This window comes from Macaca fascicularis, chromosome 15 (assembly GCF_037993035.2).
Source record: "Macaca fascicularis isolate 582-1 chromosome 15, T2T-MFA8v1.1".
Lineage (NCBI taxonomy): Eukaryota > Metazoa > Chordata > Mammalia > Primates > Cercopithecidae > Macaca > Macaca fascicularis.
The window spans coordinates 6,848,408-6,920,496 of record NC_088389.1 but is presented as its reverse complement, the minus strand read 5'-3'; the positions used below and the strand labels follow the sequence as shown (position 1 = coordinate 6,920,496).

Sequence of the window (72,089 nt, the reverse complement as noted above, 5' to 3'; positions counted from 1 at the left end):
CTAGAATTAATCCTTCTTCCTTTGAACTCTGATAGTGCTTAATGTTTTTCATCCTTTAATTATACAGCAGTCCTGTGTGTTAGATATTATTATTCTCCCAGTTTTTCATAGTTACTTTGAAAATATTTGCTATAGTCATATATTTTGAATACGTAATATGAGCGACATTCAAAAGGTCCTGGAGAGTGAAAGGCAGTCCTACTCCCATCACTGCTCTGTGACCACTCTTGCCAGTTTTTGTTTGTTTGTTTTTCCAAGGCAGAGGCTTGCTCTGTCACCAGGCTGGCGTGATCTCAGCTCTCTACAACCTCCGCCTCCCAGCTTCAAGCGATTCTCCTGCGTCAACCTCCTGAGTAGCTGGGACTACAGGTGTGCTCCACCACGCCCAGATAATGTTTGTATTTTGAGTAGAGACGGTGTTTCACCATGTTGACCAGGATGGTCTGGATATCTTGGCCTAGTGATCCACCTGCCTCAGCCTCTCAAAGTGCTGGGATTACACGAGTGAGCCACTGTGCCCAGCCTATGTGTCTTGTTTTTAAAAACACAGATGTTGGCATAAGATAAACACGGTTGTCCACCGGTAAGTATTTAGGTTGTTCCCAACCGTTTGGATTAATCAATGCTGAGTTGTACATAATTCTTGCATATTTGCGTGAATATGTTCATAGGATGCATTGCTAGAAATGGAATTGTGGGATCCAGTGTTCTGCGAATTTTAAATGTTGATGGGTGTTGCTGGATTCCCTTCTGTTAGGGCCATACCGTTGTCTCACTGTCAATGTGTAAGGGCGCCTATTTCTATTTCCTTGCCAACAGTTTCTTCTCAGCTGTTTTCTTTGACATCACACACACACAAATAGCCCCCTTGTTCCATAAAACATGGACATTTTACATTTCTACTTAAAGTGTGCGCACACTGACTGAAGCCCTGTGTTGCAGTGATGTGTGCTGCTAGGATTGTGGCTCTGTTTCGAATTTGCTAGCCAGGCTATAGCTTTCCAGGCAGGTATTTTTTGTTCATGTTGTTGCTGCCATTGGGCTGTGTGAATTTCCCTCCACTGCCCAGCCAGATTTCCTTTCCAGTGGATGGGCTTAGTGTCTCATCCAGCAGCCCTGTTTCCTGGTGACCTGGGCCGAGTGTCTCTTACAGCAGCCCTGTTTCCTGGTGACCTGGGCCGAGTGTCTCATCGGGTAGCCCTGTTTCCTAATGACCTGGACCGAGTGTCTCATCCGGCAGCCCTATTTCCTGGTGATCTGGACCGAGTGTCTCATCCGACAGCCCGTTTCCTGGTGGTCTGCGCCGAGTGTCTCATCCGGCAGCTCTGTTTCCTGGTGATCTGGGCTGAATGCCTCCATGAGAAGTTACACCCATCTTCTCCAGTAGTGCATCTTTTCACAGCAAGCAAAACATTTTTACCGCGTTTCTAGTGGGACAGGCACTAGCTCTTTTCTGGGCATCAGGAGACCTGGCTTTGTTCTGGTTCAAGCCACAGCTGGTGAGTTACCAAAGACAAGTCGCATCTGGTCCCTGGTCCTTTGCTTTATAAGTGGAATCACAGTCCGAGTGGACATCACTGCCCTGGTCTCTATGCAGTGCTGAGTGTTGTGGGGATGATGGCTGAGTGTCAGGGTGCATTTCCACCACTAGGGGATTACAGTCCAGCAAAGACACAGGAGAAAAACTAACAGCCCCGGGCAGGTACACAGAACCAGAGGAGTTTGGAAGGGTGGTTCCAAGCTCCTTGGTGTGATTGATGTGATCACAATAAACATTTTATCTCTAAGTCTTGGGCCATTGGACCAAGAGAAGAGAGAGCTGGTATTGAGTTGTAGTGAGAGGTGCGTGTTTCGTGTGCCTGCTGAGCCTGGCTTGGACTCAATTCCATTAAGTCCCATTCCATTTTACCTTCTGTTTCCACCTTTTTCATGCTCCTGCTTGTTTCTCCAGAAAAAATTGCAATAAATTCCTTTCAAAAACTTTACAAAAGCCATAGATGCTTATTGAAAATAGTTCAAATGATATGGAAGGCAGAAAGATAGTGTTTTTCTGTTGTGTGTTTGGATGAATGTGTCTTTGGGGTAGTCACTATTAACACTGGGTGTATTTCCTTCCAGATCTTTTCCAGTGTACCTACAAATATATATGTACACTTTGTAAAAAACAAAATAGTACCTGATAAACACTGAGTCCCCCTACTCCCACTGCGCAGTCTACATGGACATCCTTTCATGGTGATACGATGAGACCTGATCGACTCCTTTTGTTCGCTGGAGTGGCGGGTAATAATAGCTACAGATAACTCACCTTCAGTGGGCATTTACCATGTGACAGCGTCTGTGCTCCAGGCAGGCTACATGAAGTGGGTCTTAAGGGTTTTTACAACAATGCTATGGGTGAACACAGTAATTGTTAACATGTTGCAAATGATAGAATTGCAGTAGAGAGAAGCAAAGCTGCTTGCTCAAACTCATGACAGAATTCCCGAGAGAGAGAGAGAGAGAGAGAGAACACTTTTAAAACAATTGTTATAGTCAGATGATTTATGATCATTTGAAGAAATAGTGCATTCAGTGAATACATTTCAGGGTCTGGTAGAGTCTGGGAGCTGTTCCTGAAAATGCACTGGGCTAGAGATAAGGGAGAGGTCCACTGGCCCTGGGCCCCTAGTGCAAGGAGGGAGGTCCCGGGGAGAGGGGGCATGGAGAGGAGGTCTCTGAACAAACCTTGCAACATCCATTTCTGCTGAGTCTGGTCCGAGGTCTGGTTCTTGACATGTACATTTTTCAGAGATACTTGGTTTTGATTTTTATCATGGTTCACCTGAGCAGCAATGGTTTCAAACTGCCTGGAGATGTGGTCTGGCAGGCCAGTGCTATGCCCATCCTTCCCGCTCATGCAGGAGGGGAGTCATCCTGGGACTAGAGGGCTTCGCCTGTAATCAGCTATCTCATAATAAGTGGATTTGATGCTGGTTTCGCTAAGTCAGGAAACTTCTCATTTGGAAGGAAAACTGATATTTGTTTTTGGGTTTTGCTGAGGAGCCACAGGGTTTAGAGCAGGGACTGGAAGTTTGTTGACACACACGTGAGCGCACTCAAACAACTTCCATGAAACGTGGAAATAAACACAGTGTTTCAGAGAGGTCCCTGGCTTTGGGATATAAATATTTCTGTAACAGAATGGCACTGGATGTCTGCTGTATTTTTTTCTCTGCTATTTTGGCAAGATTTATTTGGGTGTGTGTCTCCTGTACAGCAGGTATGACATCAGTTTTTGCCACCAAGTATTTACAGCCCTTGGTGCCTCCTATGTGGGTCACTTTTATGCTGTGGTTTCTTTGGGGGAAATTGTAGGTCTCCTACCCAAAGCACATTGCCCATTTCAAGGTGCTCCTGGTTTCTGAACACCTGTGGCAGTGCCTTCCATGTGGGTGAAGCCAGCCGAGAAAGTACCCCTCCCCAGGGGGTGGGGACTGGTGATTGCCTGAGTGAGGAAGCCAGGTATGAGCCCTGGACTAAAACTTGTGACCGACTGCTTTTCCTTCCCCTCCTCTCCCTCCTATTTTTCCACCACCTCAACTTTTTAAAAATTTCTTATTAAAAATTAAGCAATTATTTCTGTTTCCTTTATTCTCTATTCCTTGCTAATCGTATGCAGAGTGAGCCTGGGACAGTGGAAAGGAAAGTTGTACTTAGCTTCAGATGATCCTACCAGTCCCGCATTGAGGGGCTTCCGCCAGGCGGCATTGTCATGTGGCGTTGTGGGGGTTCTCCTTTCAGTCCTCAGCGTTAACCAGCAGAGGCAGGTGGTACTTATTCCTGGTTAATGTTGAGAAAATTGAGCTCAAAGTGGCTAAGGGAACTTCCCAAAGTCACATAAGAAGTAGCAGAGTAGAACCAAACACAGATTATCTCTGAATCAGGCAGGTTGTTAGATTCCAAAATGGGCTCTTAGTTTTTGGAGGTCAAATAGCTGAACAAACACAGATATTTCTTTTTTCTTCTTCCTTTTTTTTTTTTTTTTTTTTGAGCTAGGGTTTTGTTATGCTGCCCAGGCTGGTCAAGGCTCAAGCTGTCCTCCTGCCTTAGCGTTCTAAGTGCTGGGCTTACAGGTTTGTGTCACCACACCCAATCGAACAGACATTTCTTTAAAGAAGACAAACAAATGGCCAAAAAATATGTGAAAAAAATGCTCAGCATCACTTATAATCAGAGAAATGCAAATCAAAACCGCAGTGAGGTATCATCTCACCTGTTAGGATGAGTATTATCAAAAAGACAAAAAGTAACAAGTGCTGGAGAGGATATGGAGACAAAGGAGCTCTTACACACTGTAGGGGGGTATACACTAGAGCAGCTGGCTGGGCGTGGGGCACACGCTGACATCCCAGCACTTTGGGAGGCCGAGGCGGGCAGATCACCTGATATCAGGAGTTGGAAACCAGCCTGACCAACATGGTGAAACCCCGTCTCTACTAAAAACACAAAAATTAGCTGGGAGCGGTGGATCATACCTGTAATCCCAGCACTGTTGGGCGGCTGAGGTGGGCGGGTCACTTGAGCCCAGGAGTTCAAGACCAGCCTGACCAACGTGGTGAAACCCCATCTCTACTAAAAAATACAAAAATTCGCCAGGTGTAGTGGCGGGTGCCCGTAATCCCAGCTACTCAGGAGGCTGAGGCGTGAGAACCACTGGAACCCGGGAGGCGGCTGCTACAGCAAGCAAGCCGAGATTGCACCACTGTATTCCAGCCTGGGCCACAGTGAGACTCTGTCTCGAAGAGAAAAAAGAAAAAGAGTAAGAGTAAGTTAGGGCACCCACTATGGCAAACAGTATGGAGGTTCCTCAGAAAACTGCAAATGAAATTACAGTGTGATCCAGCAGTCCCACTACAGTGTAGATACCCAAAGAAAAGGAAATCAGTGTCAGAGGGGCATCCGCACCTCTATGTTTCCTCCAGCACTGTTCACCATAGCCAAGATATGGAATCAGCCTCGGTGTCCAACAGCAGATGATGGATAGAGAAAATGTGGTGTTTATACACAATGGCGTACTATTCAGCCATAACACGGGATGAAGTCCTGTTATTCTCAGCAACATGGATGGAACTGGAAGATATTATGAAATAAGCCAGGGACAGGAAGTTACACAGCACATGTTCTCTTATGTGGAAGGCAAAAAAGAGTGGATCTCATTGAAGTTGAAAGTAGACAGAGGATCCTAGAGGGTGAGAAGGGTGGGGGAAGAGGGAGATAGAAATTTGTTAAAGGATACAAAATTATAGCTGGATAGGAATAAGTTCTAGTGTTCTATAACATAGGATGACTATAGTCAACAAGAACATGTAGTTTCAGGCTGGGCGCGGTGGCTCATGCCTGTAATCCTAGCACTTTGGGAGGCTGAGGTGGGTGGATCACCTGAGGTCAGGAGTTTGAGACCAGTCTGGCCAACGTGGTGAAACCCCGTCTCTACTAAAAATACAAAAATTAGCCGGCATAGTGGTGGGTGCCTGTAATCCCAGCTACCAGGGAGGCCGAGGCAGGAGAATAGCTTGAACCTGGGAAGGAGATTGCAGTGAGCTGAGATCACACCACTGCCCTCTAGCCTGGGCAACAGAGCAAGACTTTGTCTCAAAAAAAAAAAAAAGAATATATAGTTCCAGATAATTGGAGGAAGGGTATTGAAAGTTACCAACACAAAGAAATGATAAATGTTTGAGATGGTGGATATGCTAATTATGCTGATCACATACATAACATGTATTATAACATCACTCTGTGTACTCCATACATATGTACAGTACACAATTATGTGTCAATTAAAAAAAAGCTGAACTTAGATTGGAATGGCTATGAAGTAGCTAGCTTTTTCATATTTTTGATATAGACCCTAGGCATTTATTTTAAGTAAACTACCCTTGGCTTCAGGAAATGTTTAGTATTTGAGTTTTAACCTTGCATTTTATAATATAGAGAAGTAAAACTGTAGGTTTACTTTCGATACGGTCATAGGGGTTTGCAGTGATGACTTTTTTATGTAATAAGGGGGAAATATACCTTAATTAATAGGCATACATGCTCATTTTTCTTACTCTTACACATTTTTAGTTGTTGTCCAGGCATTGTGATACTTATGTAAACAGTATGCAATATCTTAGGTAGGAATCAGAATTTTAAGGTAAGAATACTTAGAGTTATATATTTTCAAACTTTCAAACTGGACATTTTACATGTCCATTATATAACAGTAATTAAATTTGAAAAAGACAATACCTGTCTTTAATATGGGTGATGCTCTAGGATTTTTTTTTTTTTTTTTTGGAGACAGCGTCTGACTTTCTCCCAGGCTGGAGTGTAGTGGTCCGATCATGGCTCACTGCAGCCTCAGCCTCATAGGCTCGAGAGATCCTTCCACGTAGCTGGGACCACAGGTGTACAACACCATGCCCAGCTAATGTTTAAAATTTTTGCAGAGACAGGGCCTCCCTCTGTTTCTCAGGCTGGTCTGGAATTCATGGGTTCAAGTGATTCTTCTGCTTCATCCTCCCAAAGTGCTGTGATTACAGGCATGTGCCACTGCCTGGCCCCATATAAGTGGGATGATGACTTGAGCCTAGGAGTTCCAGACCAGCCTGGGTAACATGGCTCAAGACCCTGTCTCTACAAAAACTAAAAAAATGAACTGGTTACGGTGGCACCTGCCTGTGGTGCCAGCTACTCCAGGAGACTGAGGCAGGAGGATAACTTGAGCCCAGGAGTCGAGGCTGCAGTGAGCTCTGATCTTGTCATTGCATTCCAGCCTGGGTGACAGAGTGAGACCTTGTCTCTTAAAAAAAGTTACTGACTACCTGATTATTCATACGAAAAAAACCCTGAACTCTGCTCTAATCCTCATACCTCATACAAAAATTAACTCAAAATAGATCATGGATTAAAACGTGAAATACAAAATAAAGATGAAAGGAGGAGCTAGAGACTGGGAGAAACTATTTGCAAACCACATGTCTGATAAAGGACTCATATCTATAATATATAAAGAACTATCAAAATTCAGCAGTGAAACCAAATCATCTAGTTTGAAAATGAATAGGAGACCTGAAGAGACATTTCAGATAACATATAAGCACATGAAAAGATGTGCAACATCATGAGCCATCAGAAAAATGCACACTAAAGCCACGTCACTATACACCTATCAGAATGTCTAAAATAAAAAGTAGTAACAAGACCAATGCTGGTGAGGATGCAGGGAAATCGGATCACTCACACTTGGCTGGTGGGAATGGAAGATGGTAGGGCCATTCTGGAAAACAGCTTGATAGTTTCTTAAAAAGCTAAATGTGCAATTGCCGTAGGAGGCAGCATTCACATTCATGGGCTGTTATCCCAGAGAAATGAGGACTTATGTTCACACAAAAGCCTATATGTATCTGTTCATCGCAGCATTATTTATAAAGGCTAGGAACTGGAAACAGCCCAGAGACTGCTCAGCAGGTGAATGGTTAAACAAACTGGTGCACCCAGGCCCCAGATACCACTCTGCAGTAGTTAATGACATCCTTGTTCATCAGTCTTTCAAACTAGAAACCACCATCATGCTTAATCCCCTTTTTTCCATCCTGGGTCTGAATGGACTTCATTTTGCATTTCTTTCCAATGCATTTTCCCTCTGTCCTTTCTGGTTGCACCTCATGCCTCATTTGAACGGTTGTAAGAGCCACCGAATTGTTTCTCTGTCTCATCATGGAATCCTTTCTACACTTCATGCCCCACATTGCCATTGGAAAAATCTTTCCAAAACATGAACAAACTAACTTAAAAGAAATATCCCAGGTAGCCTTCCAAATAAGTATAAGCTTTCTGTTAGAAGTTTGACTTCTTGTCTATAGGGAACCCCAGGACTGTAGAGAGACGGATTTGCTGTCTGCATTTTCAGATCAGGCAGAAATCCCTGGAGGGGCCCATGTGGAATAGTGGCACAAATACCGGTTCTAGAATCAGAAGCCCTCATATCCTGGTTCTAACACTAGCTGGATGTTCTTGGGAAAATTTTGGTTTCAAACCTCAGTATGAGGAAGCATACCCAAGGGATCACACAAGGCTGCTGGGAGAAGCGGATGAGGGGCATGGTGACCATGCTGTGTAATCCGTGAAGCACGTCGTATGTGTGAGATGTGGAGCTGTGTGGATAACGGTTCTGGAATCATTGTATGAAAACGATGGAAAGCACATTCGTAGTTCTGCCTGATGATAGCACTGGGCACCTGTGTTGTACATGCCTGCAACATGGGTGAGGCCCGGGTCAGTACAGCTCACAGTTTGGTTTTCATGCAGTTAGAAAGGCCCGAGAGGACCCTTCCCCCTCCAGCTGTAGGAAGGAGGAGGCTGTCTCCTGCCTCTATTTGGTGGGATTGTCTGTGGCTCCTTGGGGACAGGAATGCAGGGAGTGGGGGAAGAAAGCCGGCCTGACTGCTAACTAGTCAGCCTTCCCCCAGGAAGGAGTGGAGGGGTCATTTCGTGGTAACTTGCCAAGTCTTTTTTAACCCATCTGCTCTTAGAAATGATCAGCATGACAAAGTAAAAGACCCGTTAGAGACAGATGGGCTGTGTGTCCCGTGCCTTTGTGGCTTTGTGGCCTCAGAGCTGCCAGAACTCGATAGCTTTCTGGGGAATGCTGGGTCAGCCAAGGGGCTGAAAATAGTGAGAGGAAGAAAATTCCCCCTCGCTGCTCTGGTCTGGGAGTGATTACTGAGGAGAGCGGCATGGAGGGCCCAGCCGTGGGGTCCCTCTCAAGCACGCCCTCACCGCAGTGGGAATGCGGATCTCAACTTCCCTAGGCCTCCGTGATTTTCTTCTGTCACATACTCACGTCCAGCAGGGATGTCTATGGTGATGAGATGAGGGAGCATCCTAGCACATGTGGCACTTAGTAGGCTTGCGGTAAGTGGACTCTGGCGCCAGTGGGACAGGAGACTGGGCGCTGCGTGTGGACGCACTCACGTGCTGGTGTCATGGGTGGACAGAGGAGAGAGGGACGCTCTGCCGTTCTCCTTTTGGTCTGTCACCCCTCCTTTTGTGAACAGAATCCGTGAGTGTATTCTGTTGCCGCAGTCAACTTAGTAGGCTGATTGCTCAATTTTCTGCTTCCACTTTTGATTTCTTAAGAATGGGAAAAGGAATATTTCCGTTACTTTTCTGGTTGATGGCATACATTCCTTGATATCACCTTAATGCTTTTTAATTTCGATGTATTTTGGATGCTGGAGCTTGCCTGACATCTGTTTTTATGCCTCACCCTCTCACGTAACTGTTGGCCACACCAGGACCAGAGACAAGTGACCAGACCGATTGATAGCAGGGCTAGGACTGGAATTCTGCAGCCTTTTGATGCCCAGCAGGCTCTGTTTTCTGTATTGCACTGCTCTTCCCTGTTTCAACCCCTGTTAGGACAGTGGATGTGAAATGTAGCTGGGCGCTTTTGGGGGTGTGATAGAAGTATGGCAGATGCCTCAGACTGGCATTTTTCTCTGACTCTGAATTCTCATGGCTCAGAGTCAGTCTCTAGGCTACTGACCGGGAAGATACAGGAAGCTGCTCTGTATGGCAAACTATGCCAGGGCATTTTTTTCACCCGGCAATTTGTTTGGTTTGGACTGGAATATATCTCTGATGTTGGTTTCCTTGCCAATATTATTAGGGAGTGGAGCCTGACTTGTTAACTTAGCCCGATTCATAGTGCTTAGAATCCCAGTGAGTGTGTGTTGAACTGAGTGGAAGTGTGAGAGCATCTTGGACAGTGGTTTGCAAACCTAGCTGCTCCTGGGGGCTGTGAAAAAAGCATGCTTGCTTACTCCAGACCAGTTGAAATAGAATCTGTAGGAATGGAGCCTGGGCAGCTCTAGTGCTGTTAAAAACCCCCAGATGGTTCTGATATACCGTAAAGGTTGAGATCCACTGATCCACAGTGAATTGGAGTCCTGGATCATAGACATGCCTTATGCTTTCACCAGCTTAGAATGGGTCTTGTGCTTTAGAACTGTGAAAAAAAAGCGTTACCCAAACAAATGTGGAAACAGCCTAAATGCCACCTCCTGTTACTACCTGCCATCAAGTATATTTAGCAGTTATTCACTCTTTCCTGATCTCTACCGATTCCACCTTTTCTTCATGGAACAATAATTTGACAGTTGGTTATGCAGAACCAGAGTAAGTCTAGTTTGACTGGCGGGAAACGATTTTGGGTATGAAGTACCCTTTAGGCATTTATTGAACTCTTGTTTGTACCACCGCTGTGCTGGACAGTTTATAAATATTACTTCTTTAAACAAGGCCTATGGAGCCAGGCTGCCTGGGTTTTGCTAAGTAGTTGTGTCATTTGGGGCAAGTTTTTAAGCTTATATAAAACTAACTTTCATCTATGAAATGGGATGACAAAAGGTCATTATCATCTCACAGGATCGTGCAAATGTGTGTGTAAAGTGCTTAGTTTCGTGCCTAACACATAATAACTAGTTAATAAAGTTATTATACCATCGTCGTCATATTTAAATGTAAATATTAAGAGCTAATAAATTGGTAAAAGGTACTATACCTTTACCCCTTGACTACTTTAGTTTTAAGTGGTTGGGTTAATTTATCCCTTAAATATTGGCCTCTTGAATATCTTGAATTTCAATTGAACGTAGCCAGAGGATTTCATAATTGGACGATTGCCTCTGGAAGTTGGAGCTTTGTTTGTTCGTTTGGTTTCACTTCCTACACTAAGCATGTGGCTGTGCACACCTTTATGGTGACTTCTGGTACTGGGGAATCAAAGCTTCATTCGCTTCTTTGGAGGAGATGATCTTACGCTATACGAAGCACTCAGACTTTGTTAACTGTGTACCATCCAGACAAGACCAGGTGCTTCCCATGGCAGCCTGTTCTTTTCTTAGCTCTCTCATCAATCTAGCCTGTTCCTTCTATTCCTCTTTATACTAGAACTTGTCTTTGAACAAGGAATGTTGTTTTGTCACTGCTAGGTCCCCAGCAATTAGTAATGCCTAGCACATACTAGGTGCTTCCTGAATGTTAATAGGTGATAATCTAGCAGAACACAAGATAAATCCGCAGGTTGAGATTTAAGCTGTGTGGTATGAACGCTGCATTGGCAAACTTATTAAATCAATTTTGTTAATACAAGTTTAACATATCTTAGTAACTGACTTAGTTCAGGAATCATTTACTGAGTGTCTTCTAGGCCAGACATTGGGGACAGAAAGGTAATAATATATGATCCCTGCCTCATGCACAGGAAGTCTAGTGTGATGGAGGGCACGTGCCAATGGCTGCCATGGAATATGGTGAGCATTAAGATAAAGGGGCACCCTGCATGCCCTTGGAGCACAGAGCACGGTTTGTGTTCTGGGAACATGGGCTCCATGTGAAAACACAATTTAAATTTTCTTTCTTTTTTTTTTTTTTTTTGAGACAGAGTCTTGCTCTGTGGTCCAGGCTGGAGTACAGTGGTGTGATCTCGGCTCACTGCAACGTGCTTCCCCCAGGTTCAAGCGATTCTCGTGACTCAGCCTCCCGAGTAGCTGGGATAACAGGTGTGCGCCACCACGCCTGGCTAATTTTTGCATTTATAGTAGAAATGGAGTTTCACCATGCTGACCGGGCTGGTCTTGGACTCCTGACATCAGGTGATCCTCCCATCTCGGCCTTCCAAAGTTCTGGAATTATAGGCATGTATGTATTCATCCTTTTAAATATCTGCGGGTAGAACTTCACTTTAAATGGGTACTAATTAAACTATTGAATGACTTTAGTATGGATTGAATGACTTTGCTTGGGCCTCGTTTTTAATTTCCTTCATTAGAGGAAAAAAAAAAAAATGCACGTTGAATATCCCTCATCCAAACTGCTTGGAACCAGAAGTGTCTCAGATTTCTTTACATTTTTGGATTTTTGAATATTTGTATTATACTTGCTGGTTGAGCATCCTCAATTCAAAAATCCAGTCTGAGCTGTTCCAATGAACATTTCGTTGAGCGTCACGTCGGCACTCAAAAGTTGTGGATTTTGGAGTTTCTGGTTAGGGAGACTCATCCTGTATGGGTGCTGGGTTGTTGCAGGAGTTCCGGACCAGAGGTTGGGTGACTAGGCTTTGGTTTTCGCTTTGTTACTAAACAGGCTGTTTTCTTTCATAAGCTCAGCTTTAGATCCCCCGGTTGTCAAAGAAGGGAATGGGCCATCTGATGTTTAAGGCCTCTGTTAGTTCTGACTTGGAGACACCTGGCTTCAGTTCATCTTCCTTAGGAGTGGACAAAGAATATGGGAATTTTGAAATTGTTAGTCAACATCTACAGGGTCGTTGCAGCCTGGTTTTGGGTAAAGGTCATCTTTAGTGAGCCCAGGGAGAAACAGTGGTTTAGCTGTCAGCTGAGAGGGGTAAGCGGTCCTATTAATTTTCCTCTGTGTTCGTGAAAGCATTGTTAAGGGTCACAGCGTTAGTGGAGCAGGCTGGAAAGAGGAGGGGAACTCACTGTTACAGGTTATATTGAATGTCTTTTCAGTCACTAAATGCTTTTTATGATATGCTTTTCAGGATTTCAGTGTGGTATGATTTCTCTGTGTTAAGCACAGGAAATTTAACATCAGCAAAAAAGAATGCTCTTTCTTTTTTTTTTTCTTTCAGATGGACTTTCGCTCTTGTCACCCAGGCTGGAGTCCAGTGGCGTGATCTCAGCTCACTGCAACCTCGACCTCCTGAGTTCAAGGGATTTTCCTGCCTCAGCCTCCTGTGTAGCTGGAATTACAGGTGCCCGCCAGCATGCCCGGCTAATTTTTGTATTTTTAGTACAGATGGGGCTTTGTCATATTGGCCAGGCTGTTCTTGAACTTCTGACCTCAGGTGATCTTCCTGCCTCGGCTTCCCAAATTGCTGGGATTACAGGCATGCGCCGCCATGCCTGGCCTTGAATGTTCTTTCTATGGGAATCTACAAAAGCCAGCTTTTGAGTCTAGTGGCAGAAAACCTCTTCTTCATTGTTGAGCTGTGCTGTGAGCTTGGAGGGCTTCAAGTCCAGCTGAAAAAGCTGTAGTATTTTATGTCAGTTGGCTGTCTTGGAGAACTTAATGAGCACTGGGCTGGAGTGATACTGTCAGAGTTCATGAGCTGTTTGAGACTCTCAAAGCCTAGATACTGGGGTTGCCCAAATACATTGGCTGGACTCACTATTTCTCTCGGGAGTCGGGGGATGGAAAATGCTGTGGTCTTAACTCTTCTCTTAATTTGACAGTGCTGTTATTAATGGTAAGAATGATTTCATACGGTTGCATTTTGCTTTGTAATTCACAGAGAATTTTAAAATCCGTTATCTGATTTTATTCCCTCAGCAGTTCTGTGAAAAAGGTAGAGCACTTTCATATCTTCTGTTTTCCTGATTCTCTTGTGGCTCACAGAAGCTAAGAGCCTTCACCAAGGTCATCGGGTGAATGAGTCGCAGAGCTGGGAGTAGAGGCTCAGGCTTCTAGTGACCCTGTTTCTTCCTTGATAGCACGCTCTGGTGGCGCTATGTTCAGGTAACTGCGCATGCTCGGTTTGGTTTTTGTAAATCCCTGCCCCATTTCGGGGGAGGTTCTTGGGAGGCTTCTATTCGTTTTGGAGCATTTAAGTATCTTGTCCTCTCTCCCTCTTCCCAGATGCATGGCCATTTCTGCAGGCCCCCAGGCTGGCCCTTGTGCATGGGGGCGTCTCCTGCCTTCACGTTGCTTGCACGCCCCCTTCTGAAGGTGCTCTTCCCCGCATGGAGCCCCCTCGTGCTGCCTCTACACTGCAGGCTGTTCGGTAAATGTTCCTAAGTTAGCATCGTTGTTTTCTAGAAATGGGACGGGGTATGGATGCCAAGTTCTTTTCTGTGTGAAGTCTTCGATTGTATCATCTTGCCTTCCCCGTGTGTGCTCCTTGAGGTTGTCGCTGTGCTGCGGTCATCTGTGTTCCCTAGGGTGCCTCCCTTGGAGTCCGGGCCGTAGCAGACATGCAGTCAGTGTTCATGGCCTAAATGAGAGAAAGGCCAACAGAGTCATTAAATCTGGAAAATGACAAGTGAGGGAAAGGAATTTTTATTGAAGGCATGTGAAAAAGAATCTTTTTAGAAAAGTTGACCTGTTTCTCAACTGGAGTTGAATTTCAGCTCAGAAAAACAGCTGTGTGCCCAGAGGGCTTTGGGATTTCAGTTTGTGACAGATGAATTGAATTTGTTGTTGTATGAATGTGCTATCCTTTTGTGGTTTTATTAGGCCTTTCTCCCAAATGGAATCGATTTTTCTATAAAACTCACACTTCCTTTTTGAGAAGTGTAACACTAATTGTATGGGATGGTCTCCCAAAAAATTACCAGCCAGGAACCAAACACGCTGCCTGAGACTCACGGCCCCTGGTTTCTGCCTGTGCAGCTGCAGGGCAGAGAGGCACGCTCGAGCCGAAATCAAGACACATGTCTGCATCTTCTCTTTCTTGACTGCTGTGTCGTCTCTGAGCTGGCCTGCCTTCAACGTCTAGGAGCTTGGTGGGTGTAGACACATTACGGTATGGAGGAGGGATATGGCGTTGCCACAGCCAGGAGACTCGCTGAAGTCTCTGTTCTCTTCCTGCTCACTGCTCTGACTTTGTACAAGTCACATTTGTAGGGCTGTGCACAGTGGCTTACACCTGTAATCCCAGCACTTTGGGAGGCCGACCTGGGAGAATCTCTTGAGCCCAGAGTTTGGAACCAGTCTGGGCCACATGGTGAAAGCCCATCCCTACAAAAAATAAAAATTAAAAAATTAGCCAGGTGTGGTCGCTCATGCCTGTAATCCCAGCTACTGGAGAGGCTGAGGTGCGAGAATCACTTGAGCCTGGGAAGTCGAGGCTGCAGTGAACCATTATCACGCCACTGCACTCCAGCCTGGTCAGAGCAAGACCTTGTCTCAAAAAAAACAAAAACAAACAAAAACCATGTGTAATAGTGGGAGTAGTTAACTTTTGAAAGTTTAGAGAAGAGTTCCTAAATACCTGTGACCATGGACAACTTACTTAGCCTTTCTCTGCCTTAGTTTCCTCATCTATGAAAAATGAGAGAATATGGTACTGATCTTAAAGGATTTCAACGAGATCCAAATGAGATCAAACTCAGAGACTGGCACCTCGTGAGTGCACACTCAATGTTACTATTTCAACATTTTAGAGGAAAAAGAATGCTAATGGGTCATTATGGCTAAACATAGTCTATCACTGACGTTACTCATGGTATTGGAAGGAACTTGAATTCCTTATTGATAGTGTGATGGAGAAAGTATTTTGGGCATTGGCAGTATTTACTCAAAGAACAAAGGACGTGTCTGTCCTAGTCTTGATCTGCATTTTTGTGTGTCTGTGCTCTTTATAGACAATTAAGACATGGAAGCCTGTTTATGGCAAGCTGGCAAATTCAGCAAAACATGGAAAAACCTGTTAGCACAGTTTGCACGTGTGCGGGCACAGAGCAGCCAAATGAACACACACGTTTTCCTGTATTTTAAAACTCTTTGGAAAAAAGAAAAAAGACATTAAACCATTGCCCAGATGGCTTCTAGAGCTAGAACTTTTTCCTTGAAGTACATGAGTATGGCTGTCAGACATCTGAAACCCGAAGCCATCTTAAAACATCATTTGGATGCTACCCCCTGCCTGCCCTTTTTTTCCATTTGTAAGAGACAAGGATCCAGGAAGGAAAGTATCAGCTTACAAAGGCTTTTGTTACAATTAATCGTTCATGTTCTTTCTTTTGGTATCTTATTCTCTGTTTACATTTTATTTTTATTTATTTATTTATTTTTTTTGAGACAGATCCTTCCTCTGTCACCCAGGCTGGAGTGCAGTGGCGTGATCTTGGCTCACTCCAAACTCTGCCTCCCAGGTTCAAGTGATTCTTGTGCCTTAGCTTCCTGAGTAACTGGGATTACAGGCGTGTGCCACCACGTCCAGCTAATTTTTATGTTTTTAGTAGAGACAGGGTTTCTCCGTGTTGGTCAGGCTGATCTTGAACTCCTGAACTCAGGTGATCTGCCTGTCTCAGTCTCCCAAAGAGCTGAGAATACAGGTGTTAGCCACCGCGCCTGGCCGCTGTTTCCATTTTGTAACGCTAGCATCACCCCAGTGTAGGGTGGCTAGGGGTATTCTTCTTTCCTGTTTCCTGGTGTATTTTCCTCTACAGTATTAATCTTTAACATACTTTTTGGTAGTCTGTCTCTACCTAGAAAAATATGTGTTCCCTGTTATATCACCAGTGCCTGGCACATAGATAGTCAATATTTGTTGAATGAATGAATGAATGGGCTGAAAGAACCTTATTCTTCTTTCTTCTGTCACTTTACACCAAATGCTTTTGGAAAATGCTATGTGTACAGGGATCATAAGCAGGAGAGGTTACACACATGGCTGTGGGATAGCCCATGATCCTCAGATACTTGTCTGGAAAGAGGTGGAGTACTTGAGTAGAAATGATACAAGATAATTTCTTCAGAAAATCAGCCAAGTGTCATAGCTTTTCACAGTGATGTTCGCGTATGTGTGTATGAAGAGCTGTCGTGGCCTAGAATCACGGGCCTTTAGATCCCTTGTACAGATAGAAAAATAAAGGCCAAGGCCCAGGAGTGCTGCAGGCCACCGAGATAGAGTCCCTGTCTGCCCTTCTCAGTGTCCGGTCACTTCTCACTGCACTCCCCTCTTTACTGCTAAAGCCACTTTCCCTGACTCTGAATGTGTAACCACGAGGGAGAAAATGTCCTCCAGGCTCACAGTATGTGGAGAAAAAGCCCAGCAGCTGAAAATAATGTTCACAAAGTTTGTACTTAGAAAAAGTGGCCATTTCTATCATGTCTTTAAATTTCCCTGTTTCTCATACATTTTATAAACAAGACATTAGAAGGAGATTCGGGAACAGCAACTTTAGAACAAGGGGGAAATAATCAAACCTAGAGCATTTCAGTTTCTGTTTTCTTCTCAGTTTAGGGCTGAGGCACTTTAGCTTCCTGTCTAAGGGACTACTCAAATCTGATTAGAAGCTATTGTGGGCTGGTAATTATCCATAATTTTAGGAAGACAGATGCAGCACCAACTCTGTTCTCCAATAACAGGCTTATTAATTTTAAATTTGCATGGCAGGAGAATCAGATGGTGAGGTGGGATAAGTGTTCAGATGCTTGGTCATGGATAGCTTTTTACTTCCACGTATCACATGGGGATTTGGGACCGGGGAAGCCCGCTGAGAACTGATGATTGTCTGTCCCCTAACCAACTGGGTTCTTTTTCATCCTGAGCTCAGAAAGATTGCTCCTACTGCAGCCAGGGAAGACAGGTTGTTGACTGGTTAGAAATCATGGCAGGTTATTTTCTCCACCCGCAGTTCGCAGTTGGAAAGCAGAGCTATCAAAAAATTATCTTCTCTATTGTATTTCAAATCTGGGTGTTTAAAAAATTATATAAGCAAATTAAGCATTTCTTGGATGGTAGCTGTGTGTGTTCTTGATGCGAATGAGAGGTGCATTCCCTTGTAAAATCCCTGGGACTTTATAGGAGGATGTGAGCCTTAGAACAGAAGTTGGTTTTCTAGATGATCCTGTAGACATGATGCTGAGCACTAGACAAAGATGTTGATTGAAGTGATTTAAAAAAATTTTGTCTGAGTTCAGATTTTACACCAATATTTAGAAAATCTGCAAAAGGACTTGGAGGAATGTTCTCAGGCATCCAGTTCAGCCCCCTGCGCACATTGTCATAAAATCCGAGTGTGTGTACAGGGAGACGCATTCCTTTCTGTTCTCATCACAGGTCCTTCCCTGGCTCTGCACCTGCCTGTCATGCACGTCCGTGTGAGGAGACCACCAAACAGGCTTTGTGTGAACCATAAAGTTTTTTAATCACCTGGGTGCAGGCGGGCTGAGTCCGAGAGAGTCAGGGAAGGGAGATAAGAGTGGGGCCGTGTGATAGGATTTGGGAAGGTAAACGAAAATTACAGTCAAAGGAGGGTTGTTCTTTGGTGGGCAGGAGTGGGGGGTCACAAGGTGCTCAGCGGGGGAGCTTTTTGAGCCAGGATGAGCCAGGAAAAGGAATTTCACAAGATAATATAATCGCTTAAGGCAAGAACCGGTCATTTTCACTTCTTTTGTGGTAGAATGTCATCAGTTAAGGTGGGACAGGGCATTTGCACTTCTTTTGTGATTCTTCAGTTACTTCAGGTCATCTGGGAGTATACATGCAAGTCACAGGGGATGCGATGGCTTGGCTTGGTCTCAGAAGCATGACATTGTCCTCTTCCCGACCTTCCCTACCTTTTCCCTCCTGTGCGGTTCTCTCACAAAGTGAATGGCCTCAGCCACAGCTTCTCTGCAGCTGCATCAGACTGTGGCGACAGGCATGGTGGCTCCTGCAGGGCCTGCTGTTCCCACGGAGCCCAGTCTTGCTTGCCGCTGCAACCAGGTCACCATTTTGCACCGAAAGTATGTAATTCTACAGAATGAGAGCCAACATGCTGGGAATGGAGGCGTCTTTATCACGGTGCTCTGCATATTTTAATCTTGGGTGGAAAGTATGGAAAAGTATGTGACACCTGTGGTTTGATGCCAGAAGGACGTTGTGAACTTGAGGTGGACTGAGGATGTTCAGGTGCAACAGGCATCCCGGCTTCATTAAATGAGACTTCTCCATCTCCCTGCCAGGCACGCACAGGTGTATGGCCACATCTTATGTGTTATCCTTATCTAGAGTGTGCCTTGTCGTCATGCTTAAAGTTCCATGATGATATTCTGCCTCATAGAGTAGGTCCCAAACCACATTCAACACAGAAATGTACTCTTGCTATTCTACATAGAAAGTGCTTTCATATACCAAGTGGGAGAGCAGTCCTAAAATCTGGGCTGGAATCGCAGAAGGAAGGCATTGGAAAGCAACAGATTCCCTAGTCCAAAGCTGATTTTTGATGAACCTAGAAACAGGACCAAGAGAAGTGAATTTGCCTAAGGCCCTAACAGTGTCTCACGGTAGCATTTGAACCTAACAGTTTCTTGACCTATTTCTTTAAATGATTAGTCATGCTTCCTCTGATTCCTATATAAACGTATTCCTCATTCATTCTTCTGTTTCAGTGAATTATTGCAGTGCTACCACGTAACAGTATTTGAGTCAAAATGTGGCAGTGTTTATCCTTTTCCAAGGTTTTTAGTTGCCCAGTTTGTCAAAGTTGTGCTTACAGTTTCTTGTTGGTTGCAAGGTGTCCTTTCAGAAGCCAATTGTGTGGTGTATTTACGTTGATTGTTGGAGGTAGTTTGGTTAGAACCTACTTCGAGTGTCTGGTGTGGGCCTGGGGGACAGTGACAACTGCCCGCTTCATGGGCAGAGATGAAGTAATTGCTTCCTGGGAACTACCATCCTCCTGGCCACACTCTCTAGCCCATTTCATTTGTGTTGGTTTCCTTGGCATCTGCATGGTTCTGGCTTCATGTGAGTCTCATTTATTTTAGCATATGACTTCAGGCTGTGGGGAAGAATGGCCATTTTAGCACAGAGATGCACACAAAGGAACAACTGGCTAAATGTGTGTGAAGACATTCTTGGGGGGGGGGGTTTATTTCTTTTATTCTGTAACAGGCAGTTTGGGAAGCATTCTGGACATGTGGCCTGCGCTGTCACAGTTCCTCCCTGCAGGATCGCAGATGTTTGGAGATTGTAGTGATAACTGTTATCATTGAGAATGTCATTCTCACAGGCTCTAATAAGTCAGGATTTATTCAGTGTTAATTTGTTAAAGACAACTGTGTTTCTAGCCAAATCCATGGGAGACGTTTCTCCTGGCAGTGTTGCTGTGGGTATTCCCGTGGCTTAGTCTTAGGGGAGCACATGCCTTTGAATACTGCTGAAGCTGTGAGTACCCAAAGCGCACCGGAGTACTTTTGCCATACGGGGTGTTAGTCACTGATACACGTCTCAGTCAGACCTGATGGATTCTTGACCCCTTCCTTTTTTAATTTTTTAATTTTTATTTATTTATTATTTTTTTTAAGAGCACAACCCCTCAGGTGGCCACCATGAATCTCTGGTGTTTTCAGTTGGCTGCAGCCTATTTGTCATCTGTGGTTCAAACATACTCGAAGCCTGATGATGCTTGCCTCGGTTGTTCTTCTGCTGTGTGACCTCCGTGCCCGCAGGGTTCAAGACTGTCAGAGCTGGGAGCCACCTTCACAACTACCAGGGTTTCCGGAACCTCCTTTATCTACTCCTGGGGATGGAAGAGATGTCATCAGAGGCGGAGGCCTATTAGGTTTACATGCCATTGATAAAGAATGAGGTTTTCTTTTATATAAGGGGAGCTTCTTATAACGTGCTTTACTAGGGTAAAGAAGCTTTTGAGGTTTGCTTTCTCTGGAAAGATAATTTGTGATCCTGCAGTTGTTTTCAACAAAAATATAATTTGCATACCAGTGCATGTTGTATTACTGAGCACTGGCTGACAAATGGTTCTTAACTCGTCATTCACTCCGCCACTGTTTCTTGAATGGCATATGTGTGCCAGCTGTAGTAGGAACTTGCTAGGCTCTAGGACTAACCCTTATGAAATAGGGGTCCTGGGGGAAGCAAATGCATATAACTATAAACATTTGAGGGGATATCAGAGGGGGTGCCTATAGGTGCAAAACTTCGTTCATTCATTGCCCCATCTAGGAGGTTTTGTGTCTTAGCAGCGTGTTCCATAGCAACACATCCCTCTATCAAAATATTCATCATATTATTTTGAAATTCTCTGCTTAGGTATGTGTTTTTCCGACTAAGTTTAGAACTGGTTAAGGACAGGCTATGGCGTATGTATTATATATATCTACACACACACACATATTTATATATATACACATTACCATTTTAAATATACAATATATATTTATATATGTACACACATATATATTTCTCCCTCTCTATACATACACACCATACACATATATATATATACACACACACACACACACACACACACTTCTACTGCCAAGCACAGAAAGTCAAAACTCGGCAAGAGTTCTTTTAGTGTTCATGAAAAAATAGATGTGTTAGTTGAGAGCGTCCTTAAGTTGCCAGGGGAAAGACAGGATGGATTCACAAAGGGAGATAGTGTGTTTTTTTTTTCTTTGTTTAACTCTTGAATTCCAAATAATTCTGACTTATGGAAAAGTTGTAAAAATAGTATAGAGAATTCCCATATACTCTTCCCTCAGATTCCCCAAACATTTCACCCCATTTGTACTTTCTCTCTCTGTGGATATAATTTTTTTTTTTTCTGAAATGTTTGAGAGTGGAAGGTAGAATGCAGAGCAGGGTGAAAGGCGGAAGGAGAGAGGTGGGTTGGGAGGCTTTTTATTTTTTTTAACCTTCTAAGATGGAATTTCGCTCTTGTCATCCAAGCTGGAGTGCAATGGCACAATCTCGGCTCACTCTAACCTCTGCCTTCTGAGTTCAAGTGATTCTCCTGCTTCAGCCTCCCGAATAGCTGGGATTACAGGCGCCCACCACCATGCTCGGCTAATTTTTTATATTTTTAGTAGAGGGGTTTCACCATGTTGGTCAGGCTGGTCTTGAGCTCCTGACCTCTGATGATCCACCTGCCTTGGCCTACCAAAGTGCTGGGATTATACGCGTGAGCCAGTGTGCCTGGCGATTGGGAGGCTTTTGCAGTAACCCAGAGCGCTATGATGAGGGCTGGACCTGGTTGGAAATGATGAGGAAGGTGGGAAGTGGTTAGGTCTGGCATATATTTTGAAAGGAGAGTTTAAATGGGTTGGATGACAAGAGAGAGAAAAAGAAGTTTTAAGGATGATGTCAAGGATTTTGGCCTGAGTAACTGGAAGACTAGAGATGCTGTTATTGGGATTGGGAAGACTATGGGAGGAGTGGGTTATAGCAGGGGGAATCAAAAGTGTGTTTTCGGCATGCTAAATTTGAGGTCCAAAAAGGGATGTGAAGAAGTGTTGGCTGGGCACCGTGGCTCACGCCTGTAATTCCAGCACTTTGGGAGGCTGAGGCGGGCAGATCACCTGAGGTCAAGAGTTCGAGACTAGCCTGATAATTATTAAAATCGATGATTGATGTTTACTAATTAATCATATTATTGCTTCTAATACTGCAGGGGTGAACACCTACCTGTGATGTTGTTCCTAATATCTAGGGACAGAGAGCATTTTAGTTTTAATACCACAGTAGGTGTACACTCACCCTGTGACACTGATCCTAGTATTGAGAGGGGTAGAATATGACGTGGCTCCCAACATAACAATGAATGGACAGCCACCCGGTGATATTGCTCCTAATATTCACAGAAGAAGCATATGATATTACTCCCAATATCCCAGGGAGGGTACAGCTCTTCTGTGATATGGTTCCTAGTATCTGGAGGGGGAGAGGATGATAATAATTCCAGTATCGCAGGCTGTGTTCACCCACCCTGTGATATTGTTATTAATATCCTGGAAGGGAGAGGATGATATGACTCCCCATAGAGCAGGAGGCTTACACCCAGCCTGGGATATTGTTCTTAATATCCATGGAGAGGAGAGGCTGATATTACTCCCAATATGGCAGGGGGTGTACATCCACCCTGTGATATTCTTCTTAATATTCCAAGGCTGAGAGGTTGATATTACTCCTAGTATTGCAGACACCGTACACCGCCGTGTGATACTCTTCCTGATATCTGGAAGGGGAGATGGTATTAATCCCCATATCGCAGGAGGTGAACATGTACTCTGTCATATCTTTCCTAGTATGCAGGGAGAGAGAGGATAATATTATTCCCAATATTGCAGAAGATGTACACGCCCCCCCCCCATGATATTGTCCTTAATATTCCAAGACACAGAAGACGATGTTACTCCCAATATCACAGAAAGTGTACACCCCCCAGTGATGTTGTTCCCATGATCCAGGAGGAAAGAGGATGATATGCCTTTCAACCCTTGCACCCTGCAATGCTGTCACCCTGCAACACTGACACCAGCTCAACCTGACATGGGCCCAGAGGTGCTGGCTGGGGGTGTTCATTGCTTCTCTTTTCTCCCTTGGTAGACTCAGTAGAGGAAACTGAGACCGAGCAGCCGCAGGAACAAGGTAGGTTTTGCCCGTGGCTCAGGCTTCCTCTGGTTATGAGCTGGGCCTTGGAGTAACGCCGGGGGAGGGGACAGAGGTGAGTACAGTGGGCATTGGATGCGGCTGTCACACCTCTGTGGTGTGGGCCGGGGACTTGAGGGACATTGCTTGAGGTGGGCCTGAACCTCCCGTCCACTCTGGCACTGGAGGCTGTGGGGTCCCACACTTCTTCCAATGAACGTGCTGACCCCCGCCTGGTCCCCGACCGAGGTGGGGCATCCTTTCCACTGCTGGGGCCCACATGTAGCTGTGGGTTCCTTTTTCATGACCTGGAGAAGCTGCAGTTCACCCTGTGCAATGCCTCAGAGATGGGAGGCCACACAGCCCTCAGCGGGTAGCAGAATTCAGAGCCTTAGGTTGCAGGGGCCTCAACTGAGGTCCCTGAAGGGTCTGCTCCTTCCTGAGGGGCTGATTCAGGGAGGCCCTCCCGTCTCCCCTCTGCGGCTCTGTCTCTTCCCCTCACACAGGGTCCGCATGTGGACAGCCTGGTGATGTGGATGCACCAAGGGCCCTTGGAAGTTCCCGGGGAATGGGATCCATCCCAGTACATTTGGGATGCAGGCACAAGGTCCCAGAGGAGGCCCGGGAAGCCAGTGCGGAAGGGAAGGCTGTTGTAGGTTTGCCTTGGGGAGGGGGTGGTTCCACCCTCTGCCAAAGTCTCTGGAGCAAAGGCACGTGGCTCTCCAGCTGCCCCGGAGGCCAGGGTAGTGGCTGGGAGGGGCTGTGTGCCTCTGCCGGGTCGGGAAGATTTCTTAGCTAATCTAGTGTTGTCAAGTCACATTAGCCTCTAAATCATATTTATTTATTTTTTTAATTCCAAGGCTTTACAGTTGAATAAGGAGACAGTTTGTATTGAAAATAGTTTTTACATGTGAGCTTGAAACAGAGAGTCTGTTTAAATCTAGTTTTTTCCTTCCCATTAATGCCTCCTTTCATCCCAGGTTTTCCAACAGGAAATGCGCTTGTTTGCTCACCTCTGGGAGGGGGCTTTGGCTAGGAATCCACCAAAGCCAGCAGGCACCAGTGGGCTGCTTGAGCAGTCTGGCCTTTGTTAACCCTTTAGGAACCGTGGGCTTCAGGTTTTCAGACCATCCAAGGTGAAGGTGGTCACAGGGGCCTAGAAGCTTTCCCATCCTTCCTGCAGGGATGGTCCGTTTCCCTGCACGGAGCTGGGTACATGGGTACAACACCCCTGTCCTGTGCCGTCGGTGGCTTTACCAATTTTGCATAGCATCTTTTGAGCTGATCAATAGCTCTGATTGACTGTTGAGGATTTCATGGATTCCTGTACCCCACCGGGGGGCCCAATATGCTGACAAAAGTTACATTTGTAGTTGTAGTGCTGCATATACATGGGTCCAGTTAGAAGGCTTTGATTGTATCTAAAGGGAAAGGCATCTCTGAGGGATCACTGAGCTGGCATAGTCTCCTAAAACCATGCTATCAGGTGGGCGACAAAGCAGGACAGGAGGGTGATTTTGTAGGAGAGTCAATTTTGTAGGAGAGTGATTTTGTAGGTGATTTTGTAGCAGGGCCACGGGCCTGCGTGTTCTCTGTGTCCCCGGAGTTCATACGTGCTCCAGACCCTGGGTTTGCATTGCGCATAATTCTCAAGGGCTCATGGCAAGCTGCGCCAGGGACACAGAGGACGGGGATGCAGGGATCCTGCCCCAAGTGGACCAAGGACTCACTGTTGGACTCTAATCTGTCTAGGTGTTTTTGTGACTTGCAGAAATACCTCCACCTTGCCTGGGCCTGGAGCCACAGGAGACCCTGCCGAAGGTGAAGAATGTTCTGGAACAATGCAAGACCTGCCCAGGCTGCCCCCAGGAGCCAGCGTCCTGGGGTCTCTGTGTAGCATCCAGCAACGTGAGCTTGCAGGACCCCGAGGAGCCCTCCTTCTGCTTGGAAGCTGAGGACAACTGGGAGGATCCAGAGGCCATGAGCTCACTGCTGCTGTTCCTGAACAGCTCTGGATTCAAGGCCAGCTTCTGTGGCCTGTACAACCTGGCGCTGCCATGGCTGAGCAGCATGTTCAGCAGCTTTAGCGACGAGGAGGAGCTGACTGGGTGCCTGGCACAGGCCCGAGGGGCGGCCAAGAAAGGTGGCCTCCTCATGGCCCTGGCCAGGCTCTGCTTCCTTCTGGGGCGGCTGTGCAGCAGGAGGCTCAAGCTGTCCCAGGCCCGGGTGTACTTGGAGGAAACACTGGGGGCCCTGGAGGGCAGCTTCGGGGACCTGTTCCTGGTGGTGGCTGTGTACGCCAACCTGGCCGGCATTTACTGGAAGCAGAACCAGGAGAAGTGTACACAGGTGGTTCCCAAAGCCATGGCCCTGCTCCTGGGGACGCCTGGCCACATCTGTAGCACCGAGGCGGACGGGGAGCTCCTGCAGCTGGTGCTGCAGTGGGCGGTGGGTGGCCAGAGCCAACAGGCCTAGGCCCGGGCCTGCTTCCTGCTGGCCAGGCACCACGTGCACCTCAAGCAGCCTGAGGAGGCCCTGCCCTTCCTAGAGCAGCTGTTGTTTTTGCACAGGGACTTGGGAGCCCCAGACGCTGCGTGGCTCTCACACTGCTGCCCACTCCTGGCTGACATCTACAGCCGCGAGTGCCTGCCCCACCTGGTGCTGAGCTGTGTCAAGGTGGCCTCATTGAGGACACAGGACTCGCTGGCTGGTTCGCTGAGGAACGTGAAGCTGGTGCTCCAGAACGCCCTCCAGCCCCAGAGCCTCCCCACCCAGACTTCCCACTACCTCAGGCGAGCGCTGGCCTCCCTAACCCCGGGCCCAGGCCAGGCGCTGCGCGGCCTTCTCCACGCCAGCCTGGCCCAACCGTACAGCCACCATGGCTACCATGGCCCAGCCATCACCTTCATGACGCAGGCGGTGGAAGCCAGTGCTGTTGCCGGAGTACGTGCCATCGTGGACTTCCTGGTGGCCCTGGCCTGGCTGCATGTGCTTCATAGGCAGAGCCTGGTGGCCCTGAACATCCTGCAGTCTGTCCAGGATGCAGTGGTGGTCAGCGAGGACCAGGAGGGTGTGATTGCCAACATTGGTGGCCGTGGCTCTGAAGAGGACGGGCCAGACGAGGCAGGCAGCCGAGGGCTACTACCACGCCCTACGGGTGGCTTGGCACCTGGGCCAGCGGAGGAACCAGGCAGTGGTGCTGGCCAGCTTTGGGACCTTGTGCCTGCACGCGGGTGCCAGCAGGCTGGCCCAGCACTACCTCCTGGAGGCTGTACGTCTGTTCTCGAGGCTTCCGTGTGGGGAGTGTGGCCGAGACTTCACCCACATACTCCTGGGCTACCTCTTCACCCGCCAGGGCCCGGCCCAGCAGTGCAAGGGCTACTACGAGTGGGCCCTTCTGGTCGCCGTGGAGATGGACCACGTGGAGAGTGAGTGCCCCAGTTCCTCCTGTGCGCCTTCTGGGGCCACTTGGGTCAGGGCACACCTGGGGTTTGTGATTCGGAAACAAGTGGTGGTTTTTCCACCATCGAAAGCGCTGAGTTATGGCCAGCAGCAGATGTTGGCAAACGCCCTGGAGACAGGCCGTTCCCATGTAGGGCCAGCCCCTCTGTACCCTACTGAGGCAGGCAGCTCTTCCTGGTTTGCCCAGGGACCATCCTGCCTTGAGCACGGAAAGTCCTGCATGCTGGCAATCCCTAGACATAACCCTGGGATCAAGGCATGTTGTGCTGAGCTAGGACTTGGGGCCCCTCCATGAGCCAGGCCCTGAATGCCAGTTCTTGTGCCTGTGTTTGCTTGGTATCTCGGGAACCCTGTGCACCGGTCATCCCACTTCACAGAGGACACAGGGGTGGGTGATTGGCCAAAGCCACAGAGCAGTTCACGCAAAAGCAGCTCCTGCTGAGTGTGCCAGGCCCCACCCACAAAAGGGGCTTGTGGGGTCCTCGGGAGGGAGGTGCTGAGCGTGGGAATGTGAGCTTCAGGCCAGAGAAGCCACAAAAGGGTGAGTGGCGTGATGGCGGGGCAGCACTTGGCCCCGGGTTAGGGAAGCCTCTTTAGTCTGGGACCAGAGGGTTGAGAGGATTTAGTCAAGTAATAGGTGTGGATGAGGGGCTGGTGGTGTAGCCTGTGTGAAGGCCCAGGGGTGAGCGAGTGGGGGTGAGTCAGCGAGGATGGGTGGGGTGTGAGTGGTGGTGAGTGAGTGGGAGTGTGAGTGGGGGTGAGTGAACAGGGCTTATGCAGGGAGGTGCAGAGTTGGGAGGGGGTGGGTTGAGTGCTGGATGGTGAGAAGCTCTTCTGGAGAGCTAAGCAGGGCCTGGGGCCTCAGGCTGTGGCTTCGCCTTTTCCCCAAGAGCACTGGGGAGCCATGGAGTGCTATCGAACAGTCAGTGCAGACCGAGCAGTGAATGGACAGTAGCTGGGCAGGGCTGTCCGAAATCTAGGCCGCAGAGAATAGATGAGGAAGTTGAGGATACTGTTGAGTCCCCTCTGCCTTACAGTGCTTTGTCATGGCATAGTGACACCACTCAGAGGTGCCTCCTGTGGCCTGGACCAGAGCTCCAGGGGCTGTGCCCAAATATGAATCTGCTCATTTCCCAGCACAGGCCTGGCACCCACTCTTGGCCCTAGGAGTGATGAGATTTTGGAAAGGACCGTGTGAAGGGGCCCCGGTCCCACACATCTGCCCAAGGAAGGTTGGGGGGTTCAGACCCAGGCTTCTTCCCCAGGGACATTCTCTGAATGGAAGGAGACCCTCCAGGAACCCAGCTCCCCAGCCCCCACTGCAGCCTCCAGTGGCTCCTGGCACAATAGCCTGTGGCACCTCCTCCTACGAGGCCCTCCCCTGGGTGCTGGGGGATTCAGACTTGGAAATGCAGGCCAGGGAACGGGGATCATGCTTCCCTGTCTCCCCACCCTGAGCTGAACGGTCCGGGAGACCGAGGGCGGGGCTGATACCCCACATGCTTCCTTGGGGTCATTTTTGAGTCACTTTCAGTAGTTTGTGTCCTTCTAGGAGTTTGGCTGTTGTGTCTAGATGGTCTGGCTTCTTGGTGTACAATTGTTCGTAGTGTTTTCATGGAATCCTTTTATTTCTGTCAGGTCGGCAATCATGTTTCCTCTTTCATTTCTGATTTTAGAAACTTGGGTTTGTAATTGTTTGTTTATTTTTATTAGAGATGGGGTCTCATCATGTTCTCCCAGGCGGGTCTTGAATGCTGGCCTCAGCGATCCTTCCCCCTCGGCCTCACAAAGTGCTGGGATGACAGGCGTGAGCCATGGTGCTCAGTCTCTGATTTTAGTCGTTTGTGCCCCATCTTTGTTTTCTTGGTCAGTCTGGTGAAAGATTTGTCACTTTTGTTATTATTTAAAAAAAACCCACTTTTGGTTCTGTTGATTATCTCTTTTGTTTTTCCATTCTCTGTATTTTTACTTCCCATTTCCACTCTCACATTTATTATGTTCTTCCTTTTATTCACTTTGGGTTTAGTTCATTTTCTAGTTTCTCAAGGTGGAAAGTTAGGCTTTTGATTTAAGATTTTTTTTCTTTCTTTGAATGTAGACATTTACAGTTATAAATTTCCCTTTCAGCACTGCCTTAGCTACATCTTGGTGTTTTTGATACACTGTGCTTTTTTTTTTTTTTTTTTTTTTTTTTTTTTTTTTTTTTTTAAGTTTTGCTCTATTGCCCAGGCTGGGGTGCAGTGGTGCAATCTTGGCTCACTGCAACTTCTACCCAGGTTCAAGTCATTCTCATGCCTCAGCCTCCTGAGTAGCTGGAATTACAGATGTGCACCGCCACACCCCGCTAATTTTTGTATTTTTTTTTTTATAGAGACAGTGTTTCACCATGTTTCCCAGGCTGATCTCAAACTCCTGGACTCAAGCGATCCTCCCGCCTCGGCCTCCCACAGTGCTGGGATGAGAGGTGTGAGCCACCGTGCTGGCCCGGGCTGTGCATTTGTTTGTATTCTTTTCAAATTAATTTTCAGTTTCCCTGATGGTCTCTTCTTTGACTCACTGGTTGTTTAGGAGTGTGTTTAGGAGTTTTCACATATTTTTGAATTTCCCACGTTTCCTTCACTGTCGATTTCCAGTTTCGTGCCAGTACAGCTGAAGAACACCTCTGCTTTGGTCTCAGTCCTTCTCCCTTCACTGAGGCTCATTTTGTGGCCTGGCACATGGTCTGTCATGGGGAATGTCCCATGGGCGCTCAAGAGGACTGTGTATTCAGCTGTTGTTGGGGGGCGTGTGTGACAGATGTCCATTCGGCGTACCTGGTTTCCTTTGTTAATCTTCGGAATGTTTCTGACACTAGAAAATCAGAAGCTTTCCACTGTTCCCAGCGCCCTGGCTTTGGGAGAGGCCAGCGAACCTGTGGGTTTGGAGCTTTGTTGTATGAGAGAAGCATGTGTGGAAATGCCAGGTGCCGGCTTTGAACCCCATTCCCCCAACATGATGCCGTGTGTGGCAGACGTGATGCTTGGCTTTGCTCTCTCAGGGTTCCATCTGCGACAGGGGCTATTTGTGTCCCTGGTCTCATCATCTCAGGCTGAAGGTGGCCCTGGTCCTGGCCAGAGGGGCTTTGTGAAGCAGAAATAGATGGCCTGGTGCAGGGGCCGAGCCTGGCCAGAACCTCGGCCCTGGGAGTTGTAAAGAAGGCCGGCCTGTACCATGAGCATGTGCACCAAGCTGTGCCCATATCACGGTGTGCTCGGCGCCTGCCCTTGCACAGGTGCATGGCCTGTCTGAGCCCAGGCTCCCTGCCTATGGGGCCCAGGTTCACAGAGGTGTGAAAGAGACAAGCACAGAGCAGGGGCCTCTGAACCCAGCCAGCCTCGCTTCGATGCTGGGAGGCTGACGTCTTCCATTTTGTCTTCTGCCCAGGCCAGCTGCGGGCCGTCCAGCGGCTGTGCTGCTTCTACAGCGTCGTCATGCCCAGCGAGACCCAGTGTGTCATCTACCACGAGTTCCAGCTCTCCCTTGCCCGCAAGGTGGCCGACCAGGTGCTGGAGAGGGCAGCTCCTGGACACCACCAGTCAGCTCTACCTGTCCCTGGGCACCTAGTGGTGAGGACTGGCTTTGCAGTGGTGGGGGTGTGGAGGGGTGCAAGGGGGTAGGGGTGGCAGGGAGGGGGGCACAGGGAAGCTGGCCCAGGGCCTCCTCAGCCCCTTTCCTTTGGATCATTTGGTTCCTTGGCATCAGATGCTTTGAGCTGGTGGGTCTGGGGTCATCCCAGGGCTGCTGCTGGCTTGTGAGTCCCAGCTTGAGTCTCCCTTGTTGGGTCAAAGGTCATCTCAACCCCAGCAGAGGCAGTACGTGCACGTGCACTCTGGGCTGTTCTTCCTACTATGGTGGCCTTTGTCATCTGACCTCTGCCTGCCCCGAGTCTTCACTCCTGGCCTTCATCTGTCCCTTTAAATGTGACCACAGCAGCCACCTGTGGCTTCTCTCCCACAGAAGACAGAGCCAATTGTGTCACCTGCTTCCCCGGGGCAGGGTTTCAAGGTCTCACGTCCCATATGTGGCCCACTCGGCTTCCCCCGAGCATGCTGACCTGGTGGGGTAACCATGGCCCTGGCCACCCCACCCACAGGGCCTGGTGACATTGCTGCTGTCACAGCCCCTCAAGTGTTGGACTTACTGAGAGAGCAGGGAAGGGGCCAGATTCCATGGGGACCCGGGAGACTGGCTCCAGTCTTGGCCTCAGGTTCACAGAAGGAAAATGGGCCAGTGTGCTAGAGCCATGCTTCTCAAAGTGTAGTCCCTGGACCAGCAGAGCAGCATCCATGTCACCTAGGAGCCTGTGGCAAGTGGGAGTTCTAGGGCCTGCCCCAGGCCTGTGGAGCCAGAAGTTCTGGGGGCAGGGCCAGCAAGCTATAAGGACAGGCCTCCGGGTGACTGATGCCTGCACACCTTGAGAACCATCGGCCTAGATAGCCTCTGAACACTAACGGCTCCTGGTGCGTTTGGAGAAGACACAGGCCATGTCTGGGAGGCAGGGGAGATGGACTAGCACACTCTTCCTGCCACAGAGCAGCATGATGCTCGATTCCCTCAGAAGGATGTCCTTCATCTTTTCCATGCCGTGTGTGTTCACCCTGGCCCTCCCAGCAGCCTGGGAAGGGCAGAACACTGCACACACAAGAGGGCCGTTCCCAGTCCCCACATTCCAGATTCATCTGTCACCAGACCCACGAGAGGAGGCAGACTGGTTCCAGGAGGATGAGAGCCCTTGTTCTGACACCTGTGTCTGATTCCAGTGATTCCAGGGCCTACAAATCCTCTCTGGACTACACCAAACGAAGTCTGGGAATTTTCATTGACCTCCAGAAGAAAGAGAAGGAGGCACATGCCTGGCTGCAAGCAGGGAAGATCTATTACATCCTGCGACAGAGCGAGCTGGTGGACCTGTACATCCAGGTGAGTGGCAAGGGATGCAGGACGACCCCTGTGCTGTTCACTCTCTGTCCATCCACCCATCCATTCATCCTTCCATCGTCTATTTACCTGTTCATCCTTCCATCCATCCATCCATCATCCATCCATCTGTCCTTTCATCCATCCATCATTCATCCATCCTTTTATCATCCATCTATTCACCCGTCTATCCATCCATTCACCTGTCCATCCACCCATCCATTCATCCTTCCGTCATCTATCTATTTACCTGTTCATCCTTCCATCCATCCATCCACCATCCATCCATCCATTCTTCCATCATCTTCCCATACACCTGTGGGTCCTTCCATTCACCCATCCATCATCCATCCATCCATCATCCATCCTTCCGTCCATCCATCCATCATTTATCCATCAATCCCTTCGTCCATCCATCCCTCCATCATCCATCCATCTGTCCATCCATCCATCCATCATCCATCCACCTCTTCATCCTTCCATCCATCCATCATCGATCCATCCATCCATCCATTCTTCCATCATCTTCCCATACACCTGTGGGTCCATCCATCCATCCATCCATCCATCCATCCTTCCATCATCCATCCATTCATCTGTTCGTCTTTCCACCCATCCATCATCCATCCATCCATCATCCATCATCCATCCATCTTTTTATCCATCCATTCACCTGTTCATCCATCCTTCCATCCATCTTTCCATCATCGATCCAACTGTTCATCCTTCTATCCATCCATCCATCCATCATTCATTAATCTATTCACTTCTTCATCCATCCATTCACCTGTTCGTCCATCCATTCATCCATCCTTCCATCCTTCCATCCATCCATCCTTTCATCCATCTTTCCATCCATCTTTCCATTATCCATCCATTCAGCTGTTCATCCTTCTATCCATCCAACCATCTTCCATCCATCCATGATCCATCCATTCACCTGTCCATCTATTCATTCATCATTCATCTTTTTATCATCCATCCATTCACCCGTCCATCCATCCATTCATTCACCCGTCCATCCATCCATTCATCTGTTCATCCATGCCTCCATCCATCCTTCCATCATCCATCCATTCACCTCTTCATTCTTCCATCCATCCATCCTTTCATCATCCATCCACTCGCCTGCTCATCCTTCCATCCATCCATCCATCATCCATCCATCCATTCTTCCATCATCCATGCATTCATCTGTTCGTCCTTCCATCAATCCATCCATCCATTTATCCATCCATCCATTTATCCATCCATCCATCCATCATCCATCATCCAACTGTCCATTCATCCATCCATCATTCATCCATCCTTTTATCATCCATCCATTCACCCATGTATCCATCCATTCACTTTTTCATCCATCCATCCATCCATCCATTCTTCCATCATCCATGCATTCATCTGTTCATCCTTCCATCAGTCCATCTTTCCATTTATCCATCCATGCATCCATCATCCATTCGTGTCCATTATTCCATCCATCATTCATCCATCCTTTTATCATCCATCCATTCACCCGTGTATCCATCCATTCACTTTTTCATCTGTACATCCATCCATCCATTCATCCTTCCATCATCTATCCATCCTTCCATCATCCATCCATCCTTCCATCCATCCATCCATCCATTCATTATGCATGCATCCATCATCCATACTTCATCATCCATCCACTTGCCTCCTGTTCATCCTTCCATCCATCATTCATCCATCTATCCATTCATCCATCCATCATTCATCCATCCTTTTATCATCCACCCATTCACCCGTCTATCCATCCATTCATCTGTTCATCCATCCATCCGTCCATTCATCCTTCCATCATCCGTCCATTCACTTGTTCATCCTTCCATCCATCAATCATCCATCCATCCATCCATCCATCCATCCATCCATCCATCATCTATCATCCATCATCCATCCATTTATCCATCCATCCATCATCCATCCATACTTCCATCATCCATCCATTCACCTGTTCATCCTTCCATCCATCCATCATCCATCCATTCATCCACCCATCCATTCATCCACCCATCCATCATCCATCCACCCATCCATTCACCCATCCATTCATCCATCCATCCATCATCCATCCTTTCACCCATCCATCCATTCACCTGTTCGTCCATTCATTCATCCATCATTCATCCATCTACCCACCAATCTACCTATTGATCCATTCCTCCATACATCTATCTGTCCATTTGTTTATCCATACATTCGTCTATCCACCATCTATCCATCCACATGTACCTACATCATCTACCCTCCACCCATCCATACATTATCTACACACGCATACATACATACAGACATACACACATCATTCCACCCACCCACCCACCCATCCATCCATCCATCCATCCATCCATCCATCCATCCATTCATCCATCCATCCATCCATCCAAGTATTCATCTATCCACACACCCTTCAATCCATCCATGTGTCTACATCTCATCCATTCATCCATCCATCCACTCATTCCTAAGCCACTGCTGAGCACCTGTTGTGTGCCTTTTCCCTCACTCCAACTGGTTCCCTCACATCCTCCCCCGGTGGCCAGCATCTTCTCCCTGAGGGCAGAGGCGCGGCCCCTCACAGTGCACAGCACCTGCTGGTATACAGCACATGCTCAAATAATGTGACCACTCAATTAACACACAGAAGAACTTGCTCCAAGCGACATGTGGCACATCTCCTTATAAAATGAATCTATCATAGTGGCTGTTTTCAGAGGCTCTCCCAAACACAGTGTGATCTGGAACAAATTGTGAAGCTCACGAGCCTGATGAAGCTTTCATTATTGAGCACCTGCTATATACCTCCTTGAGCTGAGGAGAGGGATGAAGAGCTCATGGCCAAGAGGGGACCAGGCCCACCCACAAACACTGCTGATGTGGCGGGGATGTGGCAACGCAGAAAGGAGCCAGGGGCTGGGCTCCCAGCAATCTGGGGGCCACGGAGACTGGTTTGAGTGTAGGGGGAGTGGGCTAGGGCTAGCCCTGTTGGTAGGATTCACAGGTGTCGGGCTCCTGGGCTGCAGCTGCTCAGTCACCTCCTGGCACTCAGGAGCATCAGTTCATTGTCCTCATGCCAGTGGTGGGGGCAGCCCTAATGCACAAGGTCTGAAAAATGCTCAAGTGTACCTGTAGTGTGTGAGAGGAAGGAGCCTGGCAAAGGTGCGCGTAGCCACCTCGCTAGGTGTGGGTCTTGAGGGAACTTCTGTCTCCTTTCAGGTGGCACAGAATGTGGACCTGTACACAGGCGACCCCAACCTGGGGCTGGAGCTGTTTGAGGCAGCTGGAGACATCTTCTTCAATGGGGCCTGGGAGCGGGAGGAAGGCCTGTCCTTCTACCGGGTGAGCTGGCCTGTGGGCTGATGTGGGTGGGCCTCAGTGGGGCACCTGGAGGGCTGAGGCACAGGTGCGGCAGGGTAGAGGCCTCCCAAATGGAGGCAGGGCCACCCATGCACATGATTAATTTCCAAGTGGTCTCACCGGGAATGATATTGACCATGCCCCTGCCTGGGACAAACGCTTGGGGCCTGGACGTGACAATGGCTCTACCCTTGTACCTGATGACCTCAAGCAACCCTGAGTGGGAAGTCCTGTCCCCATCTTCCAGATGAGGAAACTGAGGCTCAGAGAGGCACAGGGACATGCCAAAGGACACACAGCATATCAGTGGGAGACCCAGGTCTGCATGCACCCCGAAGTGGGACGGCTTCTCCCTTCCTCTGAGCTCACGGTGTGGCTCAGCCCTGGGCACAGATCAATGTGGTGTTTTTAGAGCAGAGAGGAGTGCTGGCTCCCCCCAGTCAGACCCCCGGTGCCCAGGTGGGAGAGGCTGGTCTGAGGCTATCGGGTGTAGCTGGATGGGCCTCAGGTGACTCTTCAGCCCCCAACTTGGATGTCTGAACTGTGTGTTATCCCAGAGCACAGAGCTGTGTCGAGGTGCAGGGGTAGCTGGGGTGTGGGAAGCTCCAAGCACATGTTTGAGCTCTGAGGAGGGCGCTGGGCAAGGTGGGTGCTGCGGGAAACCTGACCCCACCTGCCTGTGTGGTAGGACCGGGCCCTGCCCCTGGCAGTGACTACGGGCAACCGCAAGGTGGAGCTGCAGCTACAGCTGTGCAACAAGCTGGTGTCACTGCTGGCCACACTGGAGGAGCCCCAGGAGGACTTGGAGTTTGCCTACATGGCCCTAGCACTCAGCATCACTGTGGGTGCGTCCCCTGAGCCCCCGCCCTGCCAGGACCCACACTTTGCCAGAGCCCAGCCTCCAGGTCTGCAGGCCAGGAGCTGAAACAGCTACTGGATTTTCCTGGTCTCCTGTCCAGGCAGGCAGCTCTGCCCAACTGGCTTCCCCGTCCGGCTGTGGGGCACAGCCCGAGGTCTCTCAGGCAGTGCAGAGCTCCCTGTCTGACTGAGCTCTGCTTCCTCTGCCTGTTCCCGCTGCTGACCACAAGGGCCGCCCAGTGTGCCCTCTGCCTTCCAGACATCCCAGGCATCTCGTTGGTCCCTGTATGTGTCAGGCTGAGTGGCACATTCCCTTTCTCTTGTGCCCTTCCCACCCTCATCAACCACACGGCTCTCTGGCTGATAAAATCCCAGTTCCCCTTCCAGCAGTCTGCCCCTTAAGGCCGTGCATCCCCTGGTGCTGTGCCAGAGTCGTCTGTCCCCCTGCAGAGACAGGGAACCCTAGGCAGGCCACATGCCCCAGCGCCTTGTGCCCCGTGGCCCAGTACACAGTAGGTGTGCAGCTGACTCCCCAAGGTAGGGGGCTCTGATCATGACACACCCAGGAGGAGTCGGATGTCACGTCTGTGGGTTGCCTGGAGCCAGGGAGCCCGGGAGCACCTGCACTGCATGGCTTTTGGGCTCCCCTGGTTAAAACCAGTGAGCAAAGGCAGGTGGCTATGTGTAGGCACAGAACTGGGCCATCCAAGTCCGACTTTGCCAAAGCCTCTCAGTAGACAGGGGCAGGCCTTATTAGTTCTGCTTTGCAGATGGAAAAGTGAGTCTGGGAACCTGGAAGGGAATGGCCAGAGCTGCCCAGGTGACCACAGGTGCCTGGAGACAAGCCACGTGTGCTGCCTGGGGGTCTGTATACCTGCTCCTGAGGGGCATGTTCCCTCCCTGCCCCAGAGAGCCACATCCTCACACCTGCCCCTTTGGCCTGCACCCCAGGGGACCGGCCGAACGAGCGTGTGGCCTACCACCGGCTGGCCGCCCTGCACCACCGGCTGGGCCATGGCAAGCTGGGGGAGCACTTCTACCTCAAGGCCGTTTAGCTCTGCAACTCGCCGCTGGAGTTCGACGAGGAGACCCTCTACTACGTGAAGGTGTACCTGGTGCTCGGTGACATCATCTTCTACGACCTGAAGGTGGGTGGGGAGGGGCAGGGCTCGGGGTGTTCCTGGCCCCCTTGGAGTGGGATCTCCATCCGGACCCCAGAGGCCTGGGTTCCAGCCTTTCTTAGGAATGGCCCAGTGGCCTCCCTGGAGCTCTACACCCAGCTGGAGGAGCCGGCAAGGTTAGCAGGTAAAACCCAGCTCCCCAGATGGCCAGGCCCCACCCTCAAGAACTCAGTCTCAGCCAGGGAGGCTGACACATCAGTGGGCAATGGTGGCCTCTGGGTAAAGAAGGGGGATTGTAGTCAGGGGGCCCTCCTGGAGGAGGTGACACCAAAGCTGAGTCTTGACAGTCAAGTGTCAAGGTGCATTTAACAAAGAAAACAGGGTCGGGAGAGTGACATTTCAGAGGACACCATCATCCTCACGTTGAATCCACGTTGCAAGATCCAACCCAAATCTTGGCGCCTCCTCTAGGAAGCCTGCCCAGGGTGCCAGCCTGCACTGAGCAACTCCTTCCTGGAGTCCCGAGACACCTTGAATCTTCCCATCACTCAGGAAGGGTGGGGTGGGACCAGTGTCTTACCATTGAGTTCACAGACAGGGAAACCCCAGCTCAGGGCAGGTGCAGTGGGGCGGGGCCCCAGCCAGCCAGGCTGAGGCCTTGTTAGGTCGGGTGTGTCTCGAGGGGAGGTGCTGTGCTCCCTCTGCCCCCAGCCCTGCAGGGGTGGAGAGCTGGGATTGGCAGACTGAGACCTGTGGTGTCTCCACCCATCTGCCCAGCGGGCACCGCCCCTCCTTAGCATCACACCAGCCTCGTGTCAGTGCTCCTTACGGGCTGAGGGGCCAGGGCACTCCAGTCCAGGGGCCGAGATCTTGGGGGCCTTAGAACAACATGAGGAGCTGGGGCGGACCTAAGACCCTGCCCCGTATACCCCACCGCAGGCCTGGGGCTGCCCGCGAGGCCCCCGCCCAGTACTGGCGACACCTGGTGGTCAGACGTGGTTTCTGTGGCCTCCCAAGTCCCAGCCAGATAGGGAGGTGCCAAGTATCAGGCCCAGGGGGACGCTGTTCACGGCTCAGGGGCACGCCTGGGACCCAGGGGGACGGGCGTCCCAGAAGAGGCCTTTATCTCTCTTGGTCAAGCCTGCCGCCCACTCCGCCTGTCCAGGAGAAAGGAAAGCGCCAAGTAGCACAGTCCTCCTTCCCGTGCACAGTCCTCCTTCCCATGCGCAGTCCTCCTTCCCATGCACAGCCCTCCTTCCCATGCACAGCCCTGCTTCCCATGTACAGCCCTCCTTCCCGTGCACAGCCCTCCTTCCCATGCACAGCCCTCCTTCCCATGCACAGCCCTCTGGGCCTCATCGTGACTATGCTGTCAGCACAGGCCAGCTTCCCACAGGGAGGCCCCCTTGGAATTCCCCAAGGGCGGTGTCTTTCCAAGGCTACACCCTCCTCCATGTATAGGAGGCTCTGGACCCAGGGCCCAGAGGAGTGGGAGAAGAAGCCAGGCTGTATGGGACCTGGAAGGCTGGCAGAGAAGCAGGAGTAAATGGGCATCTATGCCAATTGCCTCTAAAATGGGGTCCCTTTTACTCTACACATGAGAGTGAGCCCTGGAATAGGGTGGATTAGGTGTTTACTGGCTCAGGCTGTCACTCACTACAGGCACATGGAAATGCACACGCAAATGCGCACAGGCACAGGCACACGCACACACAGGCGCGCACACACAGATGTGCACACAGAGGCATGCACACAGGCACACACACAGGGACATGCACGCACAGGAACACAAACACGCACATTCACATGCACAGACACACGCAGAGACATAAGCATTGGCTGGCTCCTTCCTGTTTAGTTGGGAAGCCCCCACCCCTTCAGGAAGCCTTTGCCTTCCACCCCCGGCTGAGTCTGGGGCCTCCTGGGCTTCCCTCTGCCACAGCCCGGGCCACCCTGTGTGGTCAGTGTTCACTCCCGGGTCCCTCAGACTGGAAGCAAGGACGTTAGGCTCAACCATGCACCCAGCACAGAGTCCAGTGTTCGGCTGGGCCAGGGGGCATTGGATGAGCAGTGGCGGTGACTCGGGGCCTTCTCACGTCCCTGCTCCGTGTGTGGGGCGGGGCAGTGAGGGAATGGACTGCTGCATCTTGGACTCTGTCATTGGCCCTGGGAGCCATCTTGAGATGGTAAAGAGGGACAGGCCAGGCATGGGTCTTAGAGAGGTCCCTTGGGTGACCCCCATGTGGAGGAGGTGCCTGGGGAGAAGCCGGGTGGGGGATGGGAGGGTCAAGGAGGAGGTCTGGGAGGCGGCATCCCAACCCAGGGATAGTGAGTTTGAGCCAAAGACTCATTGAAAATGGGAGTGGATGTCTGGGGAGTCACACTCCGTCAATATTTCAGGGAACATTGCCAGAGAGGACACCTGTGACATGGTTTTGTACCTGGCCTGGCCCGTGGAGGGCCTGGAAATGGTCAGCATGGACAGGGGCCAGAGGGGAGCCTGGGTCACTCAACGCAGTGCCCCTGCTGTGACTTGGAGCCACGGGTCCTGCATGGAACTCTCAGAGCAGGCAGGATCTGCCCTGACCTCAGCCCATGGGGAAAGCAGCCACTGCCTGCAGAGAGGGTGGCACTGGGGCAGGAGGCTTGGGGTGAGTGGGGCGTAGGGACAGTCAGGAAGGCTTCCAGGGGTGTCAGGGTCGTCCCCACCTCCTGCAGCTGAGACCACAGCAGTGTCACAGGCTTCGGGGCTCATGGGGTGAGCCAGCATCGGATGGACATGTGGAATGACCTGGAGACAGGAACGGTCTCTGGGTAGACGGGCTCCGAGTCCCCCTTTTGCTGACCATGACCTGTCCCCTTCAGGACCCGTTTGATGCAGCCGGGTACTACCAGCTGGCACTGGCAGCTGCCGTGGACCTGGGCAACAAGAAGGCACAGCTGAAGATCTACACGCGGCCGGCCACCATCTCCCACAACTTCCTCCTGGACTGCGAGAAGTGGCTCTTCTTCTACCAGAAGGCCAGGACCTTCGCCACAGAGCTCAGCGTCCACAGGGTCAACCTACCTCCTCTCCCACTCTGCGGGTGGGCCCCCTGGTTGGCCTCCAGCCACCCTCGCTGAGGACAGTATCCGAGGGAGTGGGTTTTGTGCAAGGAGGATGATCTCCTGCCTCTCCTGGTGTCTCCCGTAGCTCATTTTCTGGGTAATGGAAGCATAAAAGCAGGGTTCAAATAGCAATAAATGTTTTTTTTTTTTTTTTTGCAAAAACATACCCAAGTCCCAATGGCATCCTTCCCTGTGTGCTTCCTGGGCTGCGTCTAGGGGACAGCTCCTTCCCTGGTGGCAGCCCTCTGATCTTGGGGATGAGAAGGACCGTGAGTCCAACAGACCTGGGCCAGGTCACCATGAGCCTCGGTTTCCTCGGCGGCCAGAGGGGAGATGGTGATTGAACTCTGGGCAGCTCCCTGCTCTCCCTGCTCAGAGTTCTTGCTGTAGGTCTCGAGCCGCCCTTGCCTTTAACCTTCAGGCCACTGTGCCCGGATGTGGGGGCTGCTAGTGTCCCTGTTCGCCATTGAAGAAATAGAGGCACAGAGAGGTTAGGTGTCTGGCCCACCGTCACACAGCAGGTAGGGGCGGACACGCAGAGCCCAGTACACTGACCACCACACCACCCTGCCAGCCTGCAGCCAGGAAGGTGTCCCCCATTAGGACCCAAGGTCAGCTCCTGGAGCTCTCTCGTGGTGTCAGGAGAGCCGCAGGCCAGTGAGGGTGGCCCTGGGGATCCCTCACTCAGTGTCCTTTGCTCCCAGACTTGGTTGGGCCGAGCCTGGCCAGTCCCACCTCTGGCCACTGGTCAGCCCTGCGGGAAGGGATATGCAGGGATCTCCGCCTGTGTAGACGCTGCTACCCAGTATTGAAAGCCTTATCTGGGCTGCCCCCCAGCTCTCCCCACCCACCCCCTCCCCTTCCGGCCCCCGGCCCTCATCCCAGTCCCAGGAATCCCAGGTTTCCCTTCTTGGAATCTCTTGGCCCCAGGGAATACAGTTCACACTGTCTCTTTGCCAGTTTACGCAAGGAAACTGACGTTCAGAGACTGTGGGTGTCCCACGTGATTCTCACATACACTGCACTCTCCCAGACCCCTCTTTTAAACACTTTAAATGAGGTGACTTTCACATCGCATGCAATTAACTATTTCAACGCAAATAATGTGGTGGCATTTGTATATTCACAGTCCTGTGCAACCACCCACGCCATCTCGTTTCAAAATGTATTCATCTCCCCAGAAGAAACCTCCCATCCTCACTAAGCAGTTACCCCTCCTTGGTATCCCGAAGCCTCTCGTTTAATGGAAGGGGAAGCTGAGGCCCGGAGAGAGACTTGCCAGTGGACGGAGCTCTGATAATAAGGAATCAGGCAACCATCTGCTGCTTCAGCCCTGGGTTGATTTTCCACCCAGCAGAGGTGACAGAGCCAGGAGGTTCTGGGAGCGCCACAGGTGTCACTGGTTCAGTCCTGGGTTGGTTTTCCACCCAGCAGAAGTGACAGAGCCAGGTGGTTCTGGGACCCCATGCTTGCAGCCAGAGCCCTACCCTAAGCCTCCCCACCAGGGGGCAGCAGAGAGCTTTCCAGAACCGGCCGCGGGGCTGGCGGGAAGCAGCGGGTCAGAGCTGCTGACAAACCTCACGTGGACCCCAGATCGCTGTCTCTGTGGGTTGGGTTTGGGAATTGGAGAGGAGGCCGCATGATTGGAAACGTGAAGACAGCACGGCCTGGCTGGAGCAGCCGGAAGTGCCGTCACGTTGACTGAGGACACAGACCTCCTGCCCGCTGGGCCGGGCCTGCAGCCATTCTTCTCGGGGTGGGGCCCGTAGGTCCGGGTTGCTCTTGATCCCTGACCTGCTTCAGAGTCCGGGGGGCTTTGGAACTCTGCCTCCCCATCTACGCCCACCCTGGCTGGTGCCATGAGGGGCCTGGATCCTGGGATCCTGTTCCTCTTGGGCAGCAGAGTCTGGGGGACCAGAGGAGATGATGGGTCTTCAAGCCCCACATTCAAACCCCAGCCCACCACTGACAGTCTGGGGGTTCGGGATGAGGGAGTTGATGTCTCTGAGCCCCAGTTTTGTCACCACTAAAATGAGGCCAATATAATGGGGCAGAGTGCCAGCCCCCGGGCTAACAGAGGCCTGTTTCCTACTGACAATACCTCTTACTCCTAGGAACAGCTCCAACAACCACACACTAGGGAACACTCAACCCAGGCCAACTTGTCAGAGGCACGTGAACTAGAGCGACTCCATCTTGAATGGGGGCTGGGTAAAGGGAGGCTGAGACCTGCTGGGCCGCATTCCCAGGAGGATGGGCATTCTTAGTCACAGGAATAAGATAGGAGGTCGGTACAAGATACAGGTCATAAAGACCTTACTGATAAAGCGGGTTGCAGTAAAGTCGGCCAAAGCCTACCAAACCCAAGATGGCCATAAGAGTGACCTCTGATTGTCCTCACGGCTCATTATGTGCTAATTATAACGCATTAGCTACTACAAGACACTCCCACCAGCACCGCGACAGTTTACAGATGCCATGGCAACATCTGGAGGTTTCCCTACATGGTCTCAGAAGGGAGGGCAGAAACTCTCATTTCTGGGAATTGCCCACCCCTTTCCTAGAACACTCATGAATAGTCCAACCCTTGTTTAGCGTATGATCAAGAAATAACCATGAAAATGGGCAACCAGCGACCTTTGGTGTCTCTCTGCCTATGGAGCAGCCATTCTTTCTTTTCTTTTCTTTTTTTTTTTTTTTTTTTTTTTTTTTTTGAGATGGAGTCTTGCTCTGTTGGCCGAACTGGAATGCAGTGACGTGATCTTGGCTCACTACAACCTCCACCTCCTGGGTTCAAGTGATTCTCCTGCCTCAGCCTTCCTAGTAGCTGGGATTACAGACACCTGCCACCACGCCCAGTTAATCTTTTGTATTTTAGTGGCGACACGGTTTTGCCATGTTGGACCAGGCTGGTCTCGAACTTACCACGTCAGGTGATCCACCTGCCTCGGCATCCCAAAGTTATAGGATTGCAGGAGTGAGCCGCTGCGCCCGGCCAGAGTAGCCATGCTTTTATTCCTTTTCTTTCCTAATAAACTTGCTTTCACTTTATGGACTCGCCCCGAATTCTTTCTTCTGTGAGATCCAAGAAACCTCTCTTGGGGTCTGGATCGGAACCACTTTCCAGTAACAAACTTGCTTCACCTCTCAGACCCTTCGTCTCTTCATCTGTACCCAAAGACAAAGCCTTCCCCGAGGTTCCAAAAGTGTGGGGAGGACGCATGGGAAACGAGGGGCACAGAGTTGATGTGCAGAACCAATATCACAGACTGGGTGTCAAGCCACTGTCATACTGGAAGTAATATCATGCTCTCCCCCAAGTTATGAGAAACAATATCACAGGGGGGTGTGTACCTTCTCTGGTGGTGGGAGTAATATCACCATCTCTACCTTTAGATGACAGAAACGATGTCACAGGGTGGGTGTACACCCCGTGAGTTTTTGGAAGCAATGTCATTCTCTCTTCTTCTAGGTTTTACGATTCACATCACAGGTGGGATGTACACCCCTTGTTATATTGGATGGAGTCTCATCCTCTTTCAACCTGTATCTTTAGAACAATATCCCATGGGGGTTGTATATCTCTTCAATATTGGTAGTAATACCATCTTCTCCTTTCCTGGATATAAGAAACAATATCACAGGAGGGTGTACACCCCTTGCAATGTTGGTAGTAATCTCACCTCTCCCCTGTGCTTATTAAGGACAAAATCCCAGGGTGGCTGTACAGTTCCTACGTTATTGGGAGTAATAACATCCATTCACCCCCTGGATATCAGGAACCATATCACAGAAGAGTTGTCCACCCCCTTCGAAATTGTCATCCATGTCATCTTCTTCCCGCCTGGATATTAGGAACGATACCCCAGGGTTGGGGACGGTGTACACCCACTGCGATATCGAAAGTAAAATCAGCCTCTTTCCCGCTGGATATTAGGAACTCTATCACAGGTGTGTGTGCACCTTCTGGGATATTGGGAGTACTATCAGCCTCCACCCCGCTGCATATCAGGAACAGCATACAGGGGGCAGGGTGGTTACACCGCCTGCGATATTAAGAGCAATACTCTTCTCTTTCCCCTGTACATTAGGAACTACATCACAGGGGTCTGTACACCTTCAGCGACATTGGAATTCATGTTATCCTCTCCCCCACTGAATGTCAAAAACGATATCACAGAAGGGTGTACACCCCCTGCAATATGGCCAGTAACATCACCGTCTCTACCTTTGGATACTAGGAACAACATCACAGAGGGTGTGCACACTCCCCTGCAATATAGGGCATAATGTTATCCTCTCTTCCCCTGGATATTAGAAACGATATCCCTGGTGGAGGGAGGTGGAGTACATTAAGAACAACATCACTGGGTGGCTGTACTCCCCCTGCAATGTTGGCTGTAGTATCATCCTCTCTTGCCTCAGATATTAAGAACAATATCACAGGAGGGGTGTACAGCCGCAGCCCCTGCGTTATTGGGAGTAATAGCGTCTTCTCCCACTCTAGATATAAGGAACAATATCCCAGGGTTTGTGTACATCCCTTGCGATATTGGGCATATTGTCATCGTCACCCAACGTGAATACTGGGTGTAGTGTCTCAGGGGGGTGTACACCTTCTTCGATATTGGGAGTAATATCATTCACTCCCCTCAGCATCGTAGGCTAAATATCGAAGCAGTTTTACAACTCCTGCGATATGGGCAGTAATATCATCCTATCCCCACCTGGATGTTAGGAACTATATCACAGGTGGCTGTACACATCTTGGCATATTGGGAGTCTTATCATCCTCTCCCATCTTGGATATTATGAAAAATATTAGAAACGAGGTGTACACCCGCTGAGATATTGAGAGTAATATGCTCTCCTCTTCGGGATATTAGGAACAATATCACAGGACGTGTGTACAACCCCTGAAATAATGGGAGTAATAGCATTCTCTCTCCTTGAATATAAGAAACAATATCACAGGAGGATGTACCACCCCTGTGATACTGGGCGTCATATCGTGTTATTTGGAACAATAGCACAGTGGGTGTGTAAAACCCCAGCGATGTTGCCACTAGTATTATCTTCCCCATCCCAGGATATAAGGAACAGTATCACAAGGGGATGTACAACCCTGTGATCTTGGGGATAATATCTTCCTCATCCCGGCTGGATGTGAGGGAAAATATCACAGTGGAGGTCCACGCCCCTTGCGATATTGGGAGTAATATCATCCTCTCGCACTTTGGATGGAAGGAACAAGATGACCGAAACGATGTACACACACTGCGGTAGTTTCCATTATGTCGTCCTCTACCGCCTGGTTATTGGGAATAACATCACAGAGGAACGTATACTTTCTGCTATATTGGGAGGAATATCATTTTCTCCACACGGGATATCAGGAATGAGTCTATTAATTATTAATATTAATATATATAATAATAATTAATATTAATAATAGACATTAACAATGACAATAAAGATACTAAACATTAACACTGCTTTAAAAAGTTAATGATTAGTATTAATAATAATAACACTATTAATAATAAAATAATGATATCAACAATTAATGTTACTTAAAGGGGCTGGCTATTGGTGCCCACCTCGCGGGGGGTGGCTCCCCCCCCCGCGAGGTGGCTCCCAATAGCCCAGGGGGGAGAGGGGGTGGCTATTGGTGCCCACCTCGCGGGGGGTGGCTCCCCCCCCGCGAGGTGGCTCCCAATAGCCCAGGGGGGGAGAGGGGGTGGCTATTGGTGCCCACCTCGCGGGGGGTGGCTCCCCCCCCCGCGAGGTGGCTCCCAATAGCCCAGGGGGGGAGAGGGGGTGGCTATTGGTCCCCACCTCGCGGGGGGTGGCTCCCCCCCCCGCGAGGTGGCTCCCAATAGCCAAGGGGGGGAGAGGGGGTGGCTATTGGTCCCCACCTCGCGGGGGGTGGCTCACCCCCCTGCCATACTGGGAGTAATGTCAGCCTCTCCTCTCCATGAATATTAGGAACACTATCCCAGGCTGGGTGTACGCCTCCTGCTCTATCGGGAGTCATATCATCCTCTCCCTTCCAGGGTATTAATAACAATATCACATTTCGGGTGAACACAGCCTGTGATACTGGAATTATTATCATCCTCTCCCCCTCCGGATACTAGGAACCATATCACAGAAAAGTTGTACCCTCCCTGGGCTATTGCGAGTAATATCATACGCTTCTTCCGTGAATATTAGGATGAATATCACCAGGTGGCTGTCCGTTCATTGTCATGTTGGGTGTCATGTCATACTCTTTCCCCATAGTTATTTTGGATTATTATCACAGCGTTAGTGTACACCTACTGCGTTATTAAAACTAATATCATAATCTCCGTCCCTTGATATTAGGAACGACATCACAGGTATGTGTATACCCCTTGAGGTATTAGCAGTAATAATATGGTGAATTATTAAACATCAATGATCGATTTTAATAATTATCAATGACACTATTAATTAATAAGATACCATTATTAATTTTGGATAACCATTTTATATATATGATTATGCACGCTTAAAATTAATTATTAATATTAATGTCATTTAACAATATTATTAATTCTTAATAAGAATCATTATTTTATTACCAACATCTCTTAGTAATTATTTCAGCGAGATTAATTGCTGATATCATTATTTTATTAATAATGATATTAGTATTAATTATTAATATTAATAATTAAAGTTTGTAACGAGTATTAATTTTTAATATCTTTATTATGATTATTAATATCCATAATAATTATTAATTTTTATATTTATTAATATTAATAATTAATACACTTATTCCTGATATCCGGCGGGAAGAAGATGATGTTACTCCCAACATCGAAGAAAGTGTACACCCCTCTATGATGTTATTCCCAATAGCCAGGAGGTATAGGATAACATTTTTGAAACTATCACAGTGGGTGTCTATCCCCTCAGTGGTCTTGTTTCTTATATTCTGGGTGGGAGAGGATGATATGACTCCCAATATCGCAGTGGGTGTAGACCTCCCCCGTGATATTCTCCCTAACATCCAAAGGTGGAGAGGATGATATTTCTTCCCATTTCGCAGTGGGTGTACACCACCCCTGTGATATGATTCCTAACATCCAGCGAGAGAAATTGTCTCAATATTGCAGGAGGTGTACACTGCCGGGTGATATTGTTCGTAATATTCAGCGATGGAGAGGATATCACCCCCTATAGAGCAGGGGGTGTTCACTCCTTCTGTGACATTGTTCCTGATAGCCAGCAGGGGAGAGGAAGACATTACTCCCAATATTGTATGGGGTGTACACCACCTTGTGATATTGTTTCCTATATCCTGGGAGGGAGACGATGATGCCAGTGGCAATATCGCAGGGGGTGTACACACCCACTGTGATATTGTTCCGAATATCCAGAGGGAAAGAAAATGATATGACTCCCAATATCACAGGGGGTGTACATCTTCCTGTGATATTGTTTCTTATATTCAGGGGGAGAGGATGATATGACTGCCAATATGGCAGGGGTTGCACACACCTCCTGCGATATTGTTCCTAATATCCCGAAGGGGAGAGCATCATATTTCTCTCAACATCGTAGGGGGTGTACACCTACTTTGTAATATTGTTCTTAATATCCACGATGGGAGAGGATGATATGACTCCCAATATCGCAAGAAGTGTACAGCCACCTGTGATATAGTTCCTAACATCTGGGTGGGGAGAGGATGATATTACTGCCCATACCGCTCGAGTTGTAAAACCCCTTTGATATTTTGCCTGTAATCCTGAGGGGAGGGGATGATATTGCTCCCAATATCGAAGAAGGCATACACCCCCCAGAACACTATGCCTAATATCCACTTTGGGAGACGATGGCACTATGCCCAATATCTCAGGGGATGTACACCCACACTGGGATATTGTCCCTTATATAGAGAGGGGGAGAAGATGCTATTGCTCCCAATAGCGCAGAGACTGTGGCTGTACACCCCTCCTGTGATACTGTTCTTAATATGCTAGGGACGGGAGGATGATACTACACCCAATATTGCAGGGGGAGTACACCCACCCAGTGATATTGTTCTTTTTTTTTTTTTTTTTTTTTTTTTTGAGACGGAGTCTTGCTCTGTAGCCCAGGCTGGAGTGCAGTGGCCGGATCTCAGCTCACTGCAAGCTCCGCCTCCCGGGTTCACGCCATTCTCCGGCCTCAGCCTCCCGAGTAGCTGGGACTACAGGCGCCTGCCACCTCACCCGGCTAGTTTTTTGTATTTCTTAGTAGAGACGGGGTTTCACCGTGTTAGCCAGGATGGTCTCGATCTCCTGACCTCGTGATCCGCCCGTCTCGGCCTCCCAAAGTGCTGGGATTACAGGCTTGAGCCACCGCGCCCGGCCTGATATTGTTCTTAATGTACTGCACCTCCCACCACCAGGTATATCGTTCCTAATATCCAGAGGAAGAGAGGATAACATTATGCCCAATACCGCGGGGCAGTGTCACACCCTCTGTGATGTTGTTCCTAGTATCCAAAGGTAGAGACGATGATGTTACTGGCCATATTGCAGGGGGTGAACACCCTTCTGTGATATCGTTTTTGACATTCAGTGGGGGAGAGGATAACCTGAATCCCAATATCACTGAAGGTGTACAGACCCCTGTGATGTAGTTCCTAATGTACAGGGGAAAGAGAAGAATATTGCTGTCAATATCGCAGGGGGTGTAACCACCCTGCCCCCTGTATGTTGTTCCTCATATGCAGCGGGGTAGAGGCTGATAGTACTCCCAATATCCCAGAAGGTGCACACACACCTGTGATAGAGTTCCTAATATCCAGCGGGAAAGAGGCTGATTTTACTTTCGATATCACAGTGGGTGTACACCGCCCCCAACCCCAGGGTATCGTTCCTAATATCCAAGCGGGAAGAAGATGACATGGCTGACAATATCGAAGGGGGTGGACACTTCTTCCGTGATATGGTTCCTGATATCCAGGGGGTGAATGGATATTACTCTCAAAAAAGTAGGAACCGTACAGCCACCCTGGGATTTTGTCCTTAATAAGCACAGGGGAGAGGTGATATTACTACCAACATTGCAAGGGGTGTACACCCCTCCTGTGATATTGTTTTTTATATCCAGGAGAGGAGAAGATGGTATTACTACCAATATTTAAGTGATGTACAGCCCCCAAGGGATATTGTTCTAAAGATACAGGTTGAAGGAGGATGAGATTCCATCCAATATAACAAGGGGTGTACACCCCGCCTGTGATGTGAATCGTAAAACCTAGAAGAAGACAGAATGACATTGCTTCCAAAAACTCACGGGGTGTACACCCACCTTGTGATATTGTTCCTGTCATCTAAAGGAAGAGATGATGATACTACTCCCACTACCGGAGGAGGTACATACCCCCCTGTAATATTGTTCCTCATAACCTTTGGGGGAGAGCATGATATTACTTCCAGTATGACAGTGGCTTGACACCCAGTCTGTGATATTGCTCCTAATTTCCAGTAGGTAAAGTACAATGTTCCTGCCAAGAGAGTAGTGGGTGTACAGCCGCCCTCTGATATGTCTCCGAATATTCAGGGAAACACTGGAGGACATTACCCCAAATCTCCCAAATAGCGTACACCCATTGTGTGATATGGTTGCTAATATCCGGAGGTGTAGAGGATGGTATTCGTTCTCCTGTCGCAGGCTGTGTACACACAACCTGTGAAATTCTTCCTAATATCCTGAACAAAAGAAACTGCTAGTAATGGACACACATTGCAGGGGGGAGTAATTGGCTATTACGATCCACATCGCAAGGGGTGAGGAACTCCCCACTATATGGGGAGTAATATCAACCCCCTCTCCCCACTGGCTCTTACGATCCACATCGCAGGGCAATTCAGGACACCAGCCCTGCCCCAAACTTGACCCAGACAGTGGGTGTCATGGGACCACCTCAGGGTGGGTGGCAGCTCAGCTCAAAGGTATGCTTGCTGCCAAAGACCAACTGCTCCTGCTAGTTTGAATCTGGATACAGGGTCTCTGTTGGTGAGACAAATGACCATGAGGCAGACACCCTGAAATCTAGCACGACAGAGCTCAACGCCCCATGAGAGGCACCATAGCACGCAGACTTTGCAGACATACTAGCAAAGGCCACAGCAGGCCCTGAGAGAGGAACAATCTGACCAAGATCCTGGGGTCCTGCCACACAGCCCTTAAACCAGGGACTGGAAACTGTTTCCCTAAAGAGCCAGGAGTCAGTATTTTCAGCTTTGCCAACTGATCTTTGCCTCCAGGATGCAACTCTGCCATGGCTGCACGACAGCTGCCTTCTGCAGGTGGCCTGTGAGGAGATGGGCATGACTGCACCCCCATCAAACTTTACTTATGGACATGGAAATTTCTCAGTGTCATGAAGTGTTAGGTTTTTATTTGTTCAACCATTTGGAAATGTAAAATCTGTTCTTGATTCACGGGCCACAAGAACAGGCAGGGACAGGCTGCCCCTTGCCGACCTCTGGAATGAGCTTAGAGAAGGAATGGACAGGCTGGGCCAGCGCAGCCTACTCACAGGGGATTCGCTGCAGGAGGGTCCTTCGTAGCAACCACTTCTCATCCTTCGTCTTGGCTTCAAGTGCAGTTCAGGTGGAGAAAGAGAACAGAACCGGCCTCAGCAACAAGAAGGAAGGAGATGCAGGGTCAAGCAGCCGTGTGGATCCATCACACTCAACATTCACACCAAGCGGAGCACAGGCAGGACCAGCCCGGGGGACCGAAGTGGAGGCTCTCTGGTGGGGGACCTCTGGGTGGGCAAGATTCTCTACGTAAAAGTCAAATAGAATATCTACACAGCAGTAGTTCCAGAAAACACACACTAAGAAAAAGGCCAAAATAAAAATAGGACACCAAGTTTGACCAACCGGGTCTCACAAGCCAGTAGGTAAGAAAGCCCAGGAGGGCCCACCAGAGGCGCTGGGGGTGGGCTCCTGCCTGCAGGGGGCCTGGGACACCCCATTCCCACAGAGGAGGACCCAAGCTTTGGGGAGGAAGCTGTCAGAGTCACCCAGTGAGCTGCTCAGAGCTGGAGCCACAGAGCAGGGGAGGAGCCCTGGCTACATCCCCCTGTGCGCTGAGAAGCTGAGGTGGGGGCACACCCCCAGGGGCCGATGCAAACAGTGGACCGCGGGCCCTCCTCCTGCCCAGAGGATGCTCAGCTCCCAAGGGACCACCAAGGCCTGGAACCCAGGGACACACCACCTGACCCTTATGCCCAGGCCTCCTGGACCAGGCAATGTCCAGTACAGGCAGGCAGTCTGGGCTTGGGGCCAGGATAGGGGTGGGTGGTCCTGCTAGCCAGGCCTCCTTCTCCCTACCAGCTGGGCTGGCGGCACTGTAGTTTTGGTTCTGGCAACATATTGCTGCCCTCTTTGGCCACACCAGTCCCTGGCTCCCTGGTTAGCCCCAGTGCTGTCCAACCCACCTAAACAGGTCCCACACACCCAGTGCCCACCAGGCTCCTGTCAGCCAGGAGGACCCGTGCTCATCCCCTGAAGTATCTGTGGGAGCCTGCATCCCACAGGGACCCACATCTCGGGGCCAACCTCCATGGGGTTTTCTTGGTTGTGGTGGCAGGGGTGGGGGGGTGTTGACCTCCAGCCCTCCCATCCTGGCCACTGTGTTTTATGGGAATCATTCAGTCCTGGGAGCCTCCTGGGGACCCCAAAAGGAAGACAACAGGGTGGCCATGGCAGCCTCAGCCCCAGGCTCTGCGCCCAAGCGCAACAGAAGGAAGAGAACAGAGCGGTCATGGCAGTCTCTGTCCCAGACTCCGGGCCCAAGTGCAACAGTCTTCCGGTTCTGGTTTGATCTGGGCGGTAACAACAGGTGAAGTCATTCACACAAGGATTGGCTTCAATATAATGCATCAAGGGACTGTGGAGGACACCGATCAGCCTCCAGACCAGTTACACCTGGTGACTTAGCCAGTGCAGGCTGGGAAGTGGAAAAGCTGACCCCTGACCTCCCCACCTACCCTGCCCACCAGATGTCAGTAGCGGCCAGGGATCCCTGACTTCAGGCAGAGGCAGACAGCACAGTTGCTGCCTCCTTTGATCCCATCCCAGGGCCCACAGGGCCTGCAGAAACCTGGCAGGGGCTGAGTTGGGAGAATCAGGCAGGGAGATGCCAAGTGAAGAATGTGAGAGACTGGGTATGAGGGGCACTAGGGCACAGGGTCTGCTTCCCCTGGGGAGGTGGCAGTGAGACATAGAGTAGCCAAGCCTCCACAGGCACCACCCTGCTCCCAGGCATGTGTGGTGCCCATACCCACCCCAATGGCTGCAGGAAGTTTCTTCATCAATAAAAGGAGAGGACGCACCCACACCCACATAGGCATTGGTGCCCACACACATCAGAGAAGAAAATTGCTGCTGTGTGCAAGGTGTGGGGAAAGGGGCAATGTCCCCTTCCTTCCCATGGTGGGTCCAAAATTACCTGTTCCTGCCAACACCCCCACCCCCAACTCCACAAGCTGCTGACCTCCACCACAGTGCCATGCCACGTGCCAGGAATAGCTCAGCGGTACATCCCAAAGGGTGTTATCCTGGAGTGGCTGTGCTGGGCAAGGGACACATTTCCTAGTCACAGAGGTTTTCTTTCTTTACCGCTCACCAGCCCTGTGTCTCCGTTTCCCCCACTGTGGCAGTGTAAAAATCCCATCTTGAAGACTAGGAACTCAGAAAGGTCACCACACCTGGTGAAATGGGGGTGAAACTCCCTGTCTTGAACCTCTTGCTCCAGGACTGATGTCCATTGGGACATGGCCAGGCCAGCATCCTGGGGAGGGCTGCATTCCCTGCCTGGGGAACCTTGCTCCCAGTTAGGGATCACTGGAGTTGAGGCCCCTAATGGATTGGGAGAAGCACAGGGGTAGAATGGAGGTAGCCCCATCATACAGGCCTGTGTAGACCCCAGAAAACAAGCATTGAATTCAGACTCTTGTCTGAAGTTGGCCACCTGAAAGTATTTGGGCTTTGGGGTGTGATGAGGGCCTGGGGTCAGGGAACAAAGTGTTCTGGTTTGGACACGCAGGAGGTTCTCTGTAACTCTCTCAGGTATAGCGTATGTTGCTAAGTATATGTTTTTAAAAGCCCTAGGAGGAGGGGGCACCTAGAAGGGGCCCTGAAGTCAAGGGCATGGTCCAGTCTTTCCACCTCCCCAGCTGAAGACAGGCTGCCGGACAGTTCTCCAGAGTTTCCTAACAAAGAAGAGAAAAAAGAAATCAAAAAGACCTGGAGGATAGGCAAGCTAATGAGGGCTGACTGGGATTACCCTGCCTAATCCTCAAAACAAGCCTTCCCTATCTGTCCTTTGGGCCAGGTGAGGAAACAGGTCACCGTAGGACATTCAGACCCTGGGCAGACAGCTGGCAGCCTGGAGCCCAGGAGGTGCAAACACATTTTCACTAAGGCACGTCCTGCACAGCCCTAAATCCATTCAACCTTGAGTCAATAGAGCACATGCTTCTGTGAGCACAGGGTTGGGTCTAGGGTTACAGATTAACAGCATCTCAAGGGAGAAGAATTTTTCTCAGTACAGATCAAAATGGACTTTCTTATGTCTTGTCTTTCTCTATAGACACAATAACAGTCTGATCTCTTTTTCTTTCCCCCACACAGAGAGTGTCACCACTGTATGTCAGCCACCGGGGGACAGGCTTCAGCTTGCACCCACCTTCCAAATTCCACCCTCTCACCTTGGCAGAAGCTGGCCAGGAATTGGGGCCAGTGGATGGGTGGGGTCTGCACGTGACACCGTGTTCAGGTCCCCGTGACGGCTTCATACATGGGTGGTGGCCCTGCAGTTCCAGGTGCCACACACACGCCAGCCCCTGCTTGGGTCCTGATCTCTGAGGAGGGGGAGCAGCAGAACCCGGGCACTGACCCCACAGTACCACTCACATCCACAGACGATTCTGCAGACAGGCATCAGGTCTCGGTCCTGGCCACCTCCCCCTGCAGGGCCTCAGCTCTCTCCCAGGACTCACGTGGTCCTTCCTCACATGCAGCTCTGGTAGGATGCATTGATCTGTACACTGGGGCTCTGAGGTGACAATGGTCACGCTCATGCAGAGTGCAAGGGCACAGGCTGGGTGCCCATTTTGGGGACACTGACTGCAGCCCTCTCAGACTATCATCGGGCATGTTGGCCCCCAGGCTTAGCTAGGTCACCAGCAGTAGGAGTGCACTGCTCTGGACTCTGCAGGAGGAGGACAACTGTCACCACATCTTGATGTTCTCCTGCTGGTGTCACTCTGTGCTTCTCATCTCCTGGTTGTAGGATTCAGGGCAGACTCTCTGAACACCTTGTGAGAAACAGCAGAGTCCAGCAGAGAAGAGGAGAAGAGCCCAGCTGCAAAGATAAAAAATTGGCATGTGTGACATGGGCCCCCATTCAGATTCTGTATTTAGATGAGGTCTTCCAGAACACTTGCTCTCATTGGATAATACTTCAAATATATATGTATACATAAATATACATATACATATACATATATATATATATATTTTAGACAGAGTCTCACTCTGTATCTCACGTTGGAGGGCAGTGGCATGATCTCGGCTCACTACAACCTCCACCGGCCGGGTCCTGGTTCAAGCAATTGTCCTTCCTCAGCCTCCCGAATAGCTGAGATTACAGACATGCACCCCCATGCAGGGCTAATTTTGTGTACTTTAAGTAGAGACGGACTGTCACCACGTGGGCAAGGTTGGTCTTGAACCCCTGGCCTCGGGTGATTCACCCACCTTGCCCTCCTAAAGTGCTAAGATTACAGGCATGAGCCACAGTACCCGGCCCATTGTGGCAGCGTAATCACAGAGGAAAAGAAGGCCCGGACCCAGCACGAAGATGATGAAAAGGGGTAAGAGCAGTTCTCTCACCTATGGTGTTGCCAGGTGCTTCCAACTTTCAACATAAGGGACACTAAATAGCTTTCCCAACGAAAACAACTGAGATGTTGGGTAAAACCTACCAAAATGCATCTTTGTAAGTGCATTACTGAGCTGGCATTGAAGGATGGAATCCACAGCAGTCAATAAAGAACTGGCAGAAACCAAAGTGGCATTTTTTTTTTCTGTTTAGACAGTTGCACAGAGGATGGGGCATCAGAAACAAAACTGTATGTCTCTCCAAAATGAGGTCAGAAATCTGACATCTTAGACTTCAAATAAAAGCCCACCTCAGAGCAGGAGCAGCGAGGAGAGCAGCTGTCCCTGCATTGCTGCTGGGTGGAGGGAAAACCCTGACCCTGAGAACCGACGAGAAACAGTCCTCCAGGAGTTCATGCTGAAAGACCCGGAGAGCATGGGTGAAATCGACGTGGCACCAGGCGGCTGCTCACTTCACCTCTACCCCATGTGAGTGAACATCTTTTCTGAAACAATCCAACCTTGTCCTCAAAACATCTCCCCACATAAAATTCCAAGGAAGATAAGTCCGTGTGCAAAAAGTTACAAAATATAAGTCAACAAAGTACTGTGGATACATCCAATAATTCAAGAAACAAATTCAGCAGAGCCGCAAAAATCCAAAAGGTGGAAAAGATCAACTGCTGGCAAAGGATCCACTGCTGTTGCTCCTGTTAAGAGACTGTATTTCATAAAAAAGTAAACACGCCCCTCTGTGGCCTCACACTTGCCTTCTCAAGTATGTCTGCCCCAGAAATGCCCTTGCACTGTCTTCTCCAAGAGACACGTACGGGGCAAGAATATTTAGGCAGTGATTGTAGAAATAGAAAACACCTGAAAGCCATCCAAACACACCTCTATCAAGGAAAAAAGCTGGCATAGTCATATTGTGGAATATGATACAGCTATGAGAATGAACTGCAGTTAGAAGCATCAACAATGAAAAATTACAGTAAACAAAGGAAATTACTGAAAAATACACTGCTATTCCATATACAGTTCACAAACCATAACATATGACATTGCTTAATAATATACACAGAAATGATAAACCTTATGAAAAGCAAGACAAACATTAACACATTAGTCCTATGTCTGGGTGAAGAAGGGAGACCCAGGTGATCAAGGAAGGGCATATTGTAGCCTTTCAAGACAGTTGATGCTAATGGATGATGACATCAGTGCAATTATTAATCTTTGGTATTATGCATTCAGTTTTGTTTGTTGGTTGGTTTTTGAGGCAGAGTTTTGCTCATGTAGCCCAGGCTAGAGTGTAATGGTATGATCTCAGCTCACTGCAACTCCTCTCTCCTGGGTTCAAACAACTCTCCCACCTCAGCCTCCCGAGTAGCTGAGATCACAGGTGCCTGCCATGATGCTCAGCCAACTTTTTGTATTTTTTTAGTAGAGACGGGTTTCACCGTGTTGGCCAGGCTGGTCTTGAACACTTGACCTCAAATGATCCACCTGCTTCAGCCTCCGAAAGTGCTGGGATTACAGGCATGAGCCACCGTGCCCACCCAAATTTTATAGACTCTTACGTGTCATATATTTCATAATTAAACATAAAAAATAAAATATTTACTGTAGTTTGTAAATGAAAGAGCAACAAAAATGTTGCAAACTTTTAAACATCAAACCTGTTGTATAGCTCATAGTGACCCTCGTATTAAGCTGTGGTAAGTTCCAAATTGTATTTCACTGTCATTTTCTGAAAACTAGGTGAACAGATGAAAAACAGAATTCAGTTTTCAAACAAGATATTAAGATAATGTTACTGGTTGAAGGTGTCCAGGTTCTTGGTGCCTTGAACCAAGACTTGGACACAACGCAAAAATGGAGCAAGGAAAGAATGAAGCAGCAAAGCAGAGATTGACGGAAAAGGAAAGCACACTCCACAGGGTGGGAGCGCCTGAGCACAGGGAGCCCGTTACTGAAGTCTCTGGTGTTGGAATCCCCTCTAGAGGTTTCCATTGGTTACTTGGTGTGCACCCTATGTAAATGAAGAGGAGGAAGTACAATTACAATGACATGTACTCGGTGTATGTCCTGTGTAAATGGAGAGGATATTTCCTGTCATAGCTCAAGAGTTTCCATTTGATTTAGTTCTCCGAAGTCAGGGTGAATCGGCCTTATGTTCCTGCCTCCAGACCCTTTTCTCCAGCCTCCGTGGAATGGATGGCAGGACATGGAAAAGTGTTCTGTCTAAATGACATGCCCCAGGGCACTGGCAGCTGAGGACGAGAGGGAACCAGTTGGTGCCACTGAGGAACGCTCACCCGTGTCTCACACCGCACAGAACAAAGTGAGTGTCCTTGTCCTGAACCCTCTGAAGTGAGTATCTCGCCTCAGGGCTTTCATGAAACCCTTTTTTGGAGAGGCTCCTTCTCTCTCCTTCTGCAGCCACAAGGCAGCAGGGATAGCCCCTCTCTCGCTGAAGTTCTTCTAAAAAAAACAAAGAGAATAAAAGAATAGAATTAATGTAATGAATTATAAAATAATGAAAATGAAACTTTTTTTACAGAAGCAGCTCTGGAATTTCATGTATTGGTGGCATCAAAAGCAGAAAATGGGCCTATAGGCGTGGTGGAGTGGCTCACGCCTGTAATCCCAGCACTTTGGGAGGCCGAGGGGGGAGGATCACGGGGTCAGGAGATCGAGACCATCCTGGCTAACACGGTGAAACCCCGTCTCTACTAAAAATACAAAAAATTAGCCAGGCATGGTGGCGGACGCCTGTAGTTCCAGCTACTCAGGAGGCTGAGGCAGGAGAATGGCGTGAACCCAGGAGGCAGAGCTTGCCATGAGCTGAGATTGTCTCACTGCACTCCAGCCTGGGCAACAGAACAAACTCTGTCTTAAAAAGAAAAAAAGAAAAAGAAAAGAAAAGAAAAGAAAATGGGCCTATTATAGAGCTCAATTTAATGGCAAAATTTAAGGAAAGAATAAAAAGACTCTGCTAATAATGATGACATGAGCTGCTCATATTGCCATTTTCTCTGGGAACCAATATTGGGGAGGAGGTGGGACCACCTGCCACCAGGCTCCAGGTGATTTTCAGGCTGTTCCCCAAAATCACTGCAGCCTCTTCCCTGCTCGTCCCTTGATGCTGCTGCCGTGCCGGGTGTCCTGTGTGGTAGGAGGTACCTCGGCAGCTTCCAGTGGGATGGGCTTGTGGCATTCTGAACCTGAATGCCGTGATCACTAGGAAGTGAGGAGACACAAGCAGGAAGGGTTCAGGGATGGAGCGGCCGCTTCTCAGGGATCAGTCTCAGGCCTGAGCTGGGAAGAATCCCCTTTCAGGACAATGGCTCCAGGCTGAGGTCAATGCTCTTTCTGTGCATTATGATGACTGACCTGCATCCACAGGGAAGCGTATCTGGGCTCCTTTTTTCCAGGCGATGTTGGGAACACCTTGAAATGGGCACTGGTGGATTTCAATTCCAGCCTTCCAGAAGCCACTCCAAATGGAAATTGAGCTAAGGGATGTAGCTAGAGTAAGTAAACAATTTTAGGTCCTGGACAACAATTTTCACATACAATATAGTGTGCAGGGAAAAATGAAGCCTCAGGACCCCAATTCACAGCCAAAAAGAAAAAAGCATTAAGCTGGAAGCTGAATCATGCAAGAAACTGCCTTTCCTTTTGTTCCTAAGCGGATACCTACAGATAAAGGGTTACATATCTCCACAGGAAGCTGTTCTATGTTCACCTTATCTTATGTAAAGGACTGATTTACTGCATGTGAGATGAAGACATAACTGACCATTCCCCACCTGCTCTCTTTCTCTTGCAACCTGAGGACGACCACAGGCTCCCTCTTTCCCCTCCAGCCCACCCTTCCTCTCCAGCCCACCCTTCCCTCCAGCCCACCCTTCCCTCCAGCCCACCCTTCCTCTCCAGCCCACCCTTCCCTCCAGACCACCCTTCCCTCCAGCCCACCCTTTTCCTCCAGCCCACCCTTCCCTCCAGCCCACCCTTCCCCTTTAACTACTGGAGCCCTCAAAATCATCTTGGGAGGAAGGCACAGACCACAGACTGTTTCTGTGATTCCGTGTTTTTTTCTTCCAAGCATGTCCTTAACCTTGGCAGAATTACCTTTTAAATGGATTGAGATTGGTCTCAGGTACCTTTTGGTTTACAATCGCATGCCTCAGCCATCACATAACTCCCTGGCTTTTGTCCTCTTTTACCAAAGGAGGAGGGTGAATTCCATGATCCTAAAACCCCTTCAGCTCTCCATAGGTTTCTGGGGGGACACAATTACCTAAGAGATTAGAGAGAGAATCCTAAAATAGAAGTAGACGGTGTGTGGCAGTTAGGCTTAAGTTTGGCTGCATAAAACAGAAGACACAAGCTCACAGAGGCTCACACATAGAAAGGTCTGTCTCTTCACATGAAAGGAATCTGAAGGCAGGCAGTCCTCCCCTGTGCACTGGATCTGTGATCTTATCAGAGAGCCCAGCTTCTCCTATCATTCCCTCAGGCACTTTGACTGAAGGTGGTTGTATCTTCTAGATCACCTCACACCCCAAGAGAGCAGCTTTGTTCCTGCAATCACAGCTGCATTCAAAGCAGCAGGAAAAAGAAAAAATAAAACAATGTCGTACTCAGTAGTTTGGCTTCTTTTAAGTCCTTTTGGATGTCTTACTCAACAATTCCACTTATATCACATGGGCCAGAATGCACCAACATGGCCACATGGGTGCACAAAGACAGCTGGGAAACGAAGCATTTAGTGCAGAGCCTTGGTCAGAAGAGGAGGAAGAAATGGATGTTGAACCAACTGTTTCTGTCACATGGCGTTTTAGTTGAGCTTGGAAGGATGAGTGGATTATTCACAGACAGGCTTGGAGAGAGACACAAGCAAGGATCGTGTGTGGAAGAAGCACGCTGGGAATTCGGAGGATAAAAAGAGTCTCCCCCTCACTGCAGATTCTTCTTGCTAAAAACTCAAGGGCTTCTGAATTATTTCCATACTTTTTCTTTCTGAATTTAGAAGATTTACAATTCAATTATATGTAACGCTGAGACGTCGTCTTCTTGGGGATTGTTTAAACACTAGTCCGTTTGGGTTGGGAAAGAGAAACCTAAGACCCAAGTGCAGAGGGAGGGAGTTTCAAGGTTCCTGGAACAAAATGCTGGAAGGAATTCAGACAAAATATCCCATGGTCTTCTGATTGCTCTCTGGTGCCTGTTGTGAAGTCTAAAAGCTGTGATGCTCCCCAGGAATGGCTGCATTCTGAAAGCGTTTCCAGGAAACTGTCTTGAGCTGGGCTACATTGTTAGCTCTCTGCTTCACAGAAAGAGCCTTCTTGAAGTCCAGAGGGCACTTAGATAAGACGGATTACATGGCATTCAAGGTTTCCTCCGTGGTTTTCTTCCAGACATCTCTGAGGCATCAGAAGCAAAGGTCAACAACTCAGTGTAATAGAAATTTTAAAATGAATAAAATATTTGGATGGAAGGAGAAACCTTCAAAATGATGCCTATTATTATAGGATTTTATCTTCCACAAAGGATTTTATAGCTTCCTCAAAGCTATATAAAAATGCTATTTATATAGCATTTTATCTTCCACAAAGCAAAACAAAGCTATAAACTTCTCACTGCAACTGTGAGGGAAGAGAATCCTAAAACATTTTGTCTTAGCCTGTTTTCTGCTTCTCTTAGCAGAGTGCCTGAGACTGGGTAATTTACAAAAACAGAGATTCACTTCTCACAGTCCTGGAAGTGGGAAGTACAAGGTGAAGGGGTGGTGGGCATCTGGCAAGGACCTTTGTGCTGTGTCATCCCACAGGAAGGTGGAAGGGCAAGAGAGCATGAAGGAGTAAGAGGGGTCAAACTCACCTTTGTAACAGACCAATTCTTGTGGTAAGGAACCCACTCCCCCAATAACAACATTAGTCCACTCACCAGGGCGAAACCCTCATGACCTGATCACCCCTTAAACATCCCTCCCCACAGCACTACTGCATGGGGGATTCAGTTTCCAACACTTGAAATTTGGGGGACACTTTCAAGCCATAGTAAGAAAGAAATGGCAAAAATAAATTACTTAGACAGTGTTTATCACTAATAATAAGATATGCACAAAACATCATTTATAGTCTATATTCACTATAATATGTTGTGCTCTATTTTCATGTTACTTTATGCAAAGAAATAAAAAACAAAGAGAAAGATTTTTGAGAGAGGTATTAAGAAACAGCACCATAACTTTAGTTAAACTGAGAAACTGGTGGAAGTAATTGTTTTAAAAACCTTTTTTATTTGTTGGTTGTTTGGAAGTCAGTGGTGACATTTCAAGGAGGAGTTGTCATTGGGAAGGCAGATTTCAGGAGGCTTTCGTAAGAATGTGTGAGGAAGATGGGCAAGGAAGGAGGACAGGTGACTTAGAAAGATTCTTGGTGGCAACTGGAAGTGCAGAAATAGAATGATGACTTCAGGCAGAAGCAATTCAAGGAATGTTGTGCTTTTGCTTCCCTCTTTCTGTCCCTCTCCCCATCTCTCTTTCCATCTCTCTATGCCTCTCACTTTGTCTGTCTCTGTTTCTCCCTCTCTGTGCCTCTCTCCTGGTTGCTCTGTCTCTCTTTGTCTCTTTTCAAGACTCTGTGTGTGTCTGGGTCTCTCTCTTCCCCTCATTTCTTTCTCCATCTTTCCATGTCTCTCTGTGTCCCTGCTTCTCTGACTTTTTCTGTCTCTCTCTCTCTGTCTCTCTCACTCTCTTCCTTTCTTTCTTTCTTTCTTTCTTTCTTTCTTTCTTTCTTTCTTTCTTTCTTTCTTTCTTTCTTTCTTTCTCTCTCTCTCTCTCTCTCTCTCTCTCTCTCTCTTTCTTTCTTTCTTTCTTTCTTTCTTTCTTTCTTTCTTTCTCTCTCTGCGTGTGTGTGTGTCTCACTCTCTTGGTTTCTCACTCTCACTCTCCATCTCGCAGCTCTCTTTGGTTTCACTATGCAAGCTGACTTTCCCCACCTGATGATCCAGTAGTATTAGCAGGAACCGGGTGGACTACCCCCACCACCCGCATCCTGTACCCATCCATGAACTGGGGCAGAGGAGAGGACTGATCTCGCTACTTGGCCTGGCTGGACGTGCTGACCCTCAGGATCACAGGCAGTGGAAGGAGCAGTCCTGGAAGGTCAGAGTGGGTCCTGTGATGGATGGAAGTGACAAGTATGTTGAGCAACAAAAATGACCAGCACTTGGTCTATGGCAGCAGGAGCTCAGAAGTGAGGAATCCTAGGGCCTTAAATGAGTGGCTCATTGTGGCAAAAACTTTTTTAACAAAAAAAAATAGCCCCTTGGGCCACGCGCGGTGTCTCAGGCCTGTAATCCCAGCACTTTGGGAGGCCGAGACGGGCAGATCACGAGATCAGGAGATCGAGACCATCCTGGCTAACACGGTGAAACCCCGTCTCTACTAAAAAAATACAAAAAACTAGCCGGGCGAGGTGGCAGGCGCCTGTAGTCCCTGCTACTCGGGAGGCTGAGGCAGGAGAATGGTGTAAACCCAGGAGCGGAGCTTGCAGTGCGCTGAGATCCGGCCACTGCACTCCAGCCTGGGCGACAAAGCCAGACTCCGTCTCAAAAAAAAAAAAAAAAAAAAAATAGCCCCTAAGGAGTGTTCCAATGACCACCTCTTAAGCAATACAATTGACCCGTGAACAATGCAGAGATTCCGGCACCAAGCCGCCACACAGTTGAAATTTCTACAATAACTTTTGGCTATACCAAAAGGAATTTACTAATAGCCTATTCTTGGGTGGAAGCCTCAGTGATCACGCAGAGAGTCGGTTAACGCACATTTTGTGTGTTGTATGTATTGTATAGTGTATTCTTACAGTAAAGTAAGCTAGAGGAAATCATAGGAAAAATGTGTTTACTATTCATTAAGTGGCTCATCATAGAGTTTCTTCTCCTCATTTTTGCATTGAGTAGGCTGAGGAGGAGGAGGTGGCAGGAGAGGAGGAAGGATTGGTCTTGCTGTCTAAGGGGTGACAGAAGTGAAAGAAAGTCCAAGTGTAAGTAAGTGACCCACGCGGTTTCAACCCTGTTGTTCAAGGGTCAACTGTTTGAACAGGGAAGTTTTGAAGTGACCTCTTTTTTTTTCTTGAGACAGAATCTCACTCTGTTGCCCAGGTTGGACTGCAGTGGCTTGATCTTGGCTCACTGAAATGGAAGTGACTTCTTTTCAAATAGGGCATGGCAGGGAAAGGGGGCGGAAAATGGCAAAAGTCTGCCCCACAAACTCAGGACCAAGATCCCCAATTTCTTCACCTGGTGAGTGGGGCTCTCATTCCCTAGACCACAAAGTCTATTTGGGTTCAAAGATCACCTAGGCTCTGGGCTTGGCCTTCCAAGAGAAGAGGTATCTGGGTCCTCCCAAGAATGCAGAGCTGTCCATTCCTGGATGAGTGACCGCAGCTCTGACCCTGTCCCTGGTCTGGGCTTCACTCCTCCTCCTGTAGGCGGCCGCGGCCACAGGCTCAGGAGTTCTCTAACCCAGGCAACACGTGGTTGTGGGTGGGCGTGCTTGCAGGCAGAGGAAGAGGTGTGGGGCTTACTTGAGAATCTCAATGCTGACACCCAAAAAAAGGTAAAAGCTCCTGCAGGATGCTGGCATATACAGCTAACAAGATAACACTGTGGGTGTACATCCTGGCACACAGGAAGAGTATTCTTGTTCATGGCGGCGGTTTCAAATATTTCAGTGAGTTCTCCCTTGAATGCCTCTGTCGGGAGCCACTTCAGTTCAGCGTGGGCAGCAAGGGAGCGTCAAGGACTGGTACTTACGAATTCAAGCTTGTACACAGCGACAGGTCACAGGTCTGTGGAAGATGCCTGTCAATCAATATTCAGAGGTAACATTCCATAACTGAAGCATAGGGCATATCTGACCTCATCTGACATGGCTAAAATCATGATTGTTTTTCTAACTGGGAAATTTATGTAACTGATTTGCCAATAAAGAACCATCTCTCTCCTCCATTTTCTGACATAACGCTAGTCATTAGGGAAATGTTCCGATGATGTTCGTGAAAGAACAAACCAATGTCTTCCGCTGTAATACCACCCATTTCACACATATGACTCTTGCTGCTTCCATGTGACACTAAAAGTATCAGGAGTGCCAGGAAGTCTCTTTAATCATCGTTCTCCAAGGTGCTCAGGAGATGAAGTCATTCTGTGAAGTGGACTTCAGTTAACACCACTGAGAAAATGTCCTAGAGAAAGTAAAACTTGTAATGGCCTCATACTTTACAGAAATAATGCAACTTTCTTCTTTCGTTTCTTTCCAGTTTTTAGATATTACTATTAATTGGTTCAGGGCAACCTGTTTCTGCATCAAAGTCTTGGGAAGCTTCCACCTGTTTTTATTTTATTTTATTTTATTTTATTTTATTTTATTTTATTTATTTAGAAATACAGTCTCACTGTCACTCAGGCCAAAGTGTAGTGGTGTGATCACAGCTCACTGCAGTCTCAACCTCCCAGGCTCAAGCCAATCCTCAGGCCTCCACCACCTGAGCAGCTGGGACTGCAGGTGTGCCACCATGTCCTGCTAATGTTTTATTTTTATTGTTTTATTTTGTGTAGAGTCAGGATCTTGTTATGTGGCCAAAGCCGGTCTCAAACTCCTGGTCTCAAACAATACTTATGTCAGCCTCCTAATGCGCTGAGATTATAGACATGAGCCACGGCACACAGCTGATTTATTTATTTATTTTCTCAGAACTATGCGACCTGATTCTTAATACATAAGGAAATAGAAGCCAGACAAAGGTGGAAGTAGTTACACACCATGTGAGTGTCATTTGGCACTTAGACAAGAGAGGCGGATTATAAAAATAAAAGATCCACATGTCGCAATTGACTGTGGGCTTGGATATGAACTCCAGCACTTTTTATTTTTATTTTCTAAGAGATAGTGTCTCACTCTCTTACTCAAGCTGGAGTGCAGTGATATAAGCATAACTCACTGTAATCTCAAACTCCTGAGTTCAAGTGATCCTCCTGCCTCAGCCTCCCAAGTAGCTGGGACTACAGATGTGCCATCGCTCCAGGCTAATTTTTTTTTTTTTAATTTTGTAGAGACGAGGTCTCCCTGTGTTGCCCAGGCTAGTCTCAAACATGTGACCTCAAGCAATCGTTCCGCCTTGGCCTCCAAATCGGTGGGATTATAGGTGTGAGCCACTGTACCTGGCCAAGAAATCAGCTCCACCTGTTTTCTGTATAAAGTTTAGCATCCAGATACAAAGCAAAATAACGTTTAAAGATCAAGGAATCTGAAGGGAAGCTTGTGGGAGGGGAATGGGCTGAAGGCAGCGTTTTTTGGTCTACGGTTTTGCTTATTCTTGGACTTTCCAAAGTCCCGAAAGAAGCAGAAGGCAAGTGAGAAGGGAGGAAGAGGCGGGAGGAAAGGAGGAGGGCTGCGCCTCTGAGGTTGCAGATTAGCCCAAGGCGGCTCAGTGGCTGGGAAGGAAGGAAGGAAATTCCCAAGCCCGAAGGTAGAGACAGGGTCCTGGGTCCAGCAGAGACTGGAGGGGAGGAGGGTGCCGGGAGCCAAAGACCTTCCTGCTAGCATTGCAACCTCTTAAACTGCTTAGGCTTTTATCCAAATTTGGTATGTCCGCATTTTGTAGACCTCCAAACCAAGTCACTCAGGGTTACCCAAGCAGGAAGGAGAGGATGATAGGAGAAGGTGCCCCATCTGATGATGCCCTTCTGGCTTTTATCCATTCCTGGGAATGACTCTTTCTCCAACTCGGGGGATGCCCCTCTGGGAGAATACAGTGGCATGGACCAGCAGTGGAGAATTCCAAGTCCAAAAAACGATTGGCATTTTAAGGAAAGTAAGAAATCATCCTGCATATATGAAACATTGGGAAAAAAGGTTATTACTAATAATTCTCAAGAGACCACTCTGGTGAGATTGGGTTTCTTGGGGATGTGTGGAGTAGGGTATATGTACTGAGTGGGCACATCCCACCATTCAGACTCCTCCCTCAGCTCCTGTCTACTGTAGCAGTCAGAAGGCAGCTCCGGTCCTCATCTCCGCTGAGCGACCCACTCACTCATTCACTCACTCGTTAACTCATTCACTCACTCACTCATTCACTGCTTCACTCGCTCACTCACTCATTCACTCACTCAGTCCTTTATTCATTCACTCACCGTTTTACTCACTCGCTCATTCATTTACTCATTCAATCACCCATTCACTAACCCATTCACTTACTCACTCACCCATTCACTCACTCACCCATTCACTCACTCACCCATTCACTCACTCACCCATTCACTCGCTCATTAACTAACCCATTCACTCACTCATTCACTTATTCACTAACCCATTCACTCACTCATTCACTCATTCACTAAGCCAATCACTCACTCATTCACTCACCCATTCACTCACTCATTCATACCCTCATTCACTCACTCAGCCATTCACTCATTCGCTCACTCATTCATTTACTCACTCATTTCCTCATTCATTCACTCAATCATTCACTCACTCAATCATTCACTCACTCATTCACCTCTTCATTCATTCACTCACTCACTCACTCATTCACTCACCCTTTACTCACACACTCACTCATTTACTGACTCATTCACTCACTCATTCGTTCATTCACTCACTCACTTCTTCACTCACTCATTCACTTGTTCACTCACTGACTCATTCACTCACTCTTTCCCTCACCCATTCACTCACTCACCCACTCGTTTGTTCACTCACTCATTCACCCACTCACCCATTCACTCACTCATTCATTCACTCACTCATTCATTCACTCACTCACTCGCTCATCACTCATTCCCTCAGTCACTCACTCATTCACTCACTCATTCACTAAGTCGCTCATTCATTCACTTACTTATTCACTCACCCATTCACTTACTCACTCTTTCACTCATTCACTCACTTAGCAATTCACTCACTCACTCACGTTCACTCATTCACTCATGTACCCACTCACTCACTCATTTACTCCTTCCCTCATCCACTCACTCACTCATTCACTGACTGACTGACTCACTCACCCATCCACTCATTTACTCTCTCATTTACTCCTTCACTCACTCACTCACTCCTTCATTCATTCATTCAGCAGCATCCATGACAGGTTCACTCTGTCGTGGGCTCTGCTGTTGCCCTGGGCCTGCAGCAGGGAATAGTCAAAAATCTCTGAACCCACGGCATTCAGAGTTCAGCAGGGGGACCTCCGGAGAAGCCCAGTAGATAGGTGAAATGCCCCATGTGTGACAATGAGGCGGATGTTTTAAGAGAAGCAGGGAGGGAACAGGAGTGTGCATGGAGCCCAGAATTTCTAAGAGGGTGATCTGGGGACGCCTCAGCATGCAGAAGACCTTGCAGGACAGACTTGAGGAAGGTGGGCAGAGTGGGTAGGGAGAGGAGGGCCTGGGCTGAGGAAAGAGCAGGCTGGGCCTGAGGTTGTCGGGTGCCTGCATCGGCCTCTGGGCAACACCAGGATCTGAAGGGACCAGAGGACAGACCAGTGTGCCATGTGTGGGGCCTGTGACTCCAAGTCAGCAGAGAAGATGCCTGAATTACCTCCTGATAGGTGCACCATGACTTTGAAGTTGAGCACACCCCAGGCCTGGAGGTGGGGTGGATGTGAGGGCAGAGCAGGGGATGGGGAGGGAGCCTGTTCCGGTCCAGGTCAGAGGAAGTGACTTGGCCCCAGTGGCTCCAGATTCAATGAAGAGCCAAGAGGGACTTTCCTGAGGGACTTAGATGCCGGGGCGGAGGAGCACTGCAAGGCTTCAGCCTGAGTCCCTGGGAGGATGGAGTCACCAGGAGCTGAGGTGAGGAAGACTGAGTGGTGGGGGGTTGTGCGGGGGTGCAGAGGCCTGAGCTCAGTTTGGCCCCTGCAGATTTGAGATGCCCACTCCATGCACAGGCGGAGACGGCCGGGAAGGGGAAGAGGCTGCAGCTCAGGGAGCCCTGGAACGTGCAGCCCGACATCCTGGGGCACTGGGTCATGGTGCCCTCATGGCTGGGAGCTGCTTCCCTCCTGGGATGCCACAACTCCTTTAGAGCACATCGGCATCTCCTGCGCTCACCACAGAGGGGAAGCGGGAAGGACATCTGTCCCTATGCATGTTCTCCTTCACCTGGTCCTAGGCAGGTCCCAGGCAGCACCTCCCCTCCCAAGTGGCTCACCTTGGCCCCTGCCTCTAGTGTTCACAGCCAGACCCTTGAAGAGGGCTGGATTCAGCGGCTCACTTCTAATGAATAGAACCAGGCAAAAGAGATGGCGATCTCTCCTGAGATTGGATTGGGAGGGCTGCAGGTTCCATCCACTGGTACTCTCCCCCTGGGTCTTCATAGGTGCTAGTTCTGGCATAGCCAGTCACCTGCCCAGGGCAGAGGGAGGCCTTAAGCTGATGCCACGGAGAGACTGGGGCCTTCAGTCCAACAGCCTGCAAGCAATAGAATCCTGCCAGCAACACAGAAGCGAGCGTGGAAGCAGCTCCTCCCCTGATGAGCCTGAGCCTTCAGAAGACACAGCAGCCCTGGGCAGACATCTGCTGCAGCCGCGGAGAGCCCCTGGGGCAGAGGGCCCAGTGAAGCCTGAACTCCCTGCCCAAGGAGTAATCATTCCTGGGGTATAACTGTGTGCTGGTGTGGGCCACAGTTTGGAGTAACCTGTCAAGGGACAATGAAGAACAAACACACACCTCAGGTCCTACTGGGTGGAAGCTGTACGGTCAGCACGGCATGTAATATCTGTCAGGCCTCTGAGCCCAAGCCAAGCCATCGCATCCCCTGTGACTTGCAGGTATAGGCCCAGATGGCCTGAAGTAACTGAAGAATCACAAAAGAAGTGCAAATGGCCTGCCTCGCCTTAACCGATGACATTCCACCACAAAAGAAGTGAAAATGGCTGGTCCTTGCCTTAAGCCATGATATTATCTTGTGAAATTCCTTTTCCTGGCTCACCCTGGTTCAAAAAGCTTCCCCACTGAGCACCTTGTGACCCCCACTCCTGCCAGCCAGAGAACAAACCCCCTTTGACTGTAATTTTCCTTTACTTACCCAAATCCTATAAAAGGGTCCCACCCTTATCTCCCTTTGCTGACTCTCTTTTCGGACTCAGCCCACCTGCGCCCTGGTGAAATAAACAGCCATGTTGCTCACACAAAACCTCTTTGGTGGTCTCTTCGCAGGGACGAGCATGACAATATCTTCCAGTTGAATTAGAAGATTCATTGCTAAGGCCAAAGATTTTTTAAAAAAAGAGAACCTCTAATTGTAGCACCATTAAAGTACATGACTTGCAAAAAAAAAAAAAAAAAAAAAAAAAAAAAAGAGCCATAGCCATTCTTTTCCATCTTACCTACAGGTATATATTAATATATGTTAATTCCCTGACTGACTGAGCAAGGGGCCAAACTCATAAGAACAGATGTGTGAGGACCGTCAGTGACCACCCTGACCCCAGCCCTTATACACAGACAAACTTCTGAACATAATCCGTAACCTTGGGGGTCTTGACACTCTAAATTTTATTGTTTTTCATTAGCTATTTCTATTCCCTAAACAATACCTGTTCATCGCAGAGAAAAATGGCATTGCCTATACTAAGCAAAAGAAAGGAAATAAAATGCTCAGAAACATTTACATATATATGCAGACACACACACACATACTCGCACACTCGCACGCACAGGCTCGCACTGCGTCTAGGCCTGCCTTTTCACTTATTTGTATGTCCTGAACTTATTTCCATGTCAGTAGACACTTATCTTCGTAGCGGTAACAGCAACTAAATATTATTGCAGCGTCTATTTTTACCATCATTTATTTAACTCATCATGTTTGAACTGTTAGGTTGTGTCTATGGTTTTCTGTGTTATAGACAATTTGATGACAAATGACCCATCCCCTAATGTTCAATATAAAAATATCAATTGTATAAGGAGATAAGGGGTATTTGGCTGAAATAAAATTCAGTGTGCCCTACCTTCTCCACATGTAATATGCTCTAAAAAGGCACGAATAATTAAATTAGCCCTTCTATTCTCCAGCACAGATCCTGAGTCCAGCGGTGGGTGCAGGTGCTCAGAGCCTCGGTCTGCTCTTCTGCCCGCCAGAAGGCAAAGGCCACTCAACTGCCACCTTAAGACACCCAGGATTCTCCTCTCCTTTTTTATTAATAGAATAATGCTCAGGCTCAGTGCATGAGAGCAGCGCTCTCTGACTTTGCATTCATCAGAGTAACCTAGGTGGTTTGTCTAAAAATATACATTCCCTGGCTGCGCTGGCAGAAACTGGACTTCAGTGGTTTAGTGGGGGTGTGCATAGGACAGGTGATTCTGAGGACCACCAGGGGTTAGGAATTTCCCCGTTAATTCTGGCCAAGGGAGAGATCAGACCATCCAGCATTGTCCGCAGCATATTTTTTTTTCCTCTTTTGCAATGAATATTTGATGCTCAGCGGGATGAGCCCCAGGATGAGACACACATCCAAGAAAAATCCATGCCTCTCCATCTGTTCCCCAGGATTGCCCTTTGGCGAGAGTCTCCTTTGCGATTGCTTCGTATTCCCCGGTTCATAGAACAAACCTCTTCTTAGTCTCTTTTGTTGTCTCTTATCTGTTCAACAAACACCCACTGCGCAGGACCATCCCTCGGTAAGCCCTCGAGTGGGGCCGTTTGGCAGCCCTACTTCGTGGGGTGAGCACTGAAGGAACCGGGGCCCCATAAGCCCGTGCTTTTGTGGGGGCTGCCCCCTCTCCCGTCGCAGGGTAACCGGCACCAGGCTGTTAAGCTGTGGATGGACAACCGCACATCCCATCGGGTGTGCGTATTTCAGTACGTGGAGTTGGCCAGTGAAGTCAGCCGAGGTCAGCACAGCGTACAGCAGCGCGCGTGTCCGTGGGGAGGAAGGGTCGTCCCACCTCCCCTTCAGGCCAGTCCTGTTGCTCCTCCTACTGCCCCACTCTGACTTCCGCGCGCCCGGGCGTCTCTGAGGGTCGCGCCCCGATACCCTCCTCCACCCCAAGGCTTCTTCTCCCAAAGGGCCGGGCTGGTGGCTCAGGAGCGCCACAGCCCCCGGGGGCCCGGGAAATCGCAGCTTCGTCATAGCTAAGCCCGCCGCGCTCAGCTTTTCTCGCCACCTGAATGATCCACTCTCCGTGCGTCCTTCCCGACCTCAGGCTGCAGAGAAAACTTGGGGGCGGGGGTCGAGGAAGCCGCGCCCCGGGGCTCCCAGCGCAGCCCCCAGAGGAATCCTGCGGGCAACAACAAGCTGTGCGAGCGGCCGGGCTAGGCGCCGACAACAGCAGGAGCGGCCGGGCCTGCCACGAGCCTCCGCGTCCAGGTAGGGTCTCCGCGCCCCAATTCCATCCCGCCCCGCCATCGGCGCTCCCAGCAAGTGCGGGGTTTCCACCCGCCCCGGCGTTCGCGCCCACTCACGGTCTCCCTTGCCCCCCCGGGAGATGCTCCCCGCGTTCTATTCCGCCCCTCCTTGGCGCGCCCAGCAAACGTTGTGACCTCGCCCCCCTGCGGTCTCCCCCTCCCCGGACGCTGCCCCTGCCCCCACCTGTGGCTCTCCGGGCATCTCTAAAGCCCCCAACCAGAGTCCTCCAACCCACCCGCGAGGCTCGCGCACCAGCAACGCGTCCCCACCCCCAGGGACCCCGCCCACCTGTGGCGGTACCCCCGCACCTGCGACCTCCCCCATCGCTAGCGCGGCCCCTACCTACGACGACCCCCGCGTAGGTGCTCCTGCCTACACACGCCCCCTCCCTGCCAGCCCCTGCCCTTTCCCTGCCCCTTTCCCTGCTCCTGCCCCTAGCCGCGCCCCCGCCCCCGCAGGCCCTCCGGTGCGCTCGGGCCCCGCCCGTCACTGCCCATTGGAGCTGGCGCCAGGCGGGGGCGCGGGCGGGGCAGCAGTTCCGAGTCCGGCGCGCGCGGGCAGGGTCCCCATTGCCTGCAGCGCACCCGGACTAGCGACTACCCTCGGCCTCCTCTCCACGGACGCAGACGACTCCCGGGCCCCCAAGGACTCTTTGCGGAAGTTCCTGGAGCACCTCTGCGGGGCCGGC

The 72,089-nt window shown here is 49.3% G+C and overlaps 1 protein-coding gene and 1 pseudogene across 1 annotated transcript; both read left to right on the top strand.

Moving 5' to 3' along the window:
- The first annotated feature begins 13,480 nt into the window (after positions 1–13,480).
- On the top strand, positions 13,481–30,217 carry LOC135967591 (SH3 domain and tetratricopeptide repeat-containing protein 1-like). The gene is given in 8 exon segments (XM_065531093.2): positions 13,481–13,569; positions 13,690–13,834; positions 20,068–20,309; positions 23,111–23,152; positions 24,924–26,236; positions 26,238–26,580; positions 30,038–30,165; positions 30,167–30,217. Coding segments are annotated over 6 exon segments (2,025 nt in total). The 5' UTR covers positions 13,481–13,569; positions 13,690–13,834; positions 20,068–20,161.
- A 504-nt stretch (positions 30,218–30,721) lies between these two features.
- On the top strand, positions 30,722–45,324 carry LOC135967590 (SH3 domain and tetratricopeptide repeat-containing protein 1-like; annotated as a pseudogene).
- The last annotated feature ends 26,765 nt before the right edge of the window (positions 45,325–72,089 follow it).